General features: G+C 41.0%; 4 non-coding genes across 4 annotated transcripts; 3 read left to right on the plus strand and 1 right to left on the minus strand.

The window, feature by feature from the left end:
• Positions 1-30,308: 30,308 nt before the first annotated feature.
• trnaa-ugc (transfer RNA alanine (anticodon UGC)) lies at positions 30,309-30,379 on the minus strand. The gene has a single exon. It is a non-coding gene; the product is annotated as a tRNA-Ala (tRNA).
• A 10,907-nt stretch (positions 30,380-41,286) lies between these two features.
• On the plus strand, positions 41,287-41,360 carry trnan-guu (transfer RNA asparagine (anticodon GUU)). Its single transcript has one exon. It is a non-coding gene; the product is annotated as a tRNA-Asn (tRNA).
• A 1,435-nt stretch (positions 41,361-42,795) lies between these two features.
• trnaw-cca (transfer RNA tryptophan (anticodon CCA)) lies at positions 42,796-42,867 on the plus strand. The gene has a single exon. It is a non-coding gene; the product is annotated as a tRNA-Trp (tRNA).
• A 1,626-nt stretch (positions 42,868-44,493) lies between these two features.
• Positions 44,494-44,567, plus strand: trnan-guu (transfer RNA asparagine (anticodon GUU)). The gene has a single exon. It is a non-coding gene; the product is annotated as a tRNA-Asn (tRNA).
• Positions 44,568-72,089: the final 27,522 nt, after the last annotated feature.

A 72,089-nucleotide genomic window follows, 5' to 3' on the forward strand; every position in this document is an offset into this window, starting at 1 on the left:
GAGAATGACGTTGGAGTTCAGCTCCACATACACACAGCTGGGTCTAGCAGTCAGCTCCTGGCTATGTTAGGGATTCGGTAAGAGAAACCAAAACCAGTGAATGAACCCACTTGCAGGAGCTGATAAAGCCTAGCCGTGATCCGAAGAAAGCCGTAGTCGAAGAAAAGAGCTGAGAGTCCAGGGGAAGCCAGAGATTCAAAACAGAGAGTGAGTACCGAAGCCAAGCCGTGATCCGAAAAACTGTCGTCAAAGGGGGAAAAACCGTAATCCGAAAACCAAGAAAGACACAAAGCAGAAGAAGGAGTAGTGCAACTAGGAAGCTCGAAAGGAAAACCAATACTGAGCCAGGAGGAAGGAAAAGACAGGTGTTTAAGTACCGGATGAGACGGGGGTGTGGTGGTGAATAAGTAAACTGATAGGTAGACTGATGAAGTAAGGCTACGCCTTCTTCTGCCTCCTCCGTTGCCGGGAGGCAGGGATCGTAACAGGCTACAGTGCATCACAAGAAAATACATGACCACCAGTGCCTTAAAGAAGTCAAAATATGGCAGAGCAGTTTAGATGTTAGAAGTCTAGTCTGAAATATCAAACCTGAAATCATTAATTTACATAAATGAGCCAACAGAACTGTTTCTTCTCTATTTATATCCAAAGCTGCATTGGTTTCTTGAATTCTTAAATTCTGGGCTCATCAGAATCAGACCGACAGTCACTCCACCACCAAGGATCAGCCCTTTGGACAGCTGGTAGTGCAGCTGAACTCCACTACAGCACTGAGCCCCACAAGACCATTAAAAGACACCTGAGACTGTCCAGATCCACTGACACTGACACCAACATACCATTAAAACACACCTGAGACTGACCAGATCCACTGACACTGACACCAACATACCATTAAAACACACCTGAGACTGACCAGATCCACTGACACTGGCACCAACATACCATTGAAACACACCTGAGACTGTCCAGATAAACTGACACTGACACCAACATACCATTAAAACACACCTGAGACTGACCAGATCCACTGACACTGACACCAACATACCATTTAAACACACCTGAGACTGACCAGATCCACTGACACTGACACCAACATACCATTAAAACACACCTGAGACTGTCCAGATCCACTGACACTGACACCAACATACCATTGAAACACACCTGAGACTGACCAGATCCACTGACACTGACACCAACACACCATTTAAACACACCTGAAACTGACCAGATCCACTGACACTGACACCAACATACCATTAAAACACACCTGAGACTGTCCAGATCCACTGACACTGACACCAACATACCATTAAAACACACCTGAGACTGACCAGATCCACTGACACTGACACCAACATACCATTAAAACACACCTGAGACTGACCAGATCCACTGACACTGACACCAACATACCATTAAAACACACCTGAGACTGTCCAGATCCACTGACACTGATATCAACATACCATTAAAACACACCTGAGACTGACCAGATCCACTGACACTGACACCAACATACCATTAAAACACACCTGAGACTGACCAGATCCACTGACACTGACACCAACATACCATTAAAACACACCTGAGACTAACCAGATCCACTGACACTAACACCAACATACCATTAAAACACACCTGAGACTGACCAGATCCACTGACACTGACACCAACATACCATTAAAACACACCTGAGACTGACCAGATCCACTGACACTGACACCAACATACCATTTAAACACACTTGAGACTGACCAGATCCACTGACACTGACACCAACATACCATTAAAACACACCTGAAACTCATCAGATCCACTTACACTGACACCAATGTACCATTAAAACACACCTGAAACTGACCAGATCCACTGACACTGACACCAACATACCATTTAAACACACCTGAGACTGACCAGATCCACTGACACTGACACCAACATACCATTAAAACACACCTGAGACTAACCAGATCCACTGACACTAACACCAACATACCATTTAAACACACCTGAAACTGACCAGATCCACTGACACTGACACCAACATACCATTAAAACACACCTGAAACTGACCAGATCCACTGACACTGACACCAACATACCATTTAAACACACCTGAAACTGACCAGATCCACTGACACTGACACCAACATACCATTTAAACACACCTGAAACTGACCAGATCCACTGACACTGACACCAACATACCATTAAAACACACCTGAGACTGACCAGATCCACTGACACTGACACCAACATACCATTAAAACACACCTGAGACTGACCAGATCCACTGACACTGACACCAACATACCATTAAAACACACCTGAGACTGACCAGATCCACTGACACTGACACCAACATACCATTTAAACACACCTGAAACTGACCAGATCCACTGACACTGACACCAACATACCATTAAAACACACCTGAGACTGACCAGATCCACTGACACTGACACCAACATACCATTTAAACACACCTGAGACTAACCAGATCCACTGACACTGACACCAACATACCATTAAAACACACCTGAAACTGACCAGATCCACTGACACTGACACCAACATACCATTTAAACACACCTGAAACTGACCAGATCCACTGACACTGACACCAACATACCATTAAAACACACCTGAGACTGTCCAGATCCACTGACACAGACACCAACATACCATTGAAACACACCTGAGACTGACCAGATCCACTGACACTGACACCAACACACCATTTAAACACACCTGAAACTGACCAGATCCACTGACACTGACACCAACATACCATTAAAACACACCTGAGACTGTCCAGATCCACTGACACTGACACCAACATACCATTAAAACACACCTGAGACTGACCAGATCCACTGACACTGACACCAACATACCATTAAAACACACCTGAGACTGACCAGATCCACTGACACTGACACCAACATACCATTTAAACACACCTGAAACTGACCAGATCCACTGACACTGACACCAACATACCATTAAAACACACCTGAAACTGACCAGATCCACTGACACTGACACCAACATACCATTAAAACACACCTGAAACTGACCAGATCCGCTGACACTGACACTAGCATACCATTTAAACACACCTGAAACTGACCAGATCCATTGACACTGACACCAACATACCATTAAAACACACTTGAGACTGACCAGATCCACTGACACTGACACCAAGATACCATTAAAACACACCTGAAACTGTCCAGATCCACTGACACTGACACCAACATACCATTAAAACACACCTGAGACTAACCAGATCCACTGACACAAACACCAACATACCATTAAAACACCTGAGACTGACCAGATCCACTGACACTGACACCAACATACCATTAAAACACACCTGAGACTAACCAGATCCACTGACACAAACACCAACATACCATTAAAACACCTGAGACTGACCAGATCCACTGACACTGACACCAACATACCATTAAAACACACTTGAGACTGACCAGATCCACTGACACTGACACCAAGATACCATTAAAACACACCTGAAACTGTCCAGATCCACTGACACTGACACCAACACACCATTAAAACACACCTGAGACTGTCCAGATCCACTGACACTGACACCAACATACCATTAAAACACACCTGAAACTGACCAGATCCACTGACACTGACACCAACACACCATTTAAACACAACTGAAACTGACCAGATCCACTGACACTGACACCAACATACCATTAAAACACACCTGAGACTGTCCAGATCCACTGACACTGACACCAACATACCATTAAAACACACCTGAGACTGACCAGATCCACTGACACCAACATACCATTAAAACACACCTGAGACTAACCAGATCCACTGACACAAACACCAACATACCATTAAAACACACCTGAGACTGACCAGATCCACTGACACTGACACCAAAATACCATTAAAACACACCTAAAACTGACCAGATCCACTGATACTGACACCAACATACCATTAAAACACACCTGAGACTGACCAGATCCACTGACACTGACACCAAAATACCATTAAAACACACCTGAGACTGTCCAGATCCACTGACACTGACACCAACATACCATTAAAACACACCTGAAACTGACCAGATCCACTGACACTGACACCAACACACCATTTAAACACAACTGAAACTGACCAGATCCACTGACACTGACACCAACATACCATTAAAACACACCTGAGACTGTCCAGATCCACTGACACTGACACCAACATACCATTAAAACACACCTGAGACTGACCAGATCCACTGACACCAACATACCATTAAAACACACCTGAGACTAACCAGATCCACTGACACAAACACCAACATACCATTAAAACACCTGAGACTGACCAGATCCACTGACACTGACACCAACATACCATTAAAACACACCTGAGACTGACCAGATCCACTGACACTGACACCAAAATACCATTAAAACACACCTAAAACTGACCAGATCCACTGATACTGACACCAACATACCATTAAAACACACCTGAGACTGACCAGATCCACTGACACTGACACCAAAATACCATTAAAACACACCTGAGACTGACCAGATCCACTGACACCGACACCAACATACCATTAAAACACACCTGAAACTCATCAGATCCACTGACACTGACAACAATGTACCATTAAAACACACCTGAAACTGACCAGATCCACTGACACTGACACCAAAATACCATTTAAACACACCTGAAACTGACCAGATCCACTGACACTGACACCAACATACCATTTAAACACACCTGAGACTGACCAGATCCACTGACACTGACACCAACATACCATTTAAACACACCTGAAACTGACCAGATCCACTGACACTGACACCAACATACCATTAAAACACACCTGAAACTGACCAGATCCACTGACACTGACACCAACATACCATTAAAACACACCTGAGACTGACCAGATCCACTGACACTGACACCAAAATACCATTAAAACACACCTGAGACTGACCAGATCCACTGACATCGACACCAACATACCATTAAAACACACCTGAAACTCATCAGATCCACTGACACTGACACCAATGTACCATTAAAACACACCTGAAACTGACCAGATCCACTGACACTGACACCAACATACCATTAAAACACACCTGAAACTGACCAGATCCACTGACACTGACACCAAAATACCATTTAAACACACCTGAAACTGACCAGATCCACTGACACTGACACCAACATACCATTTAAACACACCTGAGACTGACCAGATCCACTGACACTGACACCAACATACCATTTAAACACACCTGAAACTGACCAGATCCACTGACACTGACACCAACATACCATTAAAACACACCTGAAACTGACCAGATCCACTGACACTGACACCAACATACCATTAAAACACACCTGAAACTGACCAGATCCGCTGACACTGACACTAGCATACCATTTAAACACACCTGAAACTGACCAGATCCATTGACACTGACACCAACATACCATTAAAACACACTTGAGACTGACCAGATCCACTGACACTGACACCAACATACCATTTAAACACACCTGAAACTGACCAGATCCACTGACACTGACACCAACATACCATTAAAACACACCTGAAACTGACCAGATCCACTGACACTGGCACCAACATACCATTAAAACACACTTGAGACTGACCAGATCCACTGACACTGACACCAACACACCATTTAAACACACCTGAAACTGACCAGATCCGCTGACACTGACACCAGCGTACCATTTAAACACACCTGAAACTGACCAGATCCATTAACACTGACACCAACATACCATTAAAACACACTTGAGACTGACCAGATCCACTGACACTGACACCAACATATCATTTAAACACACCTGAGACTGACCAGATCCACTGACACTGACACCAACACACCATTTAAACACAACTGAAACTGACCAGATCCACTGACACTGACACCAACATACCATTAAAACACACCTGAGACTGTCCAGATCCACTGACACTGACACCAACATACCATTAAAACACACCTGAGACTGACCAGATCCACTGACACTGACACCAACACACCATTTAAACACAAATGAAACTGACCTGATCCACTGATACTGACACCAACATACCATTAAAACACACCTGAGACTGACCAGATCCACTGACACTGACACCAAAATACCATTAAAACACACCTGAGACTGACCAGATCCACTGACACTGACACCAACATACCATTAAAACACACCTGAGACTGACCAGATCCACTGACACCGACACCAACATACCATTAAAACACACCTGAAACTCATCAGATCCACTGACACTGACACCAATGTACCATTAAAACACACCTGAAACTGACCAGATCCACTGACACTGACACCAACATACCATTAAAACACACCTGAGACTGACCAGATCCACTGACACTGACACCAAAATACCATTAAAACACACCTGAGACTGACCAGATCCACTGACACCGACACCAACATACCATTAAAACACACCTGAAACTCATCAGATCCACTGACACTGACACCAATGTACCATTAAAACACACCTGAAACTGACCAGATCCACTGACACTGACACCAAAATACCATTTAAACACACCTGAAACTGACCAGATCCACTGACACTGACACCAACATACCATTTAAACACACCTGAGACTGACCAGATCCACTGACACTGACACCAACATACCATTTAAACACACCTGAAACTGACCAGATCCACTGACACTGACACCAACATACCATTAAAACACACCTGAAACTGACCAGATCCACTGACACTGACACCAACATACCATTAAAACACACCTGAAACTGACCAGATCCGCTGACACTGATACTAGCATACCATTTAAACACACCTGAAACTGACCAGATCCATTGACACTGACACCAACATACCATTAAAACACACTTGAGACTGACCAGATCCACTGACACTGACACCAACATACCATTTAAACACACCTGAAACTGACCAGATCCACTGACACTGACACCAACATACCATTAAAACACACCTGAAACTGACCAGATCCACTGACACTGGCACCAACATACCATTAAAACACACTTGAGACTGACCAGATCCACTGACACTGACACCAACACACCATTTAAACACACCTGAAACTGACCAGATCCGCTGACACTGACACCAGCGTACCATTTAAACACACCTGAAACTGACCAGATCCATTAACACTGACACCAACATACCATTAAAACACACTTGAGACTGACCAGATCCACTGACACTGACACCAACATATCATTTAAACACACCTGAGACTGACCAGATCCACTGACACTGACACCAACACACCATTTAAACACAACTGAAACTGACCAGATCCACTGACACTGACACCAACATACCATTAAAACACACCTGAGACTGTCCAGATCCACTGACACTGACACCAACATACCATTAAAACACACCTGAGACTGACCAGATCCACTGACACTGACACCAACACACCATTTAAACACAAATGAAACTGACCAGATCCACTGACACTGACACCAACATACCATTAAAACACACCTGAGACTGTCCAGATCCACTGACACTGACACCAACATACCATTAAAACACACCTGAGACTGACCAGATCCACTGACACCAACATACCATTAAAACACACCTGAAACTGACCAGATCCACTGACACAAACACCAACATACCATTAAAACACCTGAGACTGACCAGATCCACTGACACTGACACCAACATACCATTAAAACACACCTGAGACTGACCAGATCCACTGACACTGACACCAAAATACCATTAAAACACACCTAAAACTGACCAGATCCACTGATACTGACACCAACATACCATTAAAACACACCTGAGACTGACCAGATCCACTGACACTGACACCAAAATACCATTAAAACACACCTGAGACTGACCAGATCCACTGACACCGACACCAACATACCATTAAAACACACCTGAAACTCATCAGATCCACTGACACTGACACCAATGTACCATTAAAACACACCTGAAACTGACCAGATCCACTGACACTGACACCAAAATACCATTAAAACACACCTGAAACTGACCAGATCCACTGACACTGACACCAAAATACCATTTAAACACACCTGAAACTGACCAGATCCACTGACACTGACACCAACATACCATTTAAACACACCTGAGACTGACCAGATCCACTGACACTGACACCAACATACCATTAAAACACACTTGAGACTGACCAGATCCACTGACACTGACACCAATGTACCATTAAAACACACTTGAGACTGACCAGATCCACTGACACTGACACCAACATACCATTAAAACACACCTGAAACTGACCAGATCCACTGACACTGGCACCAACATACCATTAAAACACACCTGAGACTGACCAGATCCACTGACACTGACACCAACATACCATTAAAACACACTTGAGACTGACCAGATCCACTGACACTGAAACCAACATACCATTAAAACACACCTGAAACTGACCAGATCCACTGACACTGACACCAAAATACCATTTAAACACACCTGAGACTGACCAGATCCACTGACACTGACACCAAAATACCATTATAAAACACTTGAGACTGACCAGATCCACTGACACTGACACCAAAATACCATTATAAAACACTTGAGACTGACCAGATCCACTGACACTGACACCAACATACCATTTAAACACACCTGAAACTGACCAGATCCACTGACACTGACACCAAAATACCATTAAAACACACCTAAAACTGACCAGATCCACTGATACTGACACCAACATACCATTAAAACACACCTGAGACTGACCAGATCCACTGACACTGACACCAAAATACCATTAAAACACACCTGAGACTGACCAGATCCACTGACACCGACACCAACATACCATTAAAACACACCTGAAACTCATCAGATCCACTGACACTGACAACAATGTACCATTAAAACACACCTGAAACTGACCAGATCCACTGACACTGACACCAAAATACCATTTAAACACACCTGAAACTGACCAGATCCACTGACACTGACACCAACATACCATTTAAACACACCTGAGACTGACCAGATCCACTGACACTGACACCAACATACCATTTAAACACACCTGAAACTGACCAGATCCACTGACACTGACACCAACATACCATTAAAACACACCTGAAACTGACCAGATCCACTGACACTGACACCAACATACCATTAAAACACACCTGAGACTGACCAGATCCACTGACACTGACACCAAAATACCATTAAAACACACCTGAGACTGACCAGATCCACTGACACCGACACCAACATACCATTAAAACACACCTGAAACTCATCAGATCCACTGACACTGACACCAATGTACCATTAAAACACACCTGAAACTGACCAGATCCACTGACACTGACACCAAAATACCATTAAAACACACCTAAAACTGACCAGATCCACTGATACTGACACCAACATACCATTAAAACACACCTGAAACTGACCAGATCCACTGACACTGACACCAAAATACCATTTAAACACACCTGAAACAGACCAGATCCACTGACACTGACACCAACATACCATTTAAACACACCTGAGACTGACCAGATCCACTGACACTGACACCAACATACCATTTAAACACACCTGAAACTGACCAGATCCACTGACACTGACACCAACATACCATTAAAACACACCTGAAACTGACCAGATCCACTGACACTGACACCAACATACCATTAAAACACACCTGAAACTGACCAGATCCGCTGACACTGACACTAGCATACCATTTAAACACACCTGAAACTGACCAGATCCATTGACACTGACACCAACATACCATTAAAACACACTTGAGACTGACCAGATCCACTGACACTGACACCAACATACCATTTAAACACACCTGAAACTGACCAGATCCACTGACACTGACACCAACATACCATTAAAACACACCTGAAACTGACCAGATCCACTGACACTGGCACCAACATACCATTAAAACACACTTGAGACTGACCAGATCCACTGACACTGACACCAACACACCATTTAAACACACCTGAAACTGACCAGATCCGCTGACACTGACACCAGCGTACCATTTAAACACACCTGAAACTGACCAGATCCATTAACACTGACACCAACATACCATTAAAACACACTTGAGACTGACCAGATCCACTGACACTGACACCAACATATCATTTAAACACACCTGAGACTGACCAGATCCACTGACACTGACACCAACACACCATTTAAACACAACTGAAACTGACCAGATCCACTGACACTGACACCAACATACCATTAAAACACACCTGAGACTGTCCAGATCCACTGACACTGACACCAACATACCATTAAAACACACCTGAGACTGACCAGATCCACTGACACTGACACCAACACACCATTTAAACACAAATGAAACTGACCAGATCCACTGACACTGACACCAACATACCATTAAAACACACCTGAGACTGTCCAGATCCACTGACACTGACACCAACATACCATTAAAACACACCTGAGACTGACCAGATCCACTGACACCAACATACCATTAAAACACACCTGAGACTAACCAGATCCACTGACACAAACACCAACATACCATTAAAACACCTGAGACTGACCAGATCCACTGACACTGACACCAAAATACCATTAAAACACACCTGAGACTGACCAGATCCACTGACACCGACACCAACATACCATTAAAACACACCTGAAACTCATCAGATCCACTGACACTGACACCAATGTACCATTAAAACACACCTGAAACTGACCAGATCCACTGACACTGACACCAAAATACCATTTAAACACACCTGAAACTGACCAGATCCACTGACACTGACACCAACATACCATTTAAACACACCTGAGACTGACCAGATCCACTGACACTGACACCAACATACCATTTAAACACACCTGAAACTGACCAGATCCACTGACACTGACACCAACATACCATTAAAACACACCTGAAACTGACCAGATCCACTGACACTGACACCAACATACCATTAAAACACACCTGAAACTGACCAGATCCGCTGACACTGATACTAGCATACCATTTAAACACACCTGAAACTGACCAGATCCATTGACACTGACACCAACATACCATTAAAACACACTTGAGACTGACCAGATCCACTGACACTGACACCAACATACCATTTAAACACACCTGAAACTGACCAGATCCACTGACACTGACACCAACATACCATTAAAACACACCTGAAACTGACCAGATCCACTGACACTGGCACCAACATACCATTAAAACACACTTGAGACTGACCAGATCCACTGACACTGACACCAACACACCATTTAAACACACCTGAAACTGACCAGATCCACTGACACTGACACCAACACACCATTTAAACACAACTGAAACTGACCAGATCCACTGACACTGACACCAACATACCATTAAAACACACCTGAGACTGTCCAGATCCACTGACACTGACACCAACATACCATTAAAACACACCTGAGACTGACCAGATCCACTGACACTGACACCAACACACCATTTAAACACAAATGAAACTGACCAGATCCACTGACACTGACACCAACATACCATTAAAACACACCTGAGACTGTCCAGATCCACTGACACTGACACCAACATACCATTAAAACACACCTGAGACTGACCAGATCCACTGACACCAACATACCATTAAAACACACCTGAGACTGACCAGATCCACTGACACAAACACCAACATACCATTAAAACACCTGAGACTGACCAGATCCACTGACACTGACACCAACATACCATTAAAACACACCTGAGACTGACCAGATCCACTGACACTGACACCAAAATACCATTAAAACACACCTGAGACTGACCAGATCCACTGACACTGACACCAAAATACCATTAAAACACACCTGAGACTGACCAGATCCACTGACACCGACACCAACATACCATTAAAACACACCTGAAACTCATCAGATCCACTGACACTGACAACAATGTACCATTAAAACACACCTGAAACTGACCAGATCCACTGACACTGACACCAAAATACCATTTAAACACACCTGAAACTGACCAGATCCACTGACACTGACACCAACATACCATTTAAACACACCTGAGACTGACCAGATCCACTGACACTGACACCAACATACCATTTAAACACACCTGAAACTGACCAGATCCACTGACACTGACACCAACATACCATTAAAACACACCTGAAACTGACCAGATCCACTGACACTGACACCAACATACCATTAAAACACACCTGAGACTGACCAGATCCACTGACACTGACACCAAAATACCATTAAAACACACCTGAGACTGACCAGATCCACTGACACCGACACCAACATACCATTAAAACACACCTGAAACTCATCAGATCCACTGACACTGACACCAATGTACCATTAAAACACACCTGAAACTGACCAGATCCACTGACACTGACACCAAAATACCATTAAAACACACCTAAAACTGACCAGATCCACTGATACTGACACCAACATACCATTAAAACACACCTGAAACTGACCAGATCCACTGACACTGACACCAAAATACCATTTAAACACACCTGAAACAGACCAGATCCACTGACACTGACACCAACATACCATTTAAACACACCTGAGACTGACCAGATCCACTGACACTGACACCAACATACCATTTAAACACACCTGAAACTGACCAGATCCACTGACACTGACACCAACATACCATTAAAACACACCTGAAACTGACCAGATCCACTGACACTGACACCAACATACCATTAAAACACACCTGAAACTGACCAGATCCGCTGACACTGACACTAGCATACCATTTAAACACACCTGAAACTGACCAGATCCATTGACACTGACACCAACATACCATTAAAACACACTTGAGACTGACCAGATCCACTGACACTGACACCAACATACCATTTAAACACACCTGAAACTGACCAGATCCACTGACACTGACACCAACATACCATTAAAACACACCTGAAACTGACCAGATCCACTGACACTGGCACCAACATACCATTAAAACACACTTGAGACTGACCAGATCCACTGACACTGACACCAACACACCATTTAAACACACCTGAAACTGACCAGATCCGCTGACACTGACACCAGCGTACCATTTAAACACACCTGAAACTGACCAGATCCATTAACACTGACACCAACATACCATTAAAACACACTTGAGACTGACCAGATCCACTGACACTGACACCAACATATCATTTAAACACACCTGAGACTGACCAGATCCACTGACACTGACACCAACACACCATTTAAACACAACTGAAACTGACCAGATCCACTGACACTGACACCAACATACCATTAAAACACACCTGAGACTGTCCAGATCCACTGACACTGACACCAACATACCATTAAAACACACCTGAGACTGACCAGATCCACTGACACTGACACCAACACACCATTTAAACACAAATGAAACTGACCAGATCCACTGACACTGACACCAACATACCATTAAAACACACCTGAGACTGTCCAGATCCACTGACACTGACACCAACATACCATTAAAACACACCTGAGACTGACCAGATCCACTGACACCAACATACCATTAAAACACACCTGAGACTAACCAGATCCACTGACACAAACACCAACATACCATTAAAACACCTGAGACTGACCAGATCCACTGACACTGACACCAAAATACCATTAAAACACACCTGAGACTGACCAGATCCACTGACACCGACACCAACATACCATTAAAACACACCTGAAACTCATCAGATCCACTGACACTGACACCAATGTACCATTAAAACACACCTGAAACTGACCAGATCCACTGACACTGACACCAAAATACCATTTAAACACACCTGAAACTGACCAGATCCACTGACACTGACACCAACATACCATTTAAACACACCTGAGACTGACCAGATCCACTGACACTGACACCAACATACCATTTAAACACACCTGAAACTGACCAGATCCACTGACACTGACACCAACATACCATTAAAACACACCTGAAACTGACCAGATCCACTGACACTGACACCAACATACCATTAAAACACACCTGAAACTGACCAGATCCGCTGACACTGATACTAGCATACCATTTAAACACACCTGAAACTGACCAGATCCATTGACACTGACACCAACATACCATTAAAACACACTTGAGACTGACCAGATCCACTGACACTGACACCAACATACCATTTAAACACACCTGAAACTGACCAGATCCACTGACACTGACACCAACATACCATTAAAACACACCTGAAACTGACCAGATCCACTGACACTGGCACCAACATACCATTAAAACACACTTGAGACTGACCAGATCCACTGACACTGACACCAACACACCATTTAAACACACCTGAAACTGACCAGATCCACTGACACTGACACCAACACACCATTTAAACACAACTGAAACTGACCAGATCCACTGACACTGACACCAACATACCATTAAAACACACCTGAGACTGTCCAGATCCACTGACACTGACACCAACATACCATTAAAACACACCTGAGACTGACCAGATCCACTGACACTGACACCAACACACCATTTAAACACAAATGAAACTGACCAGATCCACTGACACTGACACCAACATACCATTAAAACACACCTGAGACTGTCCAGATCCACTGACACTGACACCAACATACCATTAAAACACACCTGAGACTGACCAGATCCACTGACACCAACATACCATTAAAACACACCTGAGACTGACCAGATCCACTGACACAAACACCAACATACCATTAAAACACCTGAGACTGACCAGATCCACTGACACTGACACCAACATACCATTAAAACACACCTGAGACTGACCAGATCCACTGACACTGACACCAAAATACCATTAAAACACACCTGAGACTGACCAGATCCACTGACACTGACACCAAAATACCATTAAAACACACCTGAGACTGACCAGATCCACTGACACCGACACCAACATACCATTAAAACACACCTGAAACTCATCAGATCCACTGACACTGACACCAATGTACCATTAAAACACACCTGAAACTGACCAGATCCACTGACACTGACACCAAAATACCATTAAAACACACCTGAAACTGACCAGATCCACTGACACTGGCACCAACATACCATTAAAACACACCTGAGACTGACCAGATCCACTGACACTGACACCAACATACCATTAAAACACACTTGAGACTGACCAGATCCACTGACACTGACACCAATGTACCATTAAAACACACTTGAGACTGACCAGATCCACTGACACTGACACCAACATACCATTAAAACACACCTGAAACTGACCAGATCCACTGACACTGGCACCAACATACCATTAAAACACACCTGAGACTGACCAGATCCACTGACACTGACACCAACATACCATTAAAACACACTTGAGACTGACCAGATCCACTGACACTGAAACCAACATACCATTAAAACACACCTGAAACTGACCAGATCCACTGACACTGACACCAAAATACCATTTAAACACACCTGAGACTGACCAGATCCACTGACACTGACACCAAAATACCATTATAAAACACTTGAGACTGACCAGATCCACTGACACTGACACCAAAATACCATTATAAAACACTTGAGACTGACCAGATCCACTGACACTGACACCAACATACCATTTAAACACACCTGAAACTGACCAGATCCACTGACACTGACACCAACATACCATTAAAACACCTGAAAATGAAAAGGCATTTCACCCAACAGCACAGTGGAACCACAGCAGATTGTCACTTCACCAGTGCTAAAACAGCAAAGACAAAGTGAAGTAGATACAGACTCACTGAGCACAGCCTGCCTTTTTAAACTGAACAACACTGAAGTGCCTGGAGACAGAAGATGAGCTACAGGCTCAGTGAGACTGCATAAACACAGAGGAAACACAGAAACAAGACACACCAATCAAATTAAATATATTATGTTTATAACGTATATTGCTTTGAATTATTATTATCATCATATTATCAATACTAGGTTTTAATTAATTTAATTTTAATTTAATTAGTCATGATGATGGACTCTAGATCAGTGGAGGAGTTTTCATTGTCCTCAAGCTGGAGACTGGAGAGAGTCTCTGTCTCTTACTTGAACACTTCACTCCAGCATCATAGGCATGAGAGTAGCTATACTGCTTCACTTCTTGTTTTCCACAGTCCCTCAGCGCTGCCTCTGACCCCTTGCAGTTGACCCAATTCAGCAGGACTGATCCAGACCCTGGTCCAAAGTGAGCTCCTCCTGGTGCTGAAACAGCAGATCCACAGCCCAGCTGTCTGCACACCACTGCAGCATCATTGAGATCCCAACCAAACTGGGTTACTGTCCCCCACTCTCCACCATGATACACCTCCACTGCCCCCTCACAGGGACTGACACCATTCACCAGCCTCACATCAGCACTGCCTGCAGAGAGAGAAAAACAAGACTTATCACCATGTCTACAGAATATTTTATACTAAGACATTTTAGAAGCACACCTGGAATTTTTATTTGGTTTTACCTGTTTGATTGGATTGCTAGTCTCTCCCATGGAGAACAAGAGACAGTGGAGTGACAGGAAGTCCACCAGCAGCCATTTCACCTCTCCCTCCACACACCTGTGTCCAGCTCCTGTTATATATCTCTCTGTCCATATCACTGTGTGACTGCAGAGGGCTGTTCTGCTGTGGTTACTACAGTGGACAGTGGCTGTAAAGACTGTGCTCATGTGTTTCTAAAAGCTGTGGTTAGTACAGTGGACAGTGGCTGTAATGACTGTGTTCCTGTGTTTCTAGAAAATGTGGTCTGTATAGTGGTCAGTGGCTGTAATGATGGTCTTCCTGTTTTTCTAGAAGCTGTGTTTAGTACAGTGAACAGTGGTTGTAATGACGATGTTCCTGGGTTTCTGGAAGCTGTGGTCAGTATAATGGACAGTGGCTGTAATGACGGCGTTCTGGATTTCTGGAAGCTGTGGTCAGTGAAGTGGTCAGTGGCTGTAATGACTGTCCTCCTGTGTTTCTGGGAGTTGTGGTCAGTAGAGTGGACAATGGCTGTAATGACTGTGCTCCTGTGTTTCTGGAAGCTGTGATCAGTACAATGGACAGTGGCTGTAATGAGTGTGTTCCTGTGTTTCTAGGAGCTGTGGTCAGTACAGTGGACAGTGCCTGTAATGAGTGTGTTCCTGTGTTTCTGGGAGTTGTGGTCAGTACAGTGGACAGTGGCTGTAATGACTGCATTCCTGTGTTTCTGGAAGCTGTGGTCAGTACAGTGGCTGTAATGATTGTGCTCCTGTGTTTCTGGAAGTGGTCAGTTGGCTGAAATGATGGTCTTCCTGTGTTTCAGGAAGCTGTGGTCAGTAGAGTGGTCAGTGGCTGTAATGAGTGTGTTCCTGTGTTTCTAGAAGCTGTGGTCAGTACAGTGGTCAGTGGCTGTAATGAGTGTGTTCCTATGTTTCTAGGAGCTGTGGTCAGTATAGTGGACAGTGGCTGTAATGACTGTGCTCCTGTGTTTCTGGAAGCTGTGGTCAGTACAATAGACAGTGGCTGTGGTGTCAGAAGGCTGAATGACTGAAACCAGGTTTTGTGTATCTGGTGTATCTGGGTCTCAGGCCCCACATGTACTTAGCAGTGGGCACTGACCGCATGTCTGTATCAAGTAAGAGATTTAAACACTAATAAGTCTTTTCAACAGTCTACTTTGAAAATAAGTTATAAAATCCAAAACAGAATCTTATTTTCTTAATAGATGGATGCTTCACAACTTGTGCTGAAATATGTGAAGTGTAATGTTGCAGAAAGATGGAAAATCTGCATCAGGAGATATAATTGAAACCCAGGCACAGGACTTTGAGCTCTTTCAGAGTTTGAATGATCAGGGAGTAACAGATCGAATGCAGGCTGCTGGGCTGAATGAAAAAGGTGAGCAGAAAGAAAAAATAAAGAGGGAAGCCCATCTCCCAGCTGAAATAAAGAAAAGAAAGGCTGGAGAGTCAGCAAGGAAAAGGAAAGAATTAAAACAGAGAAAATATTTCAGGATTGAAGAGTGAGAAATTAAAATAACCGAGTGATAAACTTGACTATGAGAGGAATGCGATCGCTAGGTTCACAAGGTTTGGCTCTAATGATGGAGATTCGGTGTTCTGAACAGTTTCAAATAAAGAGGTGATTAGTGTGACTGGGAGCCTGAATGAAAGACTGAAGGTTTAATTGAAAGACGTCCTGAACCAGTCTGAATGACAGGGTGAGCGCTCAAGGGAATGTTGCTGTTGACGTGAGTCAGTCCCAGCCCAGACTGTACGTGAAGTGTGTATACTTACTGTCCAGGGCACATTTACAGTAACTAGATTTGTTCTTTTTGATTAAATTTTCAATCACCTTCAGTTTGGAGTGTGAAAGATTTTTTTCCATTACACACTATATGCTACAATTCATTCAAATACTACTTTTTATTCATATATTTTTTTGCTATGCTTACATGATAAATATGTGAACAATGTGTTTTAGCTTTTACCTCTCAAGATCTTAGTACATAATTCACAGATTGAATTATAGTTGCACTTAATAATATATTCTAGGATCACAGTGCACAGGTTGTTTTTATTAATCTTTTTTTTTAATTCCATAATGTAAGAAAAATTATCCCTATCATTAGTTATCTAAGACTTACAAACAACAATTCATTTAGCTGTGAAGTATCAGTCAAATGCAGAATAAACATGGAAAAATAATTAAACCTTTCTCTCTTCAAAATGAAGGACTTCCGGGTCAAATACACATTTCTTCCAACATAATAGACACATTTCTCAAATAAAACTCCAGTCTGAACAGATCCCAAACTTTTGTTTAAAGTTGAAAAAACTACAAGATTTGCCTCAGGACTCCTGTGTTGTTACTGAAACTGGACATTGTTGTCTAAAAGCACCCAGTATGGATTCAGGTCAGAAAACTACAACACACTGCAATACAAATACCTACCACCTGAATGTGACTGTTATAACAAATAAACACAACTATATGTCTTGTCCTCAATCGTGTTACAATGTTAGATCCCTCTGTAATATAATTACCATAGTATCTAAAACTACTGTAATCATTCTCAAAAATAACCATGGATCAAAAATATTTTAATACATTTACCTTCAGTACTCCTATTTGTATTAGCACATTCACCTGCAATAGTTACTAATATTATTTGTTAATCAGAAACGTGCCTTAAATATACTTTTATCTCTGATCACCTGTCTGTAATAGTTCTTTGCACTAAAATTGTCACCTTCTCTCAAAATACTCTATTTTTAAATAACATTTCCATAATGTTATAATGTTATTATTATTAATGTTACTTTAATAATACAGTAAATACAAAATGTGTCAATGGTAATAATACTGGAGTCTCAATAATACTCTAGTATTTAATAACACACTTATCTCAGTTAAAATATTAGTCTAAAAATACTCCAGTGTTTAATAACACATATTAATTCATCAGTGTGTAAAATAAAATATCAGTCCGATCAATACAACAGTGTTTAAAAACACACTGATCTCTGTTAATACACTAGTCTGTTATTATACCTGTTAGAGAAGGCAGAATTGAGCACAATGAAATAAACAACCCCTGATAAATATTTTGAAGATGTTGTATTATTGTTAAAACATTAGTATTCCTTTTTGTTTGCAAATGGGAAAATTTCCACAAGTCCTAGCACATGACCCAAATTACAGCCAAAATTTTGTATTTTATTATTATGGTAATAGATAAGGGATTGTCAAGTTGTACAACATTTTTGATAAGGTTGCTAAATATCTACAATATTAATAGTTATAATAATTATATGTTAGTACTTAAAAACCACTATCCTTAGTCTGTATTGTGTGTAATAGTGTATAACTGCATATAAAACTATTAATACAGCATTAATAGAAAATAGTTTAAAAAACATATAAGCTGAATTAATATTATGATTAATTGTAGAGGTGAAATTCTTGTTAATACTGCAAAATGTTTATTATTTTTCCTTATTTATAGCACCAGAATAAAATCAATTATAATTTTAAGGAATATCCATAAAGCTGAGTTTTAAATTAAACAGAAAAGCGCTTCTGCATACTGTGGTCACTACGGCGGGCAGTGGCTGTAATGACCATATCTATTACCATAACCTCAGATGGCTGGTCCTGGGTTCCAGGAGACTGTGGTCACTATACTGGACACTGTACTAACTCTGTGGCTTCCATGTCCTGGGACCAGTGTTTCTGTGTTAGTGGGACCTGTGGTCACAACAGTGGTCAGAGGCTGACAGGTACTTCACATGTTGTACTGAAATGTGTGTGAGGTGTATATTCCCATTGTCTGTATGTGAATTGTTGACAATGATTTTCTAGCCTTTACCTGCCAACATCAAAACTTAACACATGATCATCAGATTAAATTATATTAAAGAACAACATTTTTCAAAAATACCAGACAGGTTTAACATATAGGCACAGATACATTAATTATGATGTTGTCCTGAGCAACTGCTCAAAAATCTAAACTTGAGTCCCGTGATTACGAATTAATTTTTAAATATTGCATTTGTATGATAACATGTAATTAAATATTTAATTTGTATTACTCATACTTATATAATTGCATTTGATGATAATTTCAGATTTCGAATGTAGTCAAAAACAATAAAGCATTCTTATTAAAACTTCACAATTTACAAAAAAACCCTGTCATTAGATAACTAACCTAAAAACACAAATTAAATTATTTAGCTGTTAAATAATAGACAAATCCTGTATAAACACAAAACACAACTACCTTTTTTTAATTCTTCCTGTAATGCCACAATGTCTTGTAGTTGTTAAATTATTAATATTACACCTCAGTTTCTGATGAGACCCCAGTTAATAATAATACATCTACAATACTAAGAATTTCCACAATTTTGTTAATGTTTTTCACTTTATAGCTTATAAAGCAATAAAGAATGTAACCTTTATCAGCCTGTCCTTTTCAATGTGAAAACAAGCAAACCTGGTCTAAATGAACCAGGTAATACTTATATCAATTTTATTTTCACACTGTAAAATACAAGAGCTAATTGTCCTATGACTGAAAATGTTTTACATTTTCAAAATGTAATTGTATGTCTTTAAAATGAGGAATTCACATTCATAACTTCCTATCATATTGGAACACATATTCTTATAACGCCTAGAGGAACTACTTGTTTTCACAGCAACTGAATATCACACTTAACGATAGAAACCTGGACTGTCTGAATACACCAAAGATATAATGGCAGCATTAAAACTCCAGTCTTAATTCTCTAGCATAAACACTTTAGGTGGTAATAACACATTTACTGTATATCTATTAATACATCAGTCTGTAATAATTTAATATCAGTCTCAATAATAATTCACTATTTAAAAACACGTGTATCTCTATTAATGCACCAGTCTGTCATAATACAATACTGAGGAGTCAGAATTGAACACAATAAAACAATAAACAACCCAGGGTATTTCTGAATCATCCTGTATAATATGATATTATTCTAGAAACATTTTTTATTGCTCACACTTTTTTTGTTTTCGAGTAAATGAAGACGTTTTCACATGTCACAGCATATCACTCAAATTATCACTTATATATAAAGTTTATTATTACAGTAACGATTAAGTTAAATAACTTTTTAAAGATTTTATACACTTCATGTTTTCACAAATTATCAATAGGGTGATAATGGCCAGCTTCTGCTCTATCCATCTATAACATTATTATTATATAATGTTTAGAAATCTTAAGAATATTTTAATAAAATCCAATAAAAATTAAAAGCAACTAATTATATTTAGACACAACTAATTATATTTCCTTACTTACAGACCAAGATAAAATACAGTTATAATATTTTTTATGAATACCCACAAACTGAATGTAAAATTAACATTTAAAAATTGTTCAACCCACTTATTGCTCCATTTCCATCAAAACTTTACTTAATTTAATTCCAGTTGTTGTCTGTCTGTCTGTCTGGACAGGAGAAGACTGGTCACTTACTGGCTGAGCTGTGCAGCACCAGGACAGCGAGAGAGAAGATGGACAGGCAGCTCTCCATTGTCATCAGGACAGAGTGCAGCTGAGACCCCTGTCTTCACCCCTGAGCCCACAGGGCAACTGAGCTGCTGCTCCGCACCCTGGACCCCCAGTAACAACACAGCCCCCCGCCCCGCCAATCACACACAGCACTGCCTTTTCAGACTGACAGCAGGAACCTCTCACACAGGCGGGACGCCAATCACACAGGGCCCTTTCAGTCTTCTCCATATATATCAGAGACACATCACTGTTTCCTCTCCCTGAAGACACTCCCAGCAGCGCGGAGGAGAGGAGAGACAGGAGCAGCTCTGTGTGTCACTGGAGGAAACACAGATACAGATACAGACAGCAGGGCCACAGGTGCTACAGGGGCAGGAAGAGATCAGATATTAAACAAAAAAAAATCTTTGCAGTTCTAGACAAGTATTATAATTGAAAATCAGTATCAAGATAATCAATTATGTATATATGGTCCTGTAATTCTTGCTGTCTGTATCAGGAAGTGTCTAGAACGTGGTTCTGTCTTGCTGTCTGTGTCAGGCAGTGTCCAGTGACTGGTGTCCTGAATATGGTTCTGTCTTGCTGTCTGTGTCAGGCAGTGTCCAATGACTGGTGTCCTGCAGTGACTCACAGAGTTGTTGTGTCTCCAGACAGTAATGTCTTCTGGTCATGGTCAAGGGCAGTGTGAGGAGAGCCTGTGCTCAAGGTGGCAGTGAGGTCACTCAGGTCAGCACAGGAATACAGAGACAAGGTGGACTGAATAAGAACTGGCTGTCCTGTGACTGTGATCAATAATTTAAATGAAAAAGAAAGAAAAGCCCAGCAGTGATTGTCCCTTATGTACTGAGCTTGTTTGACAGCAGCTCTTCCAGTTGACTCCCTCAGACCCTCAGTCTATCTCTGCGCAGCTCCAGTCCACACAGATGTTCCAACCCCTCCAGCTGTGGCCCCAGTGTCTCTCTGTGTGGAGCCAACTGTGTGACTGAGACTCTCTAACAGCACAGTGGAGCTGAACTGATACTGATAGACTGATGCACCACTGGGCTGAACAGTGTGAGGGCACAGCTCACATCCTCTTCCTTATTATTATAGGTAGTAGTAGCAGTAGTATCAGTGGCAGCAGCAGTTGTGGTAGCAGTAGTAGTATTAGCAGTTATGCTGTATTTAAACTCTCCTGTTCAATATAGCAGAGTTCTTGTGTTACAGCTTCACCATAATAGCTGCAGCAGCAGGAGCCACAGAGCAGGAGTCAGTTTCAAATTTGAAAAAGCAACAAAATAATGAAATAAAAAAAGTTCAGTCCTTGTTAATACAGTGGTGATTTAAGGCAGAGCTGTACTGGAGCTACAGGTCAGGCTCTGCAGTGAGAATGTGGTTTGTGCTCCTCTGAGCTCTTCCAGCACAGGAAGCCAGGCTGTACTGTGAGGCTGTGGGTGTCAGTGTGATGAGGCAGCTGAGAGCTGAGCTGTACAGAGAGACACACAGGGAGTCCAGTGTTCAGAGCTCCAGTGCTGCACAGGGAGACACAGGGGAGCCCAGTGTTCAGAGCTCTAGTGCTGCACAGGGAGACACAGGAGAGTCCAGTGTTCAGAGCTCTACAGGGTGACAGGTCCTCTCCCCACACAGCTCTCTCAGTGTGTCTCTCAGGGCTGAACAGGAGGGGCTGTTCCTGTCAGAATGGAGGCTGACTCTCAGAGCTCCAGTGTCAGTATGAGGAGACGCTCTCAGACCTGACTGCTGCCAGAGCCTCTGAGCCTGAGTGGCCATGAGCACTGAGCTCCTCAGCAGCTGAGAAAAGCCTCCTGTCTCCTGTGCTCACAGTGTGGTTGAACACCTGCACTGTCTTCCTGCTCCTTCTCTTCTCTCTCCCCTTTCCTGTCTCTCACGCTGTGTGTGCTCTTGTCTGTCCATCTCTCTCTCCTCTTCTCTCACTCTGACAGTCTGTGCAGAGTATCTGAAGGGGATGTTACATTGCTTGGCAAAGGAAAAGACTCTCAGAGGCAGAATAAAACAAAAATATTTTCTCCTCTCAGTCAGATTCACAGCTCAGACTCACACACAGAGCTCTGAGTCCCTCAGTACTTTACCCAAACTCCTCCCTCCTGAACAGACAGAAGCTCATCTCCATCCTTCTCTTTATCCCGACAATTCAGAACCAGAGGACATTCAGACAATCAGTGCTGCTCCATGAATAATATCAGACAGAACAGCCTGGACTCAGGTCACATCTCCCCCTTTTCTCCTTCCTCACAGCCTCTTAGTGTCAGAAGTGTTTTACTGAAAATTGAGCAATATGTGTTTATCTCTTATTATTATTTTTACTGATTTAATGAACAGCAGTATTGCCACTCTTATAAGTGTAATATGATTATCAGCAGCAGCAGACTGATGGCCTTGTCTACAATAGTGACCAGTTGACCAGTCTGTACCTCTGAGCAGTGGGACTCAGATCACACAGAAGACCTGTCTGTGTGTTATTCCACACCAGCCCTGGGATACAGCGTCTCCCACACGTCTCTCACGGAGTCTTCTAAATATACAGTTAAACAGATAACAGTTATACAGTTAATTCAATTATCAAACTGGCTGAGGAACTGAGAGCTCGAGTGGAAATAAAACCAGGAGATGCTCTTCAACCTCCAGGATCAGGAGTCTGATCCTCCTGGCTTCTGTTCTGTGGAGATTCGTGTAAAACGCTTAAAAGCGCTCATTACAGGAACGTGTGCCCTTTCTCTTCTGCTGTACGGGAGTATGCTATACAACGCATTAGTCTGTGAAGTAAACTATTTTTTTGTTAATAAATTGTATTCCTCGGTTTGTCGGTCTCCTTCTCCAGCTGTTATGAATCGCCTCTCTTCACAGCCTGGTGTTTTTTCTTTTGGAGATGTTACAGTATATCTGTAAGAAAAGCCCCCCGGGCTCCGGACAGGAGTCTCCTCCAGCGGAGACGCGCTCTGCTCTGTCAGAAAGAGCGCTGTGACGTCACAGACACCAGCCAGAGCGCCGGGATCAGAGCGCGAGACCGCGGGAGGCGCGCGGAGCGCACGGAGGAGACTTATTGATCACTTATCTATCGACAACCAATTAATTCAACTGAAGAACCGTAGAATAATCGATTAACTTCACTGATTGGTGAGTACTAATTCTTTTCCCGTTTTGACCCTGTTTTAAATATCTAGAAAACAGTCAATACAGCCTGTATCGATCAATTTCAATAGCGCCTTAGTGTTAATAATGTTCAATCCAAAATTAAAGAATTATTATTCAAATGATTGTTTAGGAATTGTATGCTAGAGCTTATAAATTATATTCCAAGTTGATAAATTCTTAAAAACTATATTCCAAGTTGATAAATTTGTGTAAGTAAAAGCTTAAATGCATTTTTCCACTGTTTACAAATCATATGTATGGTAACCACGGCGACAGGCGAAACGTCACTGTGCAATGCTAGGTGTCTCGCCTTCGTCACAAAGAGCGGTGTGACGTCACGGATAGCAACTAATACTAATATTGTCTTCATGTTAATATTAGTGTGAGTACAATCGGTAGTTTTAACATTAATGCTAGTGTTCATGTGAGTATTAATGATGCTAGTGCTACTGATTGTTTTAATGCTAGTATTCCTGTTAATATTAGTGATAATTATAGAGATAAGGTTAGATTATTTACACTAGTAGTCATGTTAGTTTTATTGATAGCATTACTGTTATTATTAGTATTATAAGTGTAGTAGTATTTTGTGTCAGTGTTGGTGATGATGATAGTGTAAGTCTTAGTGATAGTGTTACTGTTGCGATATAATTGGTATTTGTATTAGTGTTATTTATAGTGTATTTGTAGTTATGAGCGTATGTGTTTGTGAGTGTGTGGTGTATGTGAGGAGTGTGTGGTGTCTCTCAGTGTGTGAATTTGTGTTTGTGAGTGTGTGGATGTGTGTCTATAAGTATTTGTAGTGTCTATGTGTGTGTCTGTGAGTCTGTGTAGTGTCTGTGTGTGAGTGTTTGGATGTGTGTCTGTCAGTGTGTGATTATGTGTGTGATTGTGTGGGTGTATATCTGTGTGTGTGAGTGTGTGTGAAGTTGGGCTTGGGCTCCACTGGTGTGTCTGACAGAAGTGATCCATCAACAGGTGTTGAGGTCCAGAGCTGTTTGCGAATGGAACCACTTTCTAGAGTCCAGACCCACATCCACAGATCTGTGAGTGCCCTGTTTTTATCACTATTACTAGTAATGACAGCAGTAGTAATAGCAGGAGTATTAGTATCAGAATTAGTATTAGAATCTGAAGTCATGGTGGTAGTAGTAGTAACAGTAGTAGTATTAGCAGCAGAAGCAGTAACAACAGTGGCAGTTGGATTATCCAAGCAGTTACTTCAGAAACTACGGTTTTACACATTTATACTCTACTTTTCTATGCATGTTTTGTAAAGTGCCTTGATGCTCTGGATTAATTAAATTAAATTTATTTTTATATAGCGCCTTTCACAATAACTAGGTTGCCCCATGGCGCTTAACAAAGGAAGTGACTGTACAGTGGATATAAAAAGTCTACACACCCTTATTGAAATTGCAGGTTTTTGTGATGTTAACCCAGAAATCAAGATAAATCATGTCAGATGTCTTTCCATCCTTAATGTGACCTTGCAACCAACAAAATTCAAGAGAAAAATTTTGGAAAAATAATTGAAACTAATAAACCTACAACACCCTGGTGAACCCCCCCAACCAATACTTTGTGGAAGATCCTTTTGCATTTATTACAGCAGTAAGTGTTTGTGAATAAGTCTCCATGAGCTTTGCACACCTGGACTTTGCAATTTACTCTGTAGACAAGCAAATCTGTTCAAGGAAGAAACTCAGTTTAGTGAACTACTGGTGAATTCAGCACAGGTTTTGTCATCACTTGTCAGGATGGCTGAGTGGTCTAAGGTGTCAGACTTGAGAACTGATGTCTTTCATCTTCGTTGGGTGTTCTGGTCTCCAAATGGAAAAATGGGATTAAATCCCACTTCTAACAGCTACTTTTTTATTTTGTGTGTATTGTTCCTGTCTTATTGTGCTGACAATGACAATAGGAGGAAAACAGAGAAACCGCTTATCAAGAACATGATGGGCAGGAAAATGCTTCGTCAACACTAAAATGTGATTAGCAGAAAGGAACTTTTAGATGGGCTACAATTTCTGCCTTAAGAACTTTTTGAGCTGTCTGTAAGTAAAGAAAGATTTCCGGTAAGGCATGCATTCAAAAGTCAAAGACCGAAATATAAAAGCAGCAACACTGCGATTTGTGAGTGTTCTGTAGTGTTAAGATCCACAGGTTTCCATGCTTCTTGGATTTCTTAGCCCAAGAAGTGATTCCTGTTTCATTTTCTATTCACCAGTTCGATTTGCATTACGCTCCTCAAACCTCAAAACCAAATAACAAACGCTAATCAAAGTTGCACAAGGCCTACACTACTTTGCCCCGTCTAAATACCATAATGTGAAATTAAGAAACAGCAGTATTTTGACAAAGTGCGGTCTTCAAACAGTAAACGCTCAAGTGTTTATATTTACTTGTGAGCAGACCAACCTTGATTTAGGAAAGCCTTTGCTCGCCCCTTGCTTTAACAACGATATCTGAATCGAGCCCCAAAGTGGTAAGAAAGCTGAATTACACAAAGCACATAAGACATTGGGTTGTCACTGTAAGCTATCACGTCCTGCTTGCACTGTCCTACTAAAAGATTAGAGGGATCAGAAAGGACACAAATGACCCTTGAATCCACAATTCTGAACTTAAGGGTCACCAGCTCTACCGACTGCACCTCTCTTGCTCCTCTACTACAACAGTAATATTACTAGCGTTGGTTGAACATGGTATAGTAGGCTGACAGCTGAAACACATGGCTCACAAGCAGTGACAGAACCATTATCATATATCACTGCAGCATATTGGTTTGGGAGCAGGAGTAACTATCCCATGTAAACATGTATGCCTCCATTAACATCGTATAGTAGGTGGACTTTTGGGCTATGAGGGTTCAAACCCTGTCCATGCTTCTTCATTCTGCGCCACGTTTCTTTATCTAGGTCTTCAAATTACTTTGCAAAACATTGGTTCTTGTTACTCTTTCTCTTAAGCGGAAGATTGGTAGTTCAAGCCAACCTAGAGGAGCACGTCTTGTGATTCCCATGTAAGCATAATATCTGCTCAAACTCGATTATTGTTCTCAGTGACACCTTAAACATCTTGATATTTGCAAGAAATGCAAATATTGTGCACGTTTCAAGCTACAAGAAGTAATCAATTTAGTACTTAAGTGAATATGATCTGGAATGCTCAATAATGACCAACATCAGCAGCTTCCAAGAAATTAATTAGAATTTGATCTTCATACTCACCTTGCATTCTCAGCTATAATACTTCAAAATTACAGTGTAGATTTGGTGGAGAACTTCACAAGCATTATTAGGTTTGGACTGTACAATTGTATTTTAATATCTTGGTATATGTACCTTCATTTTAATATACATGTTACCATAAATGCTGTTTAGTATATTGTACTTTTGTTGTACTTTTTAAAACATTTTACCTGAGGACCCAAGGGGACTGTTATATCTTGTGATACATGCAAGACATCTGTAAAAGAAGGTGAAATTTTAATAAAATTGGTGATTAAAAGAAAACCACAACTTGTATGATATTATCCCTCGATATCGAAGATCAATTGAAGGATTTGAAGAAACTATCAAAGAAACAACAGCAATACCAGATGATTTGGGTTTTGAACCAATGATTACACCTCAATAATCAATTCATCCTCAAAAAAAAGAAGAGACAGGCATGTTTTGAGCCTCATAATGATCCTCTTCTGGATCCACAAGAAACGTGTTTTGGATGTACTTATAACTTCCATCAAAGAGAGATCTCATCAGTTGCATGCAATTGAAACTTTTGACTTTTTGGATGGTATTGAAAATATTTTTTAAAAATAAAATAAACAATTTTCCAAAGAAGATCTCATGAAGTATTGCCAGGATCTATTCTTAGCGTTTGGTAGTGATAACACTGCTGATATTGATGGGGTAGAAACGTACGATGCTTTGACAGGATTTCTGAAGCGAGAAGTCCTAGAACACCGCCTATAAATGAGCTAGGATTCATACCAAGAAATACTTTTTGTTTTCCACCCAGAAGGCTGCTATTGCATTACACATCTTGTGAAGATTACCAGTCTTGGTAGCTTCTGGGTGTGATTTTCCAAAACCGAAACTAATAACAAAATTATTTAAGATGCACCATGTCCAAAAATTGTAAATCGAGACTAGTATTACTACAGAAGAAAATATTTAACTGAAATATTAATAAGACTATGTAAGTATAAAAAGTAGAACAATTCAATTTATATAACTTATTTTTTATTCTTATTAGAAATGGGCTCACACACCGGAAGACACTAACGTTTATCTTTGTTAGAGTATGTGAATAACAGTTTAACCCAAAATGTTTGTAATTTGTGTAAATTGTGATTTTGTTAAAATTCAATAAATCACCTATCAACAATAAGAAATTATTAAGAAAGTAAACATTATTTTATTTCATAAACTATAAAACATGAAGAGAGTTTACAGGTCATATTCTTCGCTTTGTCTTTTAACTTAAGCATTCAGGATCCAAGCCTCTGTGCGGATGGTTGTATTTCTCTTGTAATATCTTGTAATCATCAAAAGTTGTTGTTTAGTCCTTTAGTCCTTCAAGAAATCCCGGGTGAGATTCAACAGGTGTCTTCTTCAATTAGTTCAAATCATTTGTTGTAGTTAACAGAACTAAATGCTTTGGAGGTACATTTAATACAGCAGAGCAACACTGTAGCACTTCGTGTGTGACTGAACTTAATTGTGTAAACCTGGATCTCTATGAACATGAGCAAAGAGTTCTCACTCAGCAGATTTCGATGTGAGCACAGTAATATAAAGCACTTGGAGATGCCAGGGATTGAACCTGGGACCTCATACATGCAAAGCATGCACTCTACCACTGAGCTACATCACACACTGAGCTACAGGACACACGCACACATTTTCTGTACAACTCCAGTGATAAAGCTCTGTAAATATTGTAGAAGAACCTAAAGGGGTGAAACAACGCTCCAACCACAGTAATGGTAACAGGAAGGATCGTGTTCTTATTTAATGTCCTTTTGAGATGCCTTGTCGATGCACACAGGCGTTAGAGCTGAATAATGTATTTTTAGTGATGTTTGTAAAGTAAGATGGAACATGTTATTTCTATACCAGGAAGAAAGGAGCAGACTCTTAAACTTTAAGAGACAGAAATGACACCTTATCATAGCTAACATTAATTAAAACGACATCACAATAAAAGAGTCGAGCCTTGAGTGAATCAAATTAGTTTTCATTGGATGTCTGTGTCTTCATAAGTTTGTAGGTGAGAGAGAGGTTTGCGAAAATGTGCAGGTGCTTCTTAGAAGTGTGTTGGTGTGTTGGCTCAAATAATTGAGCTGGGTTTGATCACGGCCAGTGCATCCCCAAATCTTTTCAAGATAATCTGTCATCCGGTAACATCTTTTGAAACTAGCATTCGAGGTAGGAAGCGTGTTCTTAAACACCAAAAAATCCAATAAGGAAAAAGCAGACCTCTGGACACAAGATGGCAGTGCGATATTAGAATTCCTGTGTTCTTGACGGATTCAGACTCCTTCTCAGATGTCCTTGCTCGACAACTAACTTTGTAGTTGAGGAAGAGCAGCTCGGAAAATACCCACTCAACAAGTGAGTGCATTGGTTGCAAGGAGCTGTTTTTTTTTTCCTCGCAGTAATCATTATTAACCAGAAACAGCAGCACAGGAAGGTCACATTTGTGATTATGTCACTTCTCTGCTTCAGCAAGGTCAATAAAAGACTCTGAAAGTAGTAAAGCAAAACTGAACTCAAAATCATATTAGGAATTCTGAGCGATATCTCCATACAGGTAATCCAACAGAACGTTGAAATATTTGAATATCATCTCTCTGTATATTGCGCTACTTTTAACCCAGAGTAAAACTATTGGATTGAAGGAATGCTAACCGCTGGGTTAAAATGTATAGTTGTTATTTGGAGAAATCTGTAAACTCGTGATCTTATATGTTTTAAAAGACAGCACAGGAAAAAACAGTCCTGATTATTTTCCGGAGACGGAGCACTGATGACCTATCCGAGCTAATTGATAAAACCCACCCAGTGGATACTCTAGCAGAACGTCAAAGAACATTCACCTTTGTATCCAAAGAAACCACAGGAACAACATCAGGAAGCACAATCAATTCCCCTTTTAAATCTTTCCTGTAAGGTATGCTATGTGAATTCATGAAGTTAATCCTCTGATCTCTTTTGATCATGAACAAAGTATTTCTGATGGAGCGCTATGTTCAAAGATTTAATAAGTTTTACCCCTGCCAACGATTCGGCGTGAAGACAGACAAAAGCAGCTCACCACCACAGCCAATATTAAATGTACTTGCCGGTACACTATCATGTGCACTGCCTCAAAAGTGATCTCGGCAGATGTTGTTCCCTACATAAAGCTGAACGTGCCAAAGAGAATTTCTGTTGAGAAAACAAAATATTTTTTCTGCCTTGATGTCAAGCCTGTCTTTTAGAAAGTCTATCTCTAAACACGTCCCGCAGCCTAACAAAAAGCGTTTTTACTGATTGTATTGCAGGTCTTAAAACATTAACATTTGGCAGCAGTGGGATTCAAACCCACGCCCCCAGAGAGACTGGAGCCCAAACTCCAGTGCCTTAGACTGCTCGGCTACACTACTGTACCTTCCTCCATATCCATCTTCCTCACATTGCTGACTTGGACTGGGGGTCTTCAGCTCTTGTCGTCGGATCTAATGATATCATGTGGAAGTGACTTCACCTTCATCTTCCGAGATGCTTTCAATAGCACAAACGCTACTTTCACCGGCCCAAACATAGCAATAACGAAGGAGGTGGGTTTCATCCTTTGTGCTGTTTGTAGGGGCGCAACTGTCACGGACGTCCAAAAGGACTAACCGTGGGGAGCAGGAGAGCGGAAAAAGACCCATATGCGTAGCGGCGAGACGGGAAAAAGGCCCGGGCTCATAGTGCAAAGAGTTCAGGATTGCCGTATAGAAACCTATGCCCTCAGGGAGCGGACGTGGGGCGCCCTGGTGCTAGGCGGGTCTCAGGACATCCAAACATCAATGCTGAGCGAGGACAGAGTGCAAGACCCGGAAATATATAGCCCAAGGGAAAGAGAGGGACAGGAAGGACAGCAGACCGGAAACTAGGGACAGGACAGAGAAGGAGCGCCCCCTGGCTGCAGAGGGCGTGACAGCAACTCTACGGTGATCTACTGACTTGAAGAGCAAAAATCAAAATCCTCTGCTACTACTATTGCTTTTTTCATAGTTTCTTCAAATCTTTCATTTGAACGTAGATTTTGAAGGATATTGATGATAATACCACATAAATTGTGGTTTTCTTGTGATCGCCAATTTTATTCAAATACCAGCCTTTTTTACAGTTCCTTGCGTGTGTCACAAGGTATAATAGCCCCCCTCGCATCCTCAGCTAACATTTTAAAATTACAATAGATTATACAGCATGCATGTTTACATTTATATTAAAATTAAAGTAAATATACAAGAATACATACAGTGCTAACCCAATAATTCTTGTCAGGTTCTCCAACAAATCTGCGTTGTTATTTTAACATGTTTCAGCTGAGGGTGCAACAGGAGTATAAATGAATTTTCACACCAGCCATTCAAAGACCAAATTCCATGAGTGAACATTATTTTCTCAGAAGTTACCGGCATTGGACTTTGCCGGTGGTATTGAATTATGTCCACAACTGTTGTAGTAGTTCCTTCTTGAAATTCGACACGTGCAAAGCACTCGTAATATCATAGGTGTTAAAGTTCGCTGAGTCTATTCGAGTCATGGTGTGTATCCCTGCCTATCATTGGGAGACGGGTAGCTTTTTTACACTCAGATTCCAATCTTCAATGCTTTGTGGGAGAGATTACATAACTTTCATTTTCTCACATTTTCTGACGACTGTTCCAAAGGGGCACCCTGTCAATTCCGAATACTTTTCAAAAATCTGCCTGCATGTTTGATTATTGTCATTTAATTTCGAAAAAGTTCAATATTGATCATAACTAAAGAAAATAATGATCACGAACAAAAAAGGGATAAAGATGCAAGTCGATCTTGAATCACAGCTGGGTGACATGGGCTTCTGTTCTGATATGGTTGTACGAGAAACAGGAGGAATCGCCAATCTCCTATAGAACATGAGTTGAATCAGGAGTGAGACATTTCATATACTCGTGCATATGTCAACGCCTGACCTACATCGTAAAACTAACATTAAGTTGTCAGAGACATTCATTTATGTACAAACAAGAGACAGACCAAGTAATAATTCTACATTAGTTCAGGTGGGTAAACCTTAACTAACTAACTAATAAACCTTTTAATAATTCTACATTAACGTGTCCTACACTGATCAGACTAATTGACATGGTCTGATTCAGAGCCTGTGCAGTTCGTGCTAATTACAACAAGGACAGTTCTGAACCCTCATCACCGACCTGAGCACAAGTTCAGCTGTTCTCCAGTTTTGTTACGCATGGTTTTTCATTGCAATTGAGTTCAGAGCTGGAGCTGATCTCCAGACAGTACAGTGTTTTGGGTAAGTTGTCGAAATTCGCATGAGGCTGCAGACAACTTACCCAAAGTGTTTTCTATAGCTTTCAGGTGGAGTTCATTTATATAAAAGAATGTAAGTGGTATAAACGCAACAAGCCAGACGGCAGGCCAACCTATAATTTTCTGACGCGAGGCCTGACGCATTATTCATTACGCCACTGACCCTGCTATTGCAGTACTAAAAAAAACACATTTTCTACATTTATGTCTGTTTAAAAATCACTCTAAAAAAGACAAAGGGTTTGTGTGTCGCGCTAAAAATCCTTCGGCTGAGACGTAAAACCGAGGTTCTGACTCTCTGTGATCATTCAGGAGAATGGTGGTGGTGGAGGGGAATCCCCATTACCTGTAAAGCGCATTGAGTGGAGTATCTAGAACAGCGCTATATAAGTGTAAGCAATAATGATTATTATAATGTAAAATGCAATAAAAAAAAATATCAAACTTTGATTCAAAATAGATTAATGTAAAAACTGATAAAGCTAATGCTTTTTTCAGGGCTATATCTACTTTTTTTTAAAAAGCTAAGTCTGTCGCGATCGTGAAAGTTAGAGAATGTGTTCCAGCGGGTGCCTTCATATCGTGAGCGTCAGTCTCGCCCATAGCTGCGAGAAAGTTAAAAGCGCACAAGTGATCTGTCTTTCGTCAAAGTAATTGCCGGAGCAGTAAGACGCAGAGCACCATCCAGCAGCTGTAGACGATGTTCGGGGAAGAGCTAATTCTGTTTTTAGCACAGGGAGTGAGAATGAGCTCAGTCCGGCTCCCAGCAGAATCCATCCTGGTTTGGTTACAGTGCGTCTGAGGCTCTTTGGATCGCAACGTAAAAAAAACAATTGCTCACATCGTGTGACTTCCACGACAGGAAGGAAAGATATCACTTAAAAAAATCAGAACTGAAGATTTGGATCCTGGGCCTCAATTTGATCAAATTATTAAAATAATAATTATCAAAATATCAGATTGTGTTTCTGCAACATTTCGTGCACAGTACACCATTTTAATCTAAAACAGTCACAACGAGGGCTTTACACGCAGTCTGGGGTATTTTCCCCTTTTATATTTTTGCCACTTTATATCGAACCTGTTATACTCCCAGATGTGCACAGTAGCTTGTACTTAATAAAAATGTACAATTCACCACTGGTATAAACAGATGTGTGCCGTGTTTGCCTTTGTAAGCATTTGTTTAAAAAATAAGTTCACAATACGACAAAAAAACAGAAAGCACAAACTTTATAATACAACGATACAAAATCAATACCAAATCATTATGCCAATTAAGTACCTATCCTTTGAAAACAGAGAACACCTTTATATCTACAAAAAACATGACATTGTATGTATTTTTGAATTACAAAGCAGACAGAGTAGTCCCTTAATTCAAAGATCAGATCTTGACCAAAACAAGACAATCAGACGTGGGCTGAATTCGGAACAGGAACCTCTACTTCGTCGTTTATTGAGCTTTTGATCAATGTCTGAATGAAACAGATTCGCTTTTTTATCTCTTTGATTAAAGTACACAAAAATTGTAAATATTGATTACAATATTGTATATAATGTATAATTTGAACTACATATTGTTCAGGTGTGAATAATTGTATATTTTAAGAATACATTTCTAAAACAAATCATTGGCTTTATTTACTAGTTTCTACACCTATAAAAATCTTTCTTTGATGTATAATAGACCTTTAACTATATATGTATAATAGTCCTCTAAATGTATCCGTATAATAGAACTCCAACCATTTATGTATAATAAACATATAATCATAGATGTCTAATTGACGTATAACAATATACGTATATTAGAATTTAATTCTAGACCAGTTACGGAGCAAATTTACACGTCTAAGGTATGCGTTTAATAGTCATATATTCTACATCTTTTGCCCACTGGGATGTGCCGATTTTAATTTAACAAAGCTAGATACACAGACAGTTTGTTTCTTGAAAGCGTGTTATGTAAAAAAGAGAAAAACGAAAATATATAGATGACAATCTTTCAAAGCTGAAGATTTTACTTTTGAAAAATTGACATTTTATGTATGCAGATGCATTCGCTGGTTTTAGAACTTTGCTGTGCTTCCTGAATCATTTTCAGCGTTATAAAGTGGGTGTAGAGGGAGCGATCTCTTTGTAGAGCAGTTGACAGGCTGGAGATGTTCAGACTACTCTCGTTATTTCTCAAATGTTTACATCATTTTTCTTTCACGCTAGGACGCAACTGTGTACATGGGCTTGATTTTCGTTTCACTGATTCTCATTGAAGATTTGGGAATTAACGACGAAAGATTCAGTTTGGCAGAAGGTTTGGTTCACAATGGTCTTGAAGACATGCCCATGTAGAGCAGCGTGTGATGATTTGTACTATAAAAGACCAAGTGCTCAAAGTGACGTCTGCGTTTACCGTTGAAACTTTTCATCTCGGGCGCACGTTTAGAAAACAAAGATAGAGTAGTTGTGTTGTATCACCCTAAGACATCTGTTAGCAGAGTGGCGCAGCGGACCTGTGCTGGGCTTGTAACTCAGAGATTGACTGATCGAAACCATCCTGAGCTATGTACATTTTATGCACGATTGATAAGCACACCATCAGTTTAATGAAGTACATTAAAACTGATTTTTATCTCGTGTGTGTGCAAGCTTCACACTTACAGTACTCTTTAATCTTTACCAATAGCAGATGCCCAAATGTATCTTTGGTTGTTCTGAGATCCTTGATAGTTTCCTCAAATCCTTCAAATGAACATCCATTTCAAAGCAATTATGTTTAATTTTATTACAATTAAGGTACATATACAAAATATCAACGCACATTTGTATAATGCTCATTTAATAATGATTGTCAAGGATTATCAAGTTCTCCAACAAATCTGTGTTCTAATTTTAAAATATTTTAGGATACAACGGGTGTATAAATGAATTCTCCTGACAGCCAGTTGAAGATAAAATTCCACACGTGAAAATGGTTTTCTTGGACATTGACAGGTACTTAATTGTTTACTTGTAGTTCCACACGAGTAAAATAGATATTTCCTGCAAATTTCAAGAGGGCTTGCGAAGAAATCCCATCAAGCTTTAGCAGAGATTATGGTTACAGCGGAACAGTCTGAAGCTCGTCCCTTAGTGGATTTGAACCACCAGCCCTTCATTTAACAGCTGCACAGAGACACACTCCCGTTACTTTTTGCCATTCACACGTTTGTAGTTAAAGAATTATAAAATACTGACATTTTCCTGCCAGCCGGCAGTATTTCTTCTGCACTGACCATGAATAACCAATAACTTTATTTCATCTTTCGCAGTCTGTAATCCTTAGAAAAGGAAGTGAATACTTGTATTAAGCTAAATCAAGCCGACGGAGATGCACTGCCGTTGTTTTTCTCCACTTTTCGTTGAAAGGAGAAAAATCACTGACATTTTCTTGCGGTATTTCTTCTGTCCTGATTAGCAAGACTTATATTTTATCTTTCAGAAGTTGTATGAATTTCTTGAAGTTCAGAAACAACTTGTTCCACAAAGGAAATGAACACTTGGTTCAAAGTAAATCAAGACGTATGTATCTCTCGCCGCGTGTGCTCTTATCTGTCCATCTCTCTACTTTTCTCTCACTCTGACAGTCTGTGCAGAGTTTCTGAAGGGGATGTAACACCACTTGGCAAAGAGAAAAATTATCAGAGGCAGAATAAAAAATCATTATTCTCTTCTCAGTCAGATTCACAGCTCAGAGACAATCGGACAGAAGCTCCATACTTCTTTTTATCCGTCAATCCAGAACCAGAGGACATTCAGACAATCAGTGCTGTTACATGAATAATATCAGACAGAACAGCCTGGACTCAGGTCACATTTTCCCATTTTCTCCTTCCTCACAGCCACTTAGAGACAGAAGAGCTCCTGGTTCTCCTCTCTGTGAACTGGGCTCAAGACTCACTGATCTGTCAGCTGTGGACTCTGTTCCAGGTCAGAAGCAAGAAGCTTCTATTAACCCTTTCCAGGACCTCCAGCCCTTCAGTATTACTTTCTTTACTGTATGTCAGTCTCCAAACATGTTTTATAAATGTTTTATAACACACGTGAGTGTGGAATTATCTTTTTATGTAATAAACACAAGTAGTGACACTTTGGTCAGTACACTGTATATTGATTATTAGTAGCCGATGGGCCGATGGTCGTGTCTACAGTAGTGACCAGTTGACCAGTCTGTAGCTCTCAGCAGTGGGACTCAGATCACACAGAAGAAGACCTGTCTGTGTGTGATTCCACACCAGCCCAGGGAATCACCAGCTCTCATATGTCTCTCACAGGTGTCTCACAGTCTTATAAATTTACAATTAGATGAATTATTGTAACAGGTAATCAGACTACCTATGGAACTGAGAGCAGGCTGGAAATAAAACCAGGATACACATTTTAACCTCCAGGATCAGGTTCCTGATCCTCCTGGCTTCTATACTCTGATGATTCGTTTAAAACATTTAAAAGCACTTATTACAGGGACTTGTGCTCGTTCTCTACTGCTCCACACGGGTACGCCTTGTAACACATTAATCTGCGAAGTAAACTATTTTTTTTCCTGTTTAATGAATTTCATTCCTTGGTTTGTCGCTCTCCTTTTACAACTGTTATGATTCGCTTCTCTTCACAGCCCGGTGTGTTGTTTTTTGGGGGGGATGTTATATCTGTAAGAAAAGCCCCCCAGGCTCCGGACAGGAGTCTCCTCCAGCGGAGACGCGCTCTGCTCTGTTACAAAGAGCGCTGTGACGTCACAGACACCAGCCTGAGCGCCTGGATCAGAGAGCAAGACCGCGGGAGGCACAGGGTGCGCACGGAGGAGAGTTATTGATCACTTATCTATCGAAATCCAATTAATTCAATTAAAAAACCGTAGAATAAACAATTAGCTTCACCGATTGGTGAGTACTGATTCTTTTTCTGGTTTTGATCCTTTTTTAAATATCTAGAAAACAGTCAATAAAGACTGTATCGATCAATTACCGTAGTGCGTTTAATGTAAAAAATGTTCAAACTGAAATTAAACAATGATTATTCTTATTATTATTTAGGTAACTGTATCCTAGAGCTAAAAAAATATATTACAAGTTGATAAATGTATGTAAGTAACAGTTTACATGTATTTTTTCCCGTGTTTATAAATCATAAGTATGGTAACCACGGGGACAGGCGCCATGTCACTGTGCGCGTCTAGGTGTATCGCGTTCGTCACAAAGAGCGATGTGACATCATGGGTAGCAACAAATACTAATACTAGTGTATTCATATTAATATTAATGAGAGTACAACTGGTTGTTTTAATGCTAGTGTTCATGTGAGTATTAATGATGATAGCGCTACTGATAGTTTTAGTTTTAATGTTCATATTCATGTTAATATTAAATATAATTATAGTGTTACTGTTAGAGAATTAACAGTAGTAGTAGTAGTTTTAATACTACTGTTATTCTAGCATTACTGTTATTCTCTTTGGGGGAATTAAAAGCACACGTGGCGAGTGACCTCGTGGTGCAACGGTAGCGTGTCTGACTCCGGATCAGAAGGTTGCGTATTCAAATCATGTTGAGGTCAGCTGGTGTGTTTGCAGGTGCTGCTGGTGCTGAACCTGGAAATTACACCATGCAGTTGGGTTTTAGCTGTACACCACATAAGTAATCTACAGAACTACCAGTCAGGAGCTTATGCAGCGAATCATCTTGAACACGGCAAGAGAAAAGGCATACTGCACATCTGCGAAACATCATGTCCGACTTTAGAGACAGTGATATCAGAGAATGGAAGTTTCAGACCTTGTTTTTTTTTACAGGTTCAAGCAAACCTGAAAGTTAGAAAGTGTTTGGTCACTTTTGTATGAAAAAGTGTCTGAAGCCTGTAATTATAATTTGCCCTTCTTTTAATTGTGGTTGAAATCCACTCCCATGTACCAAGACCTTACAGTATATTCATGTTTACTTAAATGACTAACTATTGGACTATTGGACATTAGTTGGTGTTTTTTTTTTGTAACGATTTGCTATTTCATGCAGGAAAGAAAGGAACCCAGACCCAACGTTTGCTTTCACGTGGGGTTCATTTACATAACGGACATCTATTTCTGAGGAGCCTGATTTGAATCACACAACCCCGGTAGAAGTCGAATCGACAATCTTATAAACCGAAATCAGACGCGTTATCCATTAAACCACTAGCCCGTCATGCAAATTAATTGCACCATGGTGAGTTCAGTGCCGCTACTAGTAATACCCCACCCCCCATCTTAAATTTCTAAGTGAGAAACGTGTTTTCTACATTTTTTTTTAGTTTTAAAAAATCATCACTTTTAAGCAGACAAAGCATGTGTCGCTCTGAATTTCTAATTGATTTAGAATTCCAAGACAAAAGCGTTTCGTTCCACAACGGCGTGAAATGATCACGTCTTTCACTCTACTTCTCTCTAGTAGTAAAGCAGATCTTGCTTGGTGAGCATTTGCTCCGGTAAATTAGGTCACTTTTCATGTTAACTCACTTCTTCTAAACACAACATTTCCCGGTGCATGTTTTCTCCATGAAAAAAAGACATGTGCATGTGCATGTTTTCCCTTACATGTTTTCCCTTACATGATTTCTCGTTTTGTTTCATCAAAGTGTACAGAAAGAAGAAAGAAAGGAAAAGTGTCGTTAATGAACTCTGTCCCCCTTGGGAGATGTCAAGCGCATTGGACATGAAAAGTGCCCAATAAAAGCCATTTCTCTTCATTTCTCTTACGGTCAGGGCTCCTGTTCCGTGTAAAGGAGGCAGCTTGCTCAGCTGGCAGACTCAGGGCTTCGTGAACGCAGATGGCTCAGAGCGGTGTGTCCAAGCGGCTATAAAAGAGGAGAATTCTGCCGGCACCGTAGCTGAGTCGGTTTAAGTACCTGTCTCGTTAACTGGAGATCCGGGCTCCACATCCCAGCTGTGCCTTTCTTCCTGTCTTTTTGTGCACAAACTACCATCTTGGACAACCGCATAGGGCTTGATTTAGTTTAAAGCATGAATGCATTTCCTTTCTGCAACAACTTGTTTTTCAAGAAATTCAGACAGCTTGTGAAAAATGAAATGTAATTCTTGGCTATCAGAGCAGTAGGAATATTGCCGACTGGCAAGAAAATGCAAGCAATGTTTATTTTTTGACCGGAAAGGTGCGAATGGAGAAAAGCCTCTCTCATCAGTCTCTGTGGCGCAATCGGCGAGCGCGTTCGGCTGTTAACTGAAAGGTTGGTGGTTCAAACCCACCCAGGGACGATCTTCTTATTATTGTCAATGTAAACACTGTCTCCGCTGAAGCCGAAACCTTAACCCTCTTTATATTTGCAGAAAATGCGAGTCTTTTGCCCGTGTCCAACAACAACACTTGAGACCGGGGAAGTCCAATAGTGATCAACACCGCAACTCCCCAGAAATCCATATTCACCCTTGGAAAAGTATCTTTGAATGGCTGGCGGGAGATATCATTTATACTCCTGTTGCGTCCTCTGCTAAAAGAGTTTAGAAATACAACGCAGATTTGTTTGAGAATTTGACAAGCACTGTTACAGTACGTTAGCACTGTGAAGTTGGATGTTGATATTTTGATATATTTACCTTAATTTTTACATAAATGTAAACATACATGCTGTACAATCTATGCTGTACAATCAAACACAGGTATATTTTGAGTCTCATGCTGATCGTCCTGTGGATCCAAAAGAAAATGTTAAAGCTGATACATTTTCGATTGGAATTTGCATCTAGCTACAACGTCCCTGGATAAGAGATTTTATTAGGTGTATCGGTATCTTTTACTTTATGTATGGTAGTGGAAATAGTTTTAAAAATGTTTTCTAAAGAAGATTGTATTGCCAGGACCTGCCTTTAGCGCTCAGTAGCGATGACGCTGTTGATATAGATGGAGAAGAAATGTAAGATGAATTGATGATCTAAGCTAAAATAGCCCTAACACGCCTCCTGTAACAGTGTTTGTATTTATAGCAAGTAATATTCTTTTTCAAACCCGAACTTTGCTTTCGCATTAAGTGTTATGTAACCATTAGCGGTTTCGGTAGCTTCTGAAGAGCGCACTTTTCCAAACTGAAGCCTATAAGAACATTATTCAAGACACACCATGGCCCAGAATCGTGCATCGGGACAAAGATTAACATCCATTGAAAGTACTCCCAAATAAAAGATTTGACCGAAAAATTAAAAGAGTAGGCAAGTATTAAAACAAAACCATAACTTCTTGACTTCCAATCTCTTTCCTGGTTCAGGCCATGTAAAATGACATATTCAGTGGACTCATGCCGAGGTTGTGAGTTTAAGCCTCACCTGGAGCAGCCTGGTTTTCTGTCTTGACAGGTAAACAGTGTTTTGTGTTATTTGCTAAATGGAGAGAGGATTCTGTGTTAATTGTGCTCCTCCTGGGAGAGGTCAAGATGAGAAGTTCACCAGGCTGGTGGTAAATATCCTGTCCAGGAATATCGGGGCTGTAGGGGGTCAGATCTATAGATGTAGTAAACACATTAGTGGAGACGGTGTGTCTGCTCTCTGTGAGAGAGCCGGGCGGGAAGAATAATCTGTGGTCTGGGAAGAAGAGACCCTCGTTGGAAGAGCGGGGCTCCTCACAGGAGAGAATGAAAACAATCTTTTTCAGGGACGCTGATTTTTCTCTTTGGGTGAATTAAAAGCACTTGTCGCAAGTGACCTCGTGGCGCAACGGTAGCGCGTCTGACTCCAGATCAGAAGGTTGCGTGTTCAAATCACGTCGAGGTCAGCTGATGTGTTTGCAGGTGCTGCTGGTGCCGAACCCGGAATTTACACCATGCAGTCGGGTTTGAGCTGTACACCACCTAGGTAATCCGAATGAAGTAACAGAACACCCAGTCAGGATCTTATGCAGCATTTCATCTTGAACACGACAAGAGAAAAGGCACACTGCACATCCGCGAAACATCACATCCGACTTTAGAGACAGTGACATCAGAGAATGGAAGTTTCAAACCGCTTTTCTGTTACAGGTTCAAGCAAACCTGAAAGTTAGAAAGTGTTTGGTCACTTTTGTATGAAAAAGTGTCTGAAGCCTGTAAATATAATTTGCCCTTCTTTTAATTGTGGTTGAAATCCACTCCCATGTACCAAGACCTTACAGTATATTCATGTTTACTTAAATGACTAACTATTGGACTATTGGACATTAGTTGGTGTTTTTTTTTTTTGTAACGATTTGCTATTTCATGCAGGAAAGAAAGGAACCCAGACCCAACGTTTGCTTTCAGGTGGGGTTCATTTACATAACAGACATCTATTTCTGAGGAGCCTGATTTGAATCACACAACCCCGGTAGAAGTCGAATCGACAATCTTATAAACCGAAATCAGACGCGTTATCCATTAAACCACTAGCCCGTCACGTAAATTACTTGCACCATGGTGAGTTCAGTGCCGCTACTAGTAATACCCCACCCCCATCTTAAATTTCTAAGTGAGAAACGTGTTTTCTACATTTTTTTTTAGTTTTAAAAAATCATCACTTTTAAGCAGACAAAGCCTTTATGTGTCGCTCTGAATTTCTAATTGATTTAGAATTCCAAGACAAAAGCGTTTCGTTCCACTGCGGCGTGAAATGATCACGTCTTTCACTCTACTTCTCTCTAGTAGTAAAGCAGATCTTGCTTGGTGAGCATTTGCTCCGGTAAATTAGGTCACTTTTCATGTTAACTCACTTCTTCTAAACACAACATTTCCCGGTGCATGTTTTCTCCCTGAAAAAAAGACATGTGCATGTGCATGTTTTCCCTTACATGTTTTCCCTTACATGATTTCTCGTTTTGTTTCATCAAAGTGTACAGAAAGAAGAAAGAAAGGAAAAGTGTCGTTAATGAACTCTGTCCCCCTTGGGAGATGTCAAGCGCATTGGACATGAAAAGTGCCCAATAAAAGCCATTTCTCTTCATTTCTCTTACGGTCAGGGCTCCTGTTCCGTGTAAAGGAGGCAGCTTGCTCAGCCGGCAGACTCAGAGCTTCGTGAACGCAGATGGCTCAGAGCGGTGTGTCCAAGCGGCTATTAAAGAGGAGAATTCTGCCGGCACCGTAGCTGAGTCGGTTTAAGTACCTGTCTCGTTAACTGGAGATCCGGGCTCCACATCCCAGCTGTGCCTGTCTTTTTGTGCAGAAACTACCATCTTGGACAACCGCATAGGGCTTGATTTAGTTTAAAGCATGAATGAATACGTTTCCTTTCTGCAACAACTTGTTTTTCAAGAAATTCATACAGCTTGTGAAAAATGAAATGTAATTCTTGGCTATCAGAGCAGTAGGAATATTGCCGACTGGCAAGAAAATGCCAGCAATGTTTATTTTTTGACCGGAAAGGTGCGAATGGAGAAAAGCCTCTCTCATCAGTCTCTGTGGCGCAGTCGGCGAGCGCGTTCGGCTGTTAACTGAAAGGTTGGTGGTTCAAACCCACCCAGGGACGATCTTCTTATTATTGTCAATGTAAACACTGCCTCCGCTAAAGCTGAAACCTTAACCCTCTTTATATTTGCCGAAAATGCGAGTCTTTTGCCCGTGTCAAACAACAACACTTGAGACCGGGTAAGTACAGTAGTGATCAACACCGCAACACCGGGGTAAAGTTAGCTTGAAGTTCGAAAACGATTTTGGCACGCCTGTAGCGCTTTCACGAAATCTCTTAGAGTTACAAAAACACTTGCTTTGTGTATAAAATACATTGTGGATGCTTTCTCAGCCTTTACTTTTTCGTTTTTATTACATTTTTTTGACCAAGCACGAATATGCTTTTGTCCATATCTCCGCAATGGAAGCACAGAACGCCTTCAAACCAAAAGCATTTTAAAGACCACGACTTGTGGATATTTCCACAGCCTTTACATCAATTTATCGGTGAGCTAATTATCTTTTTTTAAACCTCCGGTTTTTCATCGATGCGTAATTACGCACGAACTGGAACCCGGGGGACCGCTGTGTGCACACGTTCACAAAGCGAGAAATACTGTTCAATACGGCTTCATGCGAAAAACCCGTATATGACCATAGGAAGCAGAACAGCGCGGTCTCCAATTACCCAGACTGTAAGCACGGGAATAAAGCTTTGTTTGATTTCTGAAACCCTTCCTTTACGTCCTGTTTTCATTCAGGTAAGGGTCAACTATATTGAAATACTACTGACAGCAGGAAGATTAAAATATTCTTTACTCAGCAGCTTATTAAAAACAGCTCCCATGATGTTCAAACCGATTTTTTACACAGAACACTGACACAGCTTTGTGTTCTGAATCTCTTTTTCTCTTGCTTTTATTTAATGTGGCACAATGCACTGGTTCACAAACCAATAGCATTTAAACCACAGCACCCACAATGCTGCAGGTAAGTGTTTTGCACACTAAGCAGTTCATCTGACTATTCCCAGCTTTGTTTTGGGTTATGGAACCTTTATTTTTTTATGATTTTCTGAAGATACTACAGGTGGGATGGGTGGGTTGTCTTCATGGCTCAATAGCATTTCAAATACAGCACCCACTCTGCTGAAACCAAGTGTTTTACACACCAGACAGGCCTCCGGACGTCGTACAACCTTGCTGTGGCTGTGGCCCCTTTCTTTAATTTTTTATGATTTTCTGAAGATTACACTACAGGTAATACACTGGGACAGGTGGGTCGTCTTCATGGCTCAATAGCATTTCAAATACAGCACCCACTCTGCTGAAACCAAGTGTTTTACACACCAGACAGGCCCCCGGACCTCGTACAACCTTACTGTGGCTGTGGCCCCTTTCTTTAATTTTTTATGATTTTCTGAAGATAACACTACAGGTAACACAGTGCGATAGGTGGGTCGTCTTCATGGCTCAATAGCATTTCAAATACAACAGCCACACTGCTGAAACCAGGTGTTTTACACACCAGACAGCCCCCAGAACCTTATACAACCTTGCTGTGGTTGTGGCCCCTTTCTTTATTTTTTTAATAAGAATTTTAGTTTTTCAATATGGCACCATTAGACAGGCGGTACATGGGGATTGGGGGGTGCTATTCATGAGTCAATAGCTCTTCAAGCACAACAGCCACAGTGCTGCAACCAGGTGTTTTACACCAGACATTTCCCCTAACCTTATACAACCTTGCTTTGAGTTGTGGAACATTTCTTTATTTTTTAATGTTTTTTTTTACTGTAATCAAGTGTTGTGCTCACTAGGCAGGCCTCCTGACCTTTCACAGTCATGCTTTGTTGTGTGCAACTTTAATTATCTTTTTAGGATTTTTTGAACATGGCAACTTCCACCGAGACGGGTGGGGGGTGTGGGGGTGCTCTTCAATAGCTTTTTCATCTATACACACAAACGGATGTAACCAAGACACTCAGAACCTGTCACGCAGGGGCTGACTGCTGAGGATAGGGATCCAATGCGGTGCCCTTGGTAGGGTTGGCGCGAGACGCAGGCGTAGTCGGAGTAAACAGGCAGGGGCCCGAGTCCGGGAAGGCGTAGAAGTTGCGTCGGTAGGCAGAGGCGTAAATGAAGAGACAGGCTGGGGTCAGGATCCGAGAAAGCGTAAAACAGGCGAAGGTACAAAATCGAGTGGCTAAAGCAGTTGTCGGAAAAGCGGGGTCGAGGTCCAGGGGAGAAGTCATAGTAAGGCAAAGGCGTAGTTAGTAGGTAAGCTCCGGGAGAGAATCTCAATCGTGAGCAATGACCGGGGGACAGATGAGGGTTTAAGTAGAGGACTGATTGACATGTGCACGTTTGGTATGGGGAGAGCTCGAGGGAATGCGGGAGCGCTTGCCTGCGTGAGGGAGATTCATGACAGAACCAACAGAATCAACCTGAACTCATAGAAAAACAAGAATGCCCCCGAGACACCTGAATCCCCCTCCTGGACCACTCTGGTATCAACACCCCCAAACCCATCCATACCAGCTAACAAGATTCAGAATCGGTGCAACCCTCCAACCTGGACCAAGAGCAGGATGGGACAAGAACCTGCACCACACAACGTACACAGGTTTGTATTTTTGGCTGAAGATGAAAATGTCTAACATAGATTGTTTTGGTTCTAGCAAACAATAAAAATAGTTGTTAAAATCCAAACACACATAATGAGATCACTCTCTGTCAGTATGTGTAACATTCTGGGTCTGGGCTCCTCTGTATTTGGGCTAAAGAGAGTTCAACAACATTTATTAAATGCACTGACATCATAATCTGACAAGATCCATTGTTTAGGGGAGACTTGACCACCCACTGTCCCCCTGGTATCGTGAAGCTCATTGTCCTTTAGCTTTCCAAAACCAGAATCACTTGGGACTCCGGGGGGATCGGTGTATGCAAAATATGAATTCCTTATGCAAGAAATTGTATATGGTCAATATAGCGATCATATCTTATCAGCAGATGGTAATCTCCAAGGAACAAGTAATAGGTTTATTCCACGCTGAAAAATGATCAAATGATTGATGAACCCAAGTGATTTGAAAGAAATGTTAAACAACTCAAAGCGAGGTTGTATAAGGTTAGGGGAGCTGTCTGGTGTGTAAAACACCTGGTTGCAGCACTGTGGCTGTTGTGCTTGAAGAGCTATTGACTCATGAATAGCACCCCCCAATCCCCATGTACCGCCTGTCTAATGGTGCCATATTGAAAAACTAAAATTCTTATTAAAAAAATAAAGAAAGGGGCCACAACCACAGCAAGGTTGTATAAGGTTCTGGGGGCTGTCTGGTGTGTAAAACACCTGGTTTCAGCAGTGTGGCTGTTGTATTTGAAATGCTATTGAGCCATGAAGATGACCCACCTGTCCCAGTGTATTACCTGTAGTGTTATCTTCAGAAACTCATTACAAAATAGAGAAAGGAGCCACAGCCACAGTAAGGTTGTACGAGGTCCGGGGGCCTGTCTGGTGTGTAAAACACTTGGTTTCAGCAGAGTGGGTGCTGTATTTGAAATGCTATTGAGCCATGAAGATGACCCACCTGTCCCAGTGTATTACCTGTAGTGTTATCTTCAGAAACTCATTACAAAATAGAGAAAGGAGCCACAGCCACAGTAAGGTTGTACGAGGTCCGGGGGCCTGTCTGGTGTGTAAAACACTTGGTTTCAGCAGAGTGGGTGCTGTATTTGAAATGCTATTGAGCCATGAAGATGACCCACCTGTCCCAGTGTATTACCTGTAGTGTTATCTTCAGAAACTCATTACAAAATAGAGAAAGGAGCCACAGCCACAGTAAGGTTGTACGAGGTTCTGGGGCCTGTCTGGTGTGTAAAACACTTGGTTTCAGCAGTGTGGGTGCTGTATTTGAAATGCTATTGAGCCATGAAGATGACCCACCTGTCCCAGTGTATTACCTGTAGTGTTATCTTCAGAAACTCATTACAAAATAAAGAAAGGAGCCACAGCCACAGTAAGGTTGTACGAGGTTCTGGGGCCTGTCTGGTGTGTAAAACACTTGGTTTCAGCAGTGTGGGTGCTGTATTTGAAATGCTATTGAGCCATGAAGACGACCCACCTATCACAGTGTATTACCTGTAGTGTTATCTTCAAAAAATCATAAAAAATTAAAGAAAGGGGCCACAGCCACAGCAAGGTTATATAAAGTTAGGGGGCCTGTCTGGTGTGTAAAACACTTGGTTTCAACAGTGTGGGTGCTGTATTTGAAATGCTATTGAGCCATGAAGACGACCCACCTATCCCAGTGTATTACCTGTAGTGTTATCTTCAAAAAATCATAAAAAATTAAAGAAAGGGGCCACAGCCACAGCAAGGTTATATAAAGTTAGGGGGCCTGTCTGGTGTGTAAAACACTTGGTTTCAACAGTGTGGGTGCTGTATTTGAAATGCTATTGAGCCATGAAGATGACCCACCTATCCCAGTGTATTACCTGTAGTGTTATCTTCAGAAAATCCTAAAAAATATAAAGAAAGGTTCCACAACCCAAAACAAAGCTGGGAAAAGTCAGAGGACCTGCTTAGTGTGCAAAACACTTGCTGCATTGTGGGTGATGTGGTTTAAATGCTATTGGTTTGTGAACAGAATACCCCTATCCCAGTGCATTGTGCCATATTAAATAAAAGCCTGAGAAAAAGAGATTCAGAATGCAAAGCTGTGTCAGTGTTCTGTGTAAAAAATCGGTTTGAACATCATGGGAGCTGTTTTTAATAAGCTGCTGAGAAAAGAATATTTTAATCTTCCTGCTGTCAGTAGTATTGTGAATATAGTTGACCCTTACCTGAATGAAAACAGGGCGTAAAGGAAGGGTTTCAGAAATCAAACAAAGCTTTATTCCCGTGCTTACAGTCTGGGTAATGGGAGACTGCGCTGTTCTGCTTCCTATGGTCATATACGGGTTTTTCGCATGAAGCCGTATTGAACAGTATTTCTCGCGTTGTGAACGTGTGCACACAGCGGTCCCCCGGGTTCCAGTTCGTGCGTAATTACGCATCGATGAAAAACCGGAGGTTTAAAAAAAGATAATTAGCTCACTGATAGTTTGATGTAAAGGCTGTGGAAATATCCACAAGTCGTGGTCTTTAAAATGCATTTGGTTTGACGGCGTTCTGTGCTTCCATTGCGAAGATATGGACAAAAGAATATTCGTGCATGGTCAAAAAAATGTCATAAAATCGAAAAAGTAAAGGCTGAGAAAGCATCCACAATGTATTTTATACACAAAACAAGCATTCTCGCAACTCTAAGAGGTTTCGTGAAAGCGCTACAGGCGTGCCAAAATCGTTTTCGAACTTCGAGCTAACTTTACCCCGGTCACTGCAACTCCCTAGACAACCATATTCACCCATGGAAAAGTATCTTTGAAGGGCTGGCGGGAGATATCATTTATACTCCTGTTGCGTCCTCTGCTAAAATCGTTTAGAAATACAACGCGGATTTGTTTGAGAATTTGACAAGCATTGTTACTTTAGCACTGTGAAGTTGGATGTTGATATTTTGAGATATTTACCTTCATTTTAACATAAATATAAACATAAATGCTGTACAATCTATGCTGTACAATCAAACACGGGTATATTTTGAGTCTCGTGCTGATCGTCCTGTGGATCCAAAAGAAAATTTTAAAGCTGATACATTTTCGGTTGTAATTTGCATCTAGCTACAACGTCCCTGGAAAAGAGATTTTATTAGTTGCGTGCAATCGGTATCTTTTACTTTACGTATGGTAGTGGCAATAGTTTGAAAAATGTTTTCTAAAGAAGATTGTATTGCCAGGACCTGCCTTTAGCGCTCAGTAGCGATGACGCTGTTGATATAGATGGAGAAGAAATGTAAGTCTATTAAACTCTTAGCTAGACTGGGATCCTCCACTTGCAGGTTAGTGTTTTTTAGGATGAAGAGCAGGAATCTGATGATATTAATGATATAATCTGCAATGGTCTGGTGAGACAGCCCAGTCATCTTCAACTGGGAAACAAATGTCTGCATTTTGGGAATGTCCTTCAGAAAACTAAAGGAAACTTCCGATGGATCCATAAAAAACAGGAACCTGGAGACATTTTCAACCTGAAAAACATATATAGAGAAAGTCATTATTTTTATGACCAACATCCATGGTATGTGAAGTTTAAGCCGAGTAAAACTCATGTACCAAATACCTACCTCCTTGGAGCAGTTTACCATTCCCAGGCCCTGGATAAGGTATTGTTTAAAGCCAGCCAGGAGAGGAGAATCAAGAGTGTTTTCTGTAAAGTCCAGCCAGGGCAACTCTTTTTTCGGAGAGCTTTTAGATTACCTTTAACTGACACCCTGTAGATATAAGACACATGGACAATTACATGTATTATAAGTGTTTCCGTTTTCTTAGTTGGCTTCTGGGAGAAAATAGCTTTAATTGTGGCCCCGTGTGACTATGTATATCTACCAATTCACTGACATCCCAATTAAGGCTACATTTTTTCTTGCCTCTGTGAAACAAAATCAATTTTTATACATACAACGCGCAAATAAAAAATAAAGCACTAGAAACCCTATTGAGCAGAGAGTCTTACTGTTCCCCATCTTCCCCTTCCTCCTCCGCTTCTGCTTCAGTTTCTGGAGCAGCCTCTGGCATCTCTTCCTCCTGGACAGCGGCCTCTTGCTCAGGGCCACTGGAATACAGGTAGATGCTTTTACATAATATGTTGTAACAATGATTTCAAAAAGAAACTACAGAAGCCTTACAAATTAAAAATATCTCACCTTACCAATGTGTCTTCAGGCTTCCCATGTACAAAAAGGCCCAAGGACTCTAGCAGTCTTACAACCGCTATCCTGTTTGCCTCACCAGACACGATCTCTATTCTGTTGTAATCCACGATGACCCCGTTCTTCAGGTGATTCATCATGTCCTTCCTCGCCTGTTGAGAGGCCATCGTGATCTCCTCTGCCAAGGTGTGCTTCATACACGCCCTCTTCAAGTGAGCAGGAAGCTGATCAAAAGTATTCAGGCACATCTTGCACACCAGGGGAATCCTCGCGGGTTTCCTTTTAAAATAAATAATATAATTTGTGTATAGAAACAAGCTAAGACTGATTTCTTAAATTATCCTTAATTTTCTCTCTCATAGTTTGAGCATAATGATTTTATTGTATTGCTCATTGCTCCAAAATAAATAATGGTTTCATAAAAAAGTGAACATTCTCATCTATATTCATTTGCAGTTACACTATTGCAATTAATCTGTATCCATTCTGCATTCATATCTACAAGAAAGAGCTCTCAATTAATTAAATGCCCCATTGAACTGGCCCTGATTATACAATGCAAGGAGAAGTCTTCTAAGCCAATACTTGTCACCAGAAAGAGGCTGTATTTCAATTATACAATATACAAAACAATACCATTTAACACAAAGATATATTCCACACCTCAGCATGCACATGATGAGATTCTTGATATTAGATTAGTAAAAACAATATCAATGCACCGAGAGACGCTTAAGAATAAAGATGCATCTGCCTGACTGCATATTAGTTTTAAAAGGTTATCAGCAAATGCATTTAAAAGTAAAAATGTAAAGTCTTACCTCTTGATCGTATTGTTGATTCAATATCCAGGACCTTAGTCAAGTCTCAGAGTTACTGTATCTCCTGTCTCGATTGCAGGTGAAAAGTGAAAAGTATATTGCACTCAGCAGAAAGTTACCCCGAGCAAAGACTCCACCCCTCCCAGAAAACAGGACTCCCCTTTGGCAAAGCAGTGGGTGGAGGAAGCCTTTGCTACCATTATCAAACACATAAATCGTTATAATTTAATTTTAAAAACATGGCTAAGCATGGGTTTAAAGTATATTCAACAGTGCAGGTGCATCAAAAGAAATAGATTTTCCCAAGCCCTCGGAAAGAATTACCATTTCCAAAGATGTCTAGTTTCAAGCATTAACATCCAAAGTACCTGTCTTAGCTGGGGCAGGTAGTTTGCCTAGCCATCTGAAAGAATTACCATTTCCAAAGATGTCTGTTGTAAGCCAGGTTCAATCATTACCATCCAAAGTATCGGTCTTCCCTTGGGGCAAGGGAGTTTCCTGTGTGTCTAGGATGTGTACTTCCCTTAAATAAAGGATGAATATGGGTACCATAGGTAGTAAATCTCTCAAAGCTCAGAGTTAAACTAAAAAACCCTTGGTGAGTGTGTTATAACATGGATGGGTATTTATAGTCCAGTGCCTCCTATTTGGTGTCCCCCGAAGGCATTTTGAACCCAGCAGGTGACACTGATTTAGTTTTATTTGGCCCTGATTATGCAATAAATTATAAGTAACCAGAAAGAGGTGGTATTTCGATTTTACAGTATATAAAACAATACATATATTCCACAGCTCAGCATGCACATGGTGAGATTCTTGATATTAGATTAGTAAAAAATACCAAGGCACTGAGGCTTATTAATAAAGATGCTTTTGACTGACTGGGCCTTGGGGCAAGGTGTGTAATTTACAACAGACATCTTTGGAAATGGTAATTCTTTCAGGTGGCTTGGTAAACTTCCTGCCCCAGCTAAGACAGGTACTTTGGATGTTAATGCTTTTCTGCAATTTTAATGCAATTTCTGTGTTTGATAATGGTAGCAAAGGCTTCCTCCACCCACTGCTTTGCCAAAGGGGAGTGCTGTTTTCTGGGAGGGGTGGAGTCTTTGCTCGGGGTAACTTTCTGCTGAGTGCAATATACCTTTCACTTTTCACCTGCAATTGAGACAGGAGGTACTGTAACTCTGAGACTTGACTAAGGTCCTGGATATTGAATCACCACTACGATCAAGAGGTAAGACTTTACATCTGATAACCTTTTAAAACTAATATGCAGTCAGGCAGATGCATCTTTATTAATAAGCCTCTCTCAGTGCATTGATATTTGTTTTCTAATCTAATATCAAGAATCTCATCATGTGCATGCTGAGGTGTGGAATATATCTTTGTGTTAAATGGTATTGTTTTGTATATTGTACAATTGAAATAAAGCCTCTTTCTGGTTACAAGTATTGGCTTAGAAGACTTCTCCTTGCATTGTATAATCAGGGCCAGTTCAATGGGGCATTTAATTTATTGAGAGCTCTTTCTAGTATTTAAGAATGCATATTAAATTTATGGCGTATTAAATAAAGGGTGAATATGGGTACCATAGGTATTACACCTCTATAATCTCAGGGTTAAAATAAAAAAAACAAGGTGAATGAGGTGTAACATGGCTTACATGGATTATTTAGTAGAACTTTAACTTTAGTAGAAAGTGGCTTTCAACAGCCATCTCTGGAAATGGTCAGTCTTTTAGACAGCTGGGGAGAAGGTACAGAGTAATTTACACACCTTCCTGCTACCATGATCAGAGCAGTATTAGATTAAACTTGTCATTTATTGAAAGCCCAGTTTTTAACAATCATTTTCATTTTAACTTACTTTTTTCAAAGAAGGATCTGAGGTTCACTTCTTGAATTAAATCTTTTGACAAGAGGTAAGACTTCTATTTTACATTTAAACCCATGTTTAGCTGTGTTTTTTAGATTCAACTGAACCAATTTCTGTGTGTGATAATGTCCTTTAATTCTGACAACATCACACTAAATTACATGATATAAAACAGCTAATGTTTCTAGAGATAAAGTTTCTGGGATGCTTCTCATTACTTTGCATTACCAGGGACAGTTTAATTCACCTTGTACAGCATTGAAAGACCATGCTTTTTTAAAGTTATTTAACATTTTATAGAACTTTGTCTACTATGGCAACACGATGAGCTTGGTGAAATTTGGAAAAATACTGCTTGGCCACTTATCTTAAGATAAAGATAGGATAAAGGTTTATTTTTTGCACCTACCTGCCCCCCAGGGAAGGCTGATGGTTTCTAAGTTGATTGTTCCCTACAGTAGACTGTACCTTATCTTCTAAGGTAATGTATATTGACCCAAATCAGTTTTGGAATCCAATCTACTGACGAGATGGAGCACATCTTTTTTTGGATACAGATTCATTGCAATAATGTAACTGCAAATGAATATGAGCATGTATGTTTGTTCATATACAGTGGCAGGAGCAGTCTCTCATTGCAGTGAATTTTCAGGGCCAATTCATCTCTCCATCTTATACTGAATATGAAAGGTAGCTGTGTCTATATGGACTCCTCACTAGTTGGAATTTGTATATATTCCAGTGTTCCCTCAGCCAGTCCTTCTGTTGTAATTCAATTTATCTCATAAAATTCCTTCCCCACTTCTAGGACCAGCAGTTTTTGAACTCCACAATGGCTCCTATTGGAAAGTCTGTGACTGAGACCAAGTAAGAGTTCACTTTTTTATATTAAGCCATTATTTTGTTTGGAGCAATGAGCAATTCTGATATAAATACAATAAAATCATTATGCTCAAACTATGAGAGAGAAAATTAAGGATAATTTAAGAAATCAGTCTTAGCTTGTTTCTATACACAAATTATATTATTTATTTTCAAAGGAAACCTGCTAGGATTCCCCTGGTGTGCAAGATGTGCCTGAATACTTTTGATCAGCTTCCTGCTCACTTGAAGAGGGCGTGTATGAAGCACACCACGGCAGAGGAGATCAGGATGGCCTCTCAACAGGCAAGGAAGGACATGATAAATCACCTGAAGAATGGGGTCATCATGGATTACAACAGAATAGAGATCGTGTTTGGTGAGGCAAACAGGACAGTGGTTGTAAGACTGCTGGAGTCCTTGGGCCTTTTTGTACGTGGGAAGCCAGGTAAATGATTTGAACTAATTTAACGTCATATTCGGGAAATCCAGAGACCGTCTTCACACTTGCAGTGGCTGTTGCAGGAAACACCTGTTGAATCTCACTCTGGATCTCTTGAGAAATCATTCAGCGAGCGAGTCGCAATTAGGAGATAATTTGGTATTTCTTAAGAGAACTCAGAGAACAACAGCACCGATAAATGCTGGGGAGGCAAGACAGGTAGTTTTTTTTGTAATCAGATTCCAATGTCGAATACTGTGTATGAGAGCTTACTGTACGTAACTTTCCTTTTCTCACATTTTCTGATGGCTATTCCGAAGGGGCACCCTGTCAACTCCTAATACATTTAAAAAATCTGTCTGCGTGTTTGATTATTGTCGTTTAATTTTTAAAAAAGTTCAATGTTGATTATAACTAAAGAAATTAATGATCACAAACAAAAAAAGGGCTGAAGATGCGAGTCGCTTTTGTATTAGAGCTGGATGACATGAGCTTATAAATAAAAAACGTTTTATTCCAATAAATCATACATTTTGTTCCATCCTTCTTACTATACTTCTCTCTTGTAGTAGTAAAGCATTTTGATTGAAACTGAACAATACATTAAAGGTTTCATCTATACACTTATACTTACGCTGCTGTGCAGCGGAGCCTGATACACCCCAGTGGGCAAAAGACATATAATATCCGTCTATTAAACGCATACCTTAGGCGTATAAATGTGGTCTGCAATTCGCCTAGAATGAAATTCTAATATACGTCTATTGTTATACGTCAATTATACGTCTATGATTAGATGTTCATTATACCTAAATGGTTGGAGTTCTATTATATGGATAAATTTAGAGGTCTATTATATGGATAACTTTCGAGGACTATTATACGTATATGGTTAGAGGTCTATTATACGGATAACTTTAGAGGACTATTATACGTATATGGTTAGAGGTCTATTATACGGATAACTTTAGAGGTCTATTATACGTATATGGTTAGAGGTCTATTATATGGATAACTTTAGAGGTCTATTATACGTTTATGGGTAGAGGTCTATTATACATCAAAGATAGGTTTTACAGGTGTAGAAACTAGTAAATCAAGCCTATGATTTGGTTTAGAAATTTATTCAGAAAATACACATTCACACCTGAAAAATATGTATTTAAAATTATACATTGTATACAATCAATCAACAATCAACATATGGGCAATAATCATAAAAAACACAACTAGTCTTAAACTTCAGCTACAAATTCTGGTAACATGGCAATATACAGTATAGTAATGACAAACACAAACTAATTACATTAACGCACTCAATCAAAACCACATTTTGATTCAAATATAAATTTTAAAATGCACAACTTCTGCATTTCCAAGAAAAAAAAATATTACAATGGAAGTTAAGACGATTTTTGTCCAACATTTGCAAACCCTGTCTAATTGTCCTAACAGTTAGAACCAGAAACTTATTATTTTCAGGGTCCAGATCTCCTGGCCCCCTGCCTTGCATATGCATTCTTCAAGTAACGCATTTTGTGCTCCTTTATTTCTTTTAATGTCGACGTAGGGTGGGACTATATTTACTATATTTAGTATACACGTGTAAATAAAGTAATTACTGCTAAAATAATTTACTTTGTACACTATGCAGATTGCCGTATACTCCTAGTTGCGGTACACAAGACATTAACAGTAAAAAGCCTCAGGTACTGTGTTAGATGTGTTTTCGACGTTATATATGCGTTTATTAATGTCGGCAATTTTATGGTTGCAATTCGACGTTGATTATATGTCGCGGCAACGTATATATACGTATAGCCGTATTTTCGCCGTGAAATATACGTATATTCGACGAATCACTGCCCACTGGACGGTACCGTCCGGTTTCAGCCGCACAGACACGCCCGGACCCCCGCTGAACGATCAGCAATCAATAACATTTGAACGATACAGGCTCCTGCGCTCCGGATCATGTGAGAGAGAAGACACTGAAAAAGTTGTGTGAAAGTGGATTTTGCACCTGCACCAGTGCTGTAGTGGTATCATACAGATGCCCATACAAATCCACCATAAAATATTGCTCTGCCCATTGGTGGATTAGGTATGCACGCTATATTTCAATTTAAATATAAATTGAACCTATTAAAAATTCGATTTTAGATTCAAAATCGATTAATGTTAACACTGATAAAGCTAATGCTTTTTTTCAGGGCTATATCTACTTTTTTTTAAAGAGGTCTATCGCAATTGTGAAAATTAGATAAGGTGTACCAACACAGGGAGTGAGAATGACCTCAGTCCGGCTCCCAGCAGAATCCGTCCTGGTTTGGTCACTGTCAGACTGTTTGGATCGCAACGTGGAAAAAAAATCGCTCTCATCGTGTGACTTCAACTAGAGGAAGGGAAGATCTCATGTTTAAAAAAAATTAGGACTGAAGATAACGTGAACTGAATCCGGGGCCTCACACTTATCAAATTATAAAATAATAATTATTAAAATATCAGGTTGTTTTATGCAGCATTTTGTGCACAGTACGTCATATTTATCTAACAATAGAACAACAGCCTACCTCAAGGAGGAATTCACACGCAGTCTGGGGTATTTTCCCCTTTTACATTTTTGCGATTTTATATCGAACCTGTTATACTCCCAAAAGTGCAGAGTAGCTTGTACTGTGTGCCCTGTTTGCCTTTGTAAGCATTTGATTAAAAAATAAGTTCACAATACGATAAAAACAGAGAAAGCACAAACTTAATAATATAACTATACAAAATCAATACCAAATCATAAAGCCAATTAAGTGCCTACTTTTGAAAACAGACAACACTTTATCTACAAAAAACTTGACATTGGTATCTATTTTTGAATTACAAAGCAGACAGAGCAGTCCCTGAATTCAAAGACCAGATTAGTTAAAATCCCTCCCACCAATTTAGATTGATCTCGGTCAGAACAAGACCATCAGACGTGAGGGGAATTCGGAACAGAAGCCTCTGCTTCGTCGTGTATTGAGCTTCTGATCAACGTGTGAGTGATAGTTATTTATTGTCTTTGATTAAAGTACACAAAAGTCGCCTTCCTTAGAGCCGGAGTCGAATCAGCAACCTAAAGATTCCCAGGTGTTCCTACTACAGTCCTCCGCTCTACCATCTGAGCTATCAAAGGGATAACAGGAGCTGTTTCCTCGCACACACTGCACAATGTAGTGAAATCTTGCAGGTTATTTAAATCCCAGTAAGACATCAAGTTTCCAACTCGTTTCCTTAGTCTTGGTTACCTTGAATTTAAGCTACGAACCAGGATTCTACTGTATACACTTCCAGGGATATTACAAAATGTTTGGTGGGCCATCAATCATTCCAGGCGGAAATTGACTCGTTTCTTTCTCGAGGGATCATATTAAACCTTTCATTTCGATCGAGAAGAGGATCGACATGAGACACAAAACATACCTGTCTTTTTTCTTAAAATCGAAGAATTATTTAACTTAACACTACAACGAACTCGGCCGCAGAAATCAGTCCACAGCTCCTTAATTAACCTGTTCTTAACTTCAAGGAACCCAATCCTGCGCCCTCTAGAGGTTACTGATATAGAGGACAGACTGAAAAGAAGAAATTCAGAAGCAGACTAAGCAGAACACTGGATCTACATTAGAATATTACCCTTTATAGTGGGAATAAAATTGTCACGACATAATGAATTTACGCATCAGTTGCTTGGAATATTATTGTAATATTTAATTTGCTTTCCTGTCACACCACTTTTATTAATTATGAAGTTTATCAATACACGTTTATTTTAAACAATGTCATTTATTATTAATACACTTTCATTCCTTTCTTATTAGAAGCTGTATCACAGATAATGCATGTAAAGCCTTCAGTATGCGATTGTGAGTTCAGTTATCCCAGGGAGTGAAGAGAACTGAAATTAAGTGAAATGACATTTAGATAGAGGGTGAATCTTCAAAGTTATCTCTCACTTCAGAATATTTACAAGAACCTACCAGGCGTGGGGTTTGAACCCATGTAGAAATTTGTTTATTGAATCTTAAATCCAATGCCTTAACCACTCGGCCATCCTGGTCAAGAGCACGTTTCTCTCCGTTCTTTAACATTTCAATATGATTCAACAATTTAAAAAAATAAACCACAGCCCTTTCACAGAAATGTACCCCGTTCTGCCGCGCACCAAACAGGGGTACTTAGCACTGTGCTAAAGAGGAGCTGTTTACTGTCAGCAGACATTTCCTCGTTTCGAAAGGCGTTTTCGCCTGCTCTCAGCTTTTTAAAGACGGTCATAAACGCTCAAGAAGTAATTAATTTCAGTTTGAAGTCTGTTTCTTTTGTCTCCGCTCTTGATGAAGAAAAGCCGTGCGTGGGAGACTCCCTCTCTAAAGAAGTTTGCCGTCACCCTGCAAGAGAGAAGATCCATCATTCACCGAGGCAACCACTGAAATATTAACATTAAACACGTGAAATGCAAGATGCTTTCTACAGATGCAGCCATTCAAAATGGGTGAGGTATTTCGCGGCATACCCCGGTGGGCGTGTCACAGTATCACGCAGTATCACGCATGTCACGTGTGTCACGTGACTAACTATCCGGCGTCGCCTTGTAAAACCGCCAGGGGGAGCTTAACCTCTCATGTACAGCATTTGAGCCTTTAATTTTGAACTGTGTATTACAGCATGTTAATCATCAGTCATTAAAATGTTGGTATATATTATGAAAGCAAGATTGCTCAGTTGGACAGAAGTATACAACCTACCTTTATCAGAAATATTTATGCATCAAAGCCTTTACTGAAGATATTACTAATAGTATTAATAATGGATGACTTTGGACAAGCTGTATACTCAAAGTATAATTTCTTTAGCACATTTGTACAAGCACTTGGAATCTGTCCAAGCCATACTTTTTCAGGCATTTTGTTTTACTTCAACGGGGCATAAAAACTTCCTTGCTTTTAACAGGGCATTTCATAATTTCTAGCTACGAAAATGATTTAAAATGCGACACCTATCATTCAACTAGAGCTTAAAATATCACAAGGAAAAATACACACCGGTATTCCATTTCTCCCTAAACATTGTAAGCTTCGAAGTCTTTAACTAACGTGATACCGGAGTCAACAAGCATACTTTTAGAATTTGATTAAAAGGGAATATAATATGGAATCGCGTATCTAAAGAATTTAATAACGGTATGATTATATCCGTGTACTGCGGCAGGACTGTGTAAGGCTGTTTCGCCTACTTGCTCATGCGAGCTGTCTTGTAGCCTACTGGTCTAGGTGCGTGACTACCAACTGGCTGGTTGTGTGTTCGAATCCAGCTGGTGCTGGACTTTTAACAAACATTTCTTCAAAAAAATAGGTAAGCGATATTATGGACAATCAATTGACTTTTATATTTCAAAATATCGCAACATGATCGATATTTGCGATATTTTGAATATATCTTCCCTTCTGACAGCGGTCCTGCTTCTATTGTGTGTGTGTGTGCAACAGTAAATTTTTATAGAGAAATGGAGGCTGGACAGTATGCGTTACAATATAAACATTTATATTGATTTAAATCGTGTTCTGATTTAAATCGCAAACGCGTGTTTAATTATGTGTTTTTTAATCATGATCAGGCTAATGCATTTCTACATTTTCTGTATGAACCAGCTTGGAGGTTCATACAGAAAGACAGCTTGTGTTTAAATTGAGTGTAAGGTAATTTATGCTTCTAAAGTCATGGTCAGTATTGTTGTACTGTGCTGTACTGTGTCACATTATTTTATAGCGTTTTTATTGCGTTATTAAATCCGGTGGCGCTGTGTTAGTTTCCTGACTCACATTATTTAAACTGCGACACTGATCATTCATCTCTAAATAAACCTAATCACTTTTTCTACATAAACACAGCGTGATTGCTCTCTGAAAATGCTTTTCCTTTATTTTTAAAGTAGGCTCAGATTTCAACTATAGATCGTATTATTATAAACTTTCTTGGAAAAATGTATTTTATGTAAACCATGTTTGCTATTAATTCATTTAGGGCTAAAATACGTTCATTGTCTTCTAATCGAGTCGAGTTGACATTGGAAGCCTGCCACACCCGGACCGTTAAACCAACGCATTAGCACGTCAAAGCCCATTGAGCCAGTATTGGCTTTAGTATCCCCCCCTTCTCCCCTCAATTCAATTCAATTCAAGGTGTTTTATTTGCATGACAGATGGGTACAAGCAGTGTTGGGTACTGTATGTATATTGTAACGCTTACGGCAGACAGGCACTGTGTAGGAGCCGACGCACCAGAGCAGCGCCTGCAATTTTTATATTTATAACTTAGTTTTTAAAATTAGTCAAGCGATACGAAGCATCTCCTTTTACTTAGTGCCTGAGCATACTGTAACGCGTGTGAAGCCCATAAACGATATTAATTTTGGAACTTAAACATACAGTATATGGCTGGTCTCGGTACTTTAAAGAAAACATACACACCAGTATTCCATTTCTCCCTAAACATTTTAAGCATCGAAGTCTTTAACTAACGCGATACCGGAGTCAACAAGCATACTTTTAGAATTTGATTAAAAGGGAATATAATATGGAATCGCGTATCTCCAGAATTTAAAGACCAGACAATCGCAAACTCGTTTTCAATAAAATTATTTTATTCATTCAGCAGTTTGTGAGAGGGACATCCAGCAGGGAGAGACACGCACACCGGTTTTCATTGACAACATTGTTTTTTTTTCAATTCCTCTTGTCTAACAGGAATGTTTTGTTTGTGGACAGACTGTTAGACAAGAGGAAAAGACCGCCTCCTCCTACGAAGCATTTCGTTGATCCGATCACGAATTCTTTTCCAGTCGTACGCAGCAAGGGTTGAGAATCTCCGATTCACCATCGTACTAATGGTTTCCCGGAGATTGGGTTAAAAAAAAAACAAAAAACATACTAACAACTGTGCCATCCTACTCCTTAGTTAATACATTTTATTATTCATAAACAGTTAACATTGTTAGCAAAATATTTTGAATTATATTTAACCCTATTTTTTCTTTAGTTTTGTATTTAACTTATTATATGATAGTCAAACTTAATGTATATTTGAACAATGAAAATATATTTTTACAAGATTTTACATTAAGCACTTTAAATTAATATGGTTAATAATAGTAAACTATAACATGCTGTAACAAGATCGGTTACAAGAAGAAAATGCTTTCAGAGAAAATGTTTCAACCAAACCTGTTCCCACACACCCCGCCCCCACTACCATTAGAATATACACAAACATTTTAGCGTTTCATTCTGAGCAGAAGACCCTCACACCTGAAGAGTGCTGGCTGTGACGAATTAAACCGGTTTTACAGGTTTCAATCACAGACCATGTGACATGGGACTCAGTAAACTACAGTAACACCATATTTGATAACACTTTAAAAACGCTATAAAATAATGTGACTTGGCACAGAACAAGTTTACAGCACAGTACAAAGATAAATGCTGACCATGACTTTAGAAGCATAAATTGCCTTACACTCAATTTAAACACAAGCTGTCTTTAGCCCTCTAAGCTGGTTCATACAGAAATGTAGAGATCTAGGCTCAGAACACACAGCTTCATTAGCGAATACATATGCAGGACAACTAGAGAAGACGTTTTACAGAGGATGGATTTTTAGAAACATCCCATCAGACATCCCATCATATTCACAACGTGAAATCTAGAAAATAATATTACGTAACCAAAATCCGCAATATGGAAACAGAACCTGTGTAATTGTTGATAGATGATGTACTCGTAACATTTTTTCAAGACGAACTACAACATTTAAAAAATGACTTGTATGTACAGTACTTGATATCTCTAATCAATCCACGGGTCCCAGCACAAAACGAAAGTAAAACGCATACCGTTTCGCGCTTCTTATTAGTTGTTCAAAAGTAATTTGACCGTATGAAATGCATAATATAAACCTAGAAACATATACGTGAGCAGTACTTAAGCACTGTAGTATCGGTGTTAAGACATACCTCTCAAATACTGTAAATCAAGTTAAAAATATCTCAAGACCGATTCTGGTCGTAATGAAACCATGCAAGGGAGTTTTTATGTCCGTTGCAGTTCTTTTGCAACATGAATATAATTATATCGTTATTAATTTCTTGAGATACGCGATTCCATATTATATTCCCTCTTAATCAAATTCTAAAAGTATGCTTGTTGACTCCGGTATCACGTTAGTTAAAGACTTCGAAGCTTACAATGTTTAGGGAGAAATGGAATACCGGTGTGTATTTTTTTCTTTAAAGTACCGAGACCAGCCATATACTGTATGTTTATGTTAAGATTTCCCTTCAGTGGTAAAATTAGATATGAATATTCAATACTTAAACGGGCACAGTTAAGACATTAAATATACATATACATATTGTATACAGTACAGTTTGCATACGGTAATATGTTTATGTTACGCGATTAAAAAAATAAATAAATAAAACTGGAAGGTCCAGCACCACCATTATGTTTATATGGTTGTTTTTGTTGGTTGGTTGTTATTATGGTTATTAATAATACGATCTATAGTTGAAATCTGAGCCTAAATAAAAAGAAAAAGCAAGTGATTAGGTTTATGAGCAATCTAATTACTTATTCGTTTAAAACGCTATATAAAATAAAGTTTATTATTAATTTGCTGGACAGAGCGGTGAACATTATTATGCATAAGACAAAGATAACGATCCTGATCAGTTTAGAAATCTGTGTACGCTGTAAGGTTTTTACTTCTTAAACTTTTAAAATACACGTTTTGAATAGAAAGAATTCCTCTTCCTGGTAGTGTGTATAGCACGCCAGCACGTCTTTTTTCTCCAATCAGAGGGGTGTCAGATAGTGTCAGCCAATCACCATTCTGCGTTGGGTAGCAACGGGTGACTGTTCTCAGGCGGAAGATGTAAACAGCTTAATGTTCGTGTTAAATAATTTTTTTTTAATTCAATTAAACGGGCACAGTTAAGACATCAAATATACATATACATACTGTATACAGTACAGTTTGCATACGCTAATATGTTTATGTTACGCGATTAAAAAATAAATAAATAAAAATGAAAAGTCCAACACCAGCTGGATTTGAACACACAACCAGCCAATTGGTAGTCACGCACCTAGACCAGTAGGCTACAAGACAGCTCACATGATCAGGTAGGGGAAACAGCCTTACACAGTCCTGCCGCAGTACACGGATATAATCATACCGTTATTCAATTCTTTAGATACGCGATTCCATATTATATTCCCTTTTAATCAAATTCTAAAAGTATGCTTGTTGACTCCGGTATCACGTTAGTTAAAGACTTCGAAGCTTACAATGTTTAGGGAGAAATGGAATACTGGTGTGTATTTTTTTCTTTAAAGTACCAAGACCAGCCATATACTGTATGTTTACGTTCCAAAATTAATATCGTTTATGGCCTTCACACGCGTTACAGTATGCTCCTATTCTTTTTATGCTCAGCTACTAAGATTTCCCTTCAGTGGTAAAATTCAATAAATACAACGGGCACAGTAAAGACGTTTACAGTAAGTCTTTCTACGACAGACCAACGGACCACGAGTGCCCCTGTCGGTCAACCAATCACGCACCGCGGTATCGCGTGTCATCTTACCTGCGGTATCTGTACTGCGGTGTCTGTACCGCGCACTTTGAATGGCTGCATCTGTACCTAGGGATTTTATCATTTCTCCTTTGTCAGAAGTGGGATTTAAACAATGGTCTCCAGGAAAAGCTGCAACCTAAACGCAACGCCTTAGACCACCAATACGGAATTATATTTTATTTCTTTCTACTTGTTGAAAAGAAAAAAAGTGAAATCATGTAATGATGGAAATGTCTTTTTTCATGGGAAAAAATAGTACGAGGAAATGTAAAGTTTATTGAGCAGCGCTCAATAAAAACGATCGGAAACCGAAAGCGCTTCTTATGCGGATCAGTATATTCCGCTGCCGGTGGTTCTGCAGAAGTAATAAGAGTAGCCGAACTCAAAGCACTGTGTTGCCATTACGGGTACTCTGGCTGCAGCTGTTTTAAGATCTACTCAGCGGGCACAGAAAGTTGTAGGAGGTCAGACTGGTTTGCGAATTTAAGATTATTTAAATAAGGTAATTTACAATATAATACATGCTCCAAAAGCGTTAATCCTGCACATGCTGCTATTTGAAACGCCTTCATAAATAACGCGTAATAGAGATTTATGCAGGTGGCTTTTATGTTTCACAATATGTTGCAATCAGGAAAATAAACCTATAAAAAATGTACAATACAAGGTCTGTTCCCAAAAGTGAAAGCTGTTTTACACTGATGTCGGTCTTTTTTAGATAATCCAGATTGTAAAAACGACCGCGCCCTAGCAGATCAAAATATTACAAGGCTGTAAAACACACTCTGAATCGATCCAAATATTTAATTTCCCGGTCCGTTTATGCTACAACAGGCAACTTTGCGCTTATCCACCAAAGCATTTATCTGTTTAGTGAACTTCTGGTGCTTTTAAGATGTCCATTTACTTGTCAGAATGGCTGAGTGGTCTAAGACGCCAAACTCGTATTCCCCAGTTGCTGGGGTGTTCTGGTCTCTAAAGAGAGGTGTGGGTTCAAATCCCGCTCCTGACAGTTAGTACCTTTCCTCTGTCCTGTATCCTCCTGTTTGCTGTGCTCGCTGACAATGACAGGAAGAAGAAAATAGATAGTTTGCGGGCACACGACGGGCATGGAAATGCTTCGTGAACACTTCAATGTGATTAGCAGAAAGTCAAATAGGCTCCGGTTCTGCCTTAAGTTTGGGTTGCCTGTAATCGAGAAAAGATTTAATGCAAAGTAAGCATTCAAATGTGAAAGACCGAAATATAAAACCAGCAGAAGATTTATTAAAACATATCTGTTGTCCTTGCGGTTTCTCCTTTATTTAATTAAATGTGGCATTGTGAAATCAACCTGTAGCCCTAAGGAATGCAATCACTCTCCCAGTAACAGCGGCAGGAGCAGAGATATTATATCAGAGCTCGAACAGAGAGTTCGGAAATCGAGGGAAATTGATTTACAGAACATTTTACTAAACTTTCCTATCTGCTCGGCCTTACTGAAGTATTTTAGCCTTTTTGTCTATTTCTATTCTTTACAGTAGATAGTGTTTAGCCAGAGAAGAGAGATACGCTATACCCCCAAAGTAACCGCCGATTCCAATAACCTTAACTAAAGCAGGAAGATCTCCAGCACAGGCTGGAGACGCTGTGTGTCCGGGTTCAGCGGTTATACAATTCGCGTGTCCTCCCTCCTTTATTACCTTCATAAACTCCTCTCAAACCACAGCAAACTCACGGAATATTTCGGTGAACAAAAACTGGGTCTTTCTTTCTGAAATCACAGGCAGAAAAAATAAACACGCTGAAATACATTTCCTAAAATCCAATAAAGTCCAGTCACGTTCAGGTACGATTCTGATGTATCTCAATAGTTTTGGCAGAGATTGTTTATCCATTGGGCTCTGCACGCGTGGGTTCGAATCCCACTCTCGTCAGATTGAGCCTTTGACTTGTGTTCTGTTCCTAAATTGGGTTTGCGGTCTGTTGCTACTGTAGTAGAGCAGTACATTTCTATCGTTGGCTGAACATGGCTTACAGCAGTAGCTGAGAGACGATAGTCTCTTAATATTTAGGCTAAATTTATGTTTTCTACTGCTTTCACCTGATATTAATAGTAGTCCTGATGAACGGTTTTGGGACATGGCACATCTTGAAAAATGTTCTTGTTAATTTCGGTTTGGAAAAAATGCACTCACCAGAAACCGGAACTGGTCGTGTTTACATAACAGCAAAGTTTGGATTTGAAAAAAAAAATCTTGCTATGAGTCCTTAGCTGTTACAGGAGGCGTTTTAGGACTTTTAGCTCATAAATTCATCTTAAATTTCTACTCCATTAGTATTAGCAATGTTATCTTTACCTAGCACTAAGTGTAGCTCTAAATAAATGCAAATTGTAAAATACATTTAAAAATAAATGCTATTCCATATATTGTAACTTTGTGGTATTTCGAATTTTTATCTGAGGATGCAGGGGAAAGTATTATACAACTGTGAAAGAGGCTCGAATTTTAATACAATTTCAATCAAAAGAACACCAAAATCCGTATGATTTTACCGTCAATATCCCTCGATATTGACGTTCAGTTAAAAGATTTGAAGAAACAGCGGGCATTTCTTATGTCCCTGGTTTGAATCCAGCTCGCAGGATGGTGTTTTCTTGTTCCTTAATCAAAAAGTGAAAATTGCGAATTTGTCTCTCACTTTGATGTTCACCCGAAAGCTCAGTATACCCGGGGGGCGCTTTTTTCCAACCGAAGACTTCTCGCGTGTGAGACGAGCTGATCATCGCTGCAGGAGGTGGGAAGGTTACTCTGGTAGACAGGGCTGATAGGATTTATACTCTCGGCAATAGGATTTATACTCTCCAAGATGATATTTGCACTTTCTGGAGAGGCAATTTTCTCCACTTCAGTAGATCGATTTCGTCGATTGCGTGGAGAGGGCTGTAGAATGTGGCGCCGCCTTTCCTGCTCTGTCCATGACAGGCGTACTGGTCTCTGGAGAGAGAGCACGGTCCATCAGCGCACTCCAATAAAGGCACTGGACGCAGCTGAATCGCATTGGCGAAGCTCAGCGCTGGGCCGCTGGGCAGATCTTCCCACCGTTTCCGTAGTGTAGTGGTTATCATGTTCACCTCACACGCGAAAGGTCCCCGGTTCGAAACGGGGCGGAAACACACTTCTTTTGTCGCCAGGCACAAAAGGGGATTGGGGATTCGCCTAGCACTGTGATCGAACAGACCCACTAACCTCTTACTGTGGCGGGATCTGCACAGCGCATCCTGCTTTCACTTCAATGCGCGTCCTGATGTACCCCGGTCTCCCGCGTGACAGGTGGGGACAGGTGACAGGTCCGCGTGACAGGTCCTATACTAACGAGGAAGACATCGCTCTCTCCGACCCCCGGCATCGTGTCCCGACCCACCGTGCTGGAAGCCGACGCGAGCTGTGATTCCTTTACGGAGCAGAAATGACAACCGAGGAGCCGAGAGATCATTCAGCATTTCGCGTCTGAACGGAAAACACAAATGACCAACTCGGAATGACTTGCCTTTGACGCTTATCAAAGCGTTATTTGTGCATCGAACAGACCCACTCACCTCTTAGTGTGGCGGGATCTGCACAGTGCATGTCGCAGAGCTCCCTGCTTTCACTTCAATGTGCTTCCTAATGTCGAGTCGTGTGCCGTGCGGAGGCTCTGAAAGCGAGAGCAATGAAAAGGTGCACGACGCTGTGAAAGAAAACAGAAAAGTGAAAGGCAGTCCTTTCTCTAAGGAGGTAAGAGAAAAGCTACTCCCCGGCGGGGAATCGAACCCCAGTCTCCCGCGAGACAGGCAGAGATACTTGCCACTATACTAACGAGGAAGACATCGCATTCTCCGACCCCCGGCATCGTGTCCAGACCCAGCATGCTGGAAGGCGACGCGTGCTGTGATTCCTTTACGGAGCAGAAATGACAACCGAGGAGCCGAGAGATCATTTCAGCATTTCGCGTCTGAACGGAAAACACAAACGACCAACTCGGAATGACTTGCTTTGGACGCTTTTCAAAGCGTTCTTTGTGCAAGACGACCGTGCCACCTAGCAGATACTTATGGGTTGTATAACTTTGAACTAGCAAATGGAAGAGGGCTAAGCCCCCTCTCTTTTAGCCCAGGTTTGATCTGTCTCCCAGAATCACCAGGACACACACACACTGTCTTGTTTAATGTACACGTATAGTGTAAAAATTAAGAACCCAGGACGAAGATGTGACACTCGAAGAAACTCTTTATTATTTAACCTGTAACTCCGAACCAGTTAGCTCCTAAATTCACTATGACCTGTGACCCTGAGCAACCGTTATTCCCCGCTCAGCCCTCCATCAATCAACATGCAGTTTCACTGCTGACGCACACAAATATTACACCTTCTCCAGCTGTTATGAATCGCCTCTCTTCAAAGCCCGGTGTGTTTTTTTTTGGGGAGATGGTATATATGTTAGAAAAAGCACTGTGACGTCAGAGACACCAGCCAGAGCGCCAGGATCAGAGAGCGAGACCGCGGGAGGTGCGCGGAGAGTTATTGATCACTTATCTATTGACAACCTATTAATTCAACTGAAGAACCGTAGAATTAACGATTAACTTCACCGATTGGTGAGTACTGATTCTTTTCCCGTTCTTGACCCTGTTTTAAATATCTAGAAAACGGTCAATACCGCCTGGATCGATCAATTACAGTATGGAGGGTGGGTGTCAGGGCCATACGACACTTCTTTACGCAGGGAGTGGCGGGGGTGGGATGTCAGGGCCATACAACAGTGCTTTACGCAGAGAGTGGGGGGGTGGGATGTCAGGGCCATACGACAGTGCTTAACGCAGAGAGTGGGGGGGTGGGATGTCAGAGCTTGAAGTCACTGCTATAAGCACAGAGTGGACGGGTGGGTGTCAGGGCCATACGACACTTCTTTACGGAGAGAGTGGCAGGGGTGGGATGTCAGGGCCTGACAATACTGCTTTACGCAGAGTGTGGCGGGGGTGGGATGTCAGGGCTTGACGACACTGCTTTATGCAGAGAGTGGAGGGGTGGGTGTCAGGGCCATACGACAGTGCTTTATGCAGAGAGTGGCAGGAGTGGGATGTCAGGACTATAAGACAGTGCTTTACATAGAGAGCGGTGGGGATGGGATGTCAGGGCCATACGACATTGCTTTACGCAGAGAGTGGTGGGGGACGGATGTCAGGGTCATACGACACTTCTTTATGCAGAGAGTGGTGGGGGTGGGATGTCAGGGTCGTACAACACTGCTTTAGGCAGAGAGTGGCGGGGGTGGGATGTCAGGGCCATACGACATTGCTTTACGCAGAGAGTGGTGGGGGACAGATGTCAGGGTCATACAACAATTCTTTACCCAGAGAGTGGCAAGGGTGGGATGTCAGGGCCTGACGACACTGCATTATGCAGAGAATGAAGGGGTGGGTGTCAGGGCCATACGACACTTCTTTATGCAGAGAGTGGTGGGGGTGGGATGTCAGAGCCTGACGACAGTGCTTTACGCAGAGAGTGGAGGGGGAGGGATGTCAGGGCCATATGACAGTGCTTTACACAGAGAGTGGTGGGGGTGGGATGTCAGAGCCTGACGACACTTCTTTACGTAGAGAGTGGCGGGGATTGGATGTCAGGGCCTAACGACACTGCTTAATGCAGAGAGTGGAGGGGTGGGCGTCAGGGCCATATGACAGTTCTTTAGGCAGAGAGTGGTGGGGTGGGATGTCATGATCTGACCATACTGCTTTACGCAGAGAGTGGCGGGGGTGGAATGTCAGGTCTTGGCGACACTGTTTTATACAGAGAGTGGAAGGTTGGGTGTCAGGGCCATATGACAATTCTTTATGCAGAGAGTGGTGGGGGTGGGATATCAGAGCCTGAGAACACTGCCTAACCCGGAGAGTGGAGGGGTGGGTGTCAGGGCCATACGGCACTTCCTTACGCAGAGAGTGGCGGGGGTGGGATGTCAGGGCTTGACAACATTGCTTTATGCAGAGAGTGAAAGGTTGGGTGTCAGTGCCAAATGACAGTGCTTTACGCTGAGAGTGGAGGGGGAGCGATATCAGGGCCTGATGAGACTGCTTAATGCAGAGAGTGGCAGGGGTGGGATATCAGGGCCTGACGATACTGCTTTACGCAGATAGTGGCGGGGGTGGGATGTCAGGGCCATACGACAGTGCTTTACGCAGAGAGTGGGGGGGGTGGGATGTCAGGGCCATATGACAGTGCTTTACACAGAGAGTGGTGGGGGTGGGATGTAAGGGCCTGATGATACTGCTTTACGCAGAGAGTGATAAGGGTGGGATGTCAGGGTTGTACGACACTGCTTTACGCAAAGAGTGGAGGGGGTGGAATGTCAGAGCTTGACGTCACTGCTTTAAGCACAGAGTGGACGGGTGGGTGTCAGGGCCATACGACAGTGCTTTACACAGAGAGTGGTGGGGGTGGGATGTCAGGGCCATATGACACTGCTTTCCGCAGAGAGTGGCGGGGGTGTGATGTCAGGGCCATACGACAGTGCTTTACACAGAGAGTGGTGGGGGTGGGATGTCAGGGCCATATGACACTGCTTTACACAGAAAGTGGCAGGGGTGGGATGTCAGGGCCTGACAACACAGCTTAACGCAGAGAGTCCAGGGGTGGGTGTCAGGGCCATACGACACTTCTTTACGTAGAGAGTGGCGGGGGTGGGATGTCAGGGCCTGACGATACTTCTTTACGCAGAGAGTGGCGGGGGTGGGATGTCAGGGCCTGAAGATACTGCTTTTCGCAGAGAGCGGAGGAGGTGGGATACGACAGTGCTTTCCACTGAGAGTGGTGGGGGTGGGATGTCATGGCCATAAGACACTACGTTATGCAGAGAGTTGAGGGATTGATGTCAGGGCCATACGACAGTGCTCCACTCAGGCCTCTGCTTGAATTTGTACTCCTCCTCTGTCTCCCTACCTCTACCTCTCCCTCTCTCTACCTCTCTCCCTACCTCTTCCTTTTCCCCTCCCTACCTCTCTCCCTACCTCTACCTCTCCCTCTCTGTGGGGCCAGCAGGGGGCACTCACCCTGCGGTCTGTGTGGGTCCTAATGCACCAGTATAGTGACGGGGGACACGATCT

This window comes from Lepisosteus platostomus, chromosome 5 (genome assembly GCF_059453375.1).
Source record: "Lepisosteus platostomus isolate fLepPlt1 chromosome 5, fLepPlt1.hap1, whole genome shotgun sequence".
Classification (NCBI taxonomy): domain Eukaryota; kingdom Metazoa; phylum Chordata; class Actinopteri; order Semionotiformes; family Lepisosteidae; genus Lepisosteus; species Lepisosteus platostomus.